This window comes from Ranitomeya imitator, chromosome 1 (genome assembly GCF_032444005.1).
Source record: "Ranitomeya imitator isolate aRanImi1 chromosome 1, aRanImi1.pri, whole genome shotgun sequence".
NCBI lineage: Eukaryota > Metazoa > Chordata > Amphibia > Anura > Dendrobatidae > Ranitomeya > Ranitomeya imitator.
The window spans coordinates 146,214,344-146,286,432 of record NC_091282.1 but is presented as its reverse complement, the minus strand read 5'-3'; positions in this window follow the sequence as shown (position 1 = coordinate 146,286,432).

Here is a 72,089-nt window from a genome sequence, read left to right as displayed (position 1 = left end):
CCAAAGGGGTTCCCCAGGTTTCCTCTCCATTGCTTCGATCTTCTGGCTCTCGTTTAGTAGTTGTTGGAAACTACACTGCATTAGGCCTACAAATTGGGTATGGCGTGTAGAGTAGTGTTGAGCATTCCGATACCGCAAGTATCGGGTATCGGCCGATATTTGCGGTATCGGAATTCCGATACCGAATTCCGATACTTCCCGCGTATCGGATACCGGAATCGGAAGTTCCCAGAATTCAAACAGAACGCAGCAGCCAATGAGGAATGATTGGAAGTGTGGGCACATCCTGTTTAGCATGGTGGGCATGTAAGTACTGGCAAGGCTGTGATTGGCTGCTGAAATGATGTCACTCTGCACTATAAAAAACGCTGCCGCCATTTTGCGCTCGCTCTGCTGTGATTTCAGTTAGGGACAGGACGCTGTGTTCTAACTGAGGGCCAGTTGAGCTAGCTAATTGCTTTATTTTCCTTTCCAAAGGCTAATTTAGCAAAACGCTGTGTGTTCTTCACTGTTCACCTTGCTCTTGCCTTGCAGCGCTGTTTTAACAGCGTTCTGCAAGGTCTCTGTGTGTGTGTGTGTGTGCAGCTCACTCTGTAGTCTGTGTGCAGCCATATACCCGGTTGTATTCAGCTCAGGGGGGGTTCACACTGCCTCACACAGTTGTCCTTTTTTGCTCATAGTGCAGCCTGCTGCACATTTTTTCTCAAATTTCCTATTAGTGTTTTTCCACCCGTCTCCAGCTAAATTGTGGAAAAACACTACATAGGATAACCTAGAGGGGGGTTTTTGGGCCTTGCAGCGCCGTTTACGGCTGTCTGCACGGTCTCCGTGTGAGCCCAGCTCGCCCTGTAGTCTGTGTGCAGCCATAGCCGGTTGGATTCAGCTCAGGGTGCGTTACTGCCTCATACCTTGAAAAACAATTTCCTTTTTTTCAAATAGTGCAGCCTGTTTAAAATTTAAAAAAAAAAATTCCTATTAGTGTCTTTCCACCCGTCTCCAGCTAAATAGTGGAAAAACACTACATAGGATAACCTAGAGGAGGGTTTTTTGGCCTTGCAGCGCCGTTTACGGCTGTCTGCACGGTCTCCGTGTGATTTAAACTAGCTCTGTAGCCCGATCTGCACCAAAAAAAAAGTAAAGTTCACCAAACACAACTTAACACTTGTGTAGGCCACATTTGAAAAATAATAAAGTTTAGTCCTCACTTTACAACATTAGTGTTTCTTACACCTGTTAGAAGGAGCATTTCAGGAATAAGCACGCTAAGGCCTTAGTACTTTTCTGCTTATCTTTATCTGTCAACCAAGATGAAGAGGGCAGGGAGTAAGGCACGTGGGCGCGGAGCAGGGAGAGGAGCAGGGAGAGGACGTGGTGATTCTGTGCCTGCTGCGGGCGCCGGTGACTCGTCGTCACTCAGTTTCAGCAGGGAACAGTCCTTCATGCGCAGCTTTGTCGGAGAGCGCCGTGCACCGCTGCTGCGTGAAGACCAAATTGAAGCCGTTGTCGGGTGGATGGCAGCTAACGCCTCGGCATCGACTTCAGTTAGTGCCACATCCTCTCAGGCACAGAGCACTGGAGAGCAGCCATCCGTCTCTTCACCACCTGCCAAATTGGCCAGGCAGTCAGAGAGCCCAGGACAGGAGCCGTCTCTACTTCTGTTCTCTGAATCTCTTGGCTTGGAAACAGGGGGCCAGCCAAGCAGCATTGGAGAAATGGAAGAAGAGGCAGTGTGCAGTGATGCCCAACAGCTTTTTCTCTCTGACTCTGAAGAGGCAGGTGGGCCAGTGCCTCCGGTGACCACAGCGCAGTACGCATCTGATGATGAAACTCAGGTGCCGCTTTCTGATGCGTACTGTGCTGCCGAGACTACCCAGGAGGAGCAGTTGGTGGCAGAGGGTAGTGGAGATGATGAGGTCCTTGACCCATCGTGGCGTGAGGAACAGGAAGGTGGTGGGAGCAGCTCTGAGGAAGAGCTTCCCCTTACGGGCCAAAGAGGGAGAGGGAGGGGGAAGACTGCGGAGCCTGTAGCCTCCACTTTGGCACCCGTTAGGAGCCTGTCTCTTTCCAAAGCCAAAAAGGGCGCTCCCAAGACTTGCAGTGCCTGGTCCTTTTTTGACACAGTTGCAGATGACATTTGTTTTGTCAAATGCAAGCTGTGTCATCAGAAAGTAAAAAGAGGTAAAAGTGTCAGCAACCTCAATGCCACAAATATGTGGAAACATGTGCGGACCAGGCACGCGGTGGAGTTACAGAAACACAGTGAAGACGTAGGCCAACCAACAGCGGCAGCTACCACCTCTTCATCTCGTGTTGCCTCTTCCTCCACTGTTGTCCAGAGACCTAGTGTAATTCCACCCACAGCACCACCTTCCCAGTCATCCTCACACTCCCAGTCTACTCTACAGCCATCGGTAGTACAGGCATGGGAGAAAAGGTGGGCATTCTCGGCCAACCACCCCCGAGCACAGGCTCTGAATGCAGGCATTGCCAAACTGTTGTCCCTGGAAATGCTCTCGTTCAGGCTGGTGGAGACTGACAGCTTCCGTGACTTTATGGCATTGGCAGTCCCACAGTACAAGGTGCCCAGCCGCTTTTACTTCAGCAGGCAGGCTGTCCCTGCCCTGCACAGGCATGTTGAGGCAAACATAAAACATGCGCTACTGAACGCCGTCAGTAGCAAGGTCCACCTCACCACCGATGCGTGGACCAGTCAGCATGGACAGGGGCGATATGTTTCCCTCACTGCCCATTGGGTTAATGTTGTTGAGCCAGGTACAGATCGTGCGAGTGGCGCAGGACGTGTCCTGCCCACTCCAAGGATTGCAGGAATCCAGTCTGTACGCATTGACTCCTCCTCTTACACCAGTTCCTCAGATTCCTCTCTGCAGGATCCGTCACAGTCCACCTCCACATGGACCCGTGAACGTTTACCTATGACCCACATGAGCACAGCCGTGGCCAAACGTCAGCAGGCCGTCTTGAAACTAGTTTCATTGGGGCATCGAAGCCACACAGCGCAGGAGCTCTGGAATGTCATCAAGCAGGAGAGCGATGTGTGGTTACTGCCAGCGAATCTCCAGCCAGGCATGGTAGTGTGTGACAATGGCCGAAATCTGGTGGCAGCTTTGGCCCTTGGCAACCTCACTCACATCCCATGTCTGGCACATGTGCTCAATTTGGTTGTGCAGAGTTTTCTGAGGGACTATCCGGATCTTGATGCCCTGCTGCACAAGGTCCGCCTAGAGTGTGCTCACTTGCGGCGTTCCAGCTTGGCCAGATCCCGCATTGCTGCTCTGCAGCGCCAATTCCGCCTTCCGGAACACCGCATCATATGTGACCTACCTACCTACCCAGTGGAATTCCACGTTACATATGTTGGAGCGGTTGTGTGAGCAGCAGCAAGCAGTTATGGAGTACCAGCTGCATCAGGCGCAAAGAAGTCGCAGTCAGCGCCGATCAGACTTCACAACCACAGAGTGGGCCACTATGAAGGACGTCTGCCAGGTTTTGCGTCCTTTTGATTATTCCACGCGGATGGCAAGTGTAGATGATGCACTAGTCAGCATGACTGTCCCCCTTATCTGCCTGCTTCAGCAAACTTTGCAAGGGTTAAGGGATGATGTTGTGGAAGAGGTGGAGGATGAGGAGTCACCTTTTCCATCAGCTTCTGGAGAGTCAGCGCCACGTGGTTCCTCACAAAGGGGTACGCAGGGGCCAATTTGTGAGGAGGATGAGGAGGAGTCAATGGAGGAGGAAGAGCTCCGTCCAGAGGAGGGAGCGACACAATTGTCCAGTGGTCAGTGTGTACAGCGAGGGTGGGGTGATGACGAGCGGGCAGAGATCATGTCTCAAGCAGGGGACAGCGTTTCTGGGCCAGTTGGCACTCTGCAGCACATGGTGGATTTCATGCTGCAGTGCCTGAGAAACGACCGCCGCATCGACCACATTCTCAACATGCCTGATTATTGGGTGTTCACCCTCCTCGATCCTCGCTACCGGGACAACGTCCAAAACCTCATCCCTGCGTTGACCCGGGAGCGTAAATTGCGGGAGTACCACGACACACTGGTGAATTCCATCATCTTCTCCTGTCCAACTGAGAGGAGTGTGCTATGTTTGCTAATGACAGGTGTTATGAAGGCAATCCAGAAACACAGTGTGCTTAGCGATCAGAGCGCACACAGTGATCTGACAAATACCCAAAAATACAAGAACGAGCTCTGAGACGTGGAAACTCTGTAGACTGCACACCTGATCCTATCCTAAACACAACTAAAAGCGGCTGTGGATTGCGCCTAACAACTACCTAGGCAACTCGGCACAGCCTAAGAAACTAGCTAGCCTGAAGATAGAAAAATAGGCCTGACTTGCCCCAGAGAAATTCCCCAAAGGAAAAGGCAGCCCCCCACATATAATGACTGTGAGTAAGATGAAAAGACAAAACGTAGGGATGAAATAGATTCAGCAAAGTGGGGCCCGATATTCTAGGACAGAGCGAGGACAGTAAAGCGAACTTTGCAGTCTACAAAAAACCCTAAAGCAAAACCACGCAAAGGGGGCAAAAAAAACCCCACCGTGCCGAACTAACGGCACGGCGGTACACCCTTTGCGTCTCAGAGCTTCCAGCAAAACAAAAGACAAGCTGGACAGAAAAAAAAAAGCAACAAAAAAGCAAAAAGCACTTAGCTATACAGAGCAGCAGGTCACAGGAACAATCAGGAGAAGCTCAGATCCAACACTGAAACATTGACAAGGAGCAAGGATAGCAGCATCAGGCGGAGTTAAGTAATGAAGCAGTTAACGAGCTCACCAGAACACCTGAGGGAGGAAGCTCAGAAGCTGCAGTACCACTTGTGACCACAGGAGTGAATTCAGCCACAGAATTCACAACAGTACCCCCCCCTTGAGGAGGGGTCACCGAACCCTCACCAGAGCCCCCAGGCCGACCAGGATGAGCCGCATGAAAGGCACGAACAAGATCGGAAGCATGAACATCAGAGGCAAAAACCCAGGAATTATCTTCCTGAGCATAACCCTTCCATTTAACCAGATACTGGAGTTTCCGGCTAGAAACACGAGAATCCAAAATCTTCTCCACAATATACTCCAATTCCCCCTCCACCAAAACCGGGGCAGGAGGCTCAACAGATGGAACCATAGGTGCCACGTATCTCCGCAACAACGACCTATGGAATACATTATGTATGGAAAAGGAGTCTGGGAGGGTCAAACGAAAAGACACAGGATTGAGAACCTCAGAAATCCTATACGGACCAATAAAACGAGGTTTAAATTTAGGAGAGGAAACCTTCATAGGAATATGACGAGAAGATAACCAAACCAGATCCCCAACACGAAGTCGGGGACCCACACGGCGTCTGCGATTAGCGAAAAGTTGAGCTTTCTCCTGGGACAAGATCAAATTGTCCACTACCTGAGTCCAGATCTGCTGCAACCTATCCACCACAGAATCCACACCAGGACAGTCCGAAGACTCAACCTGTCCTGAAGAGAAACGAGGATGGAACCCAGAATTGCAAAAAAATGGAGAAACCAAGGTAGCCGAGCTGGCCCGATTATTAAGGGCGAACTCAGCCAACGGCAAAAAGGACACCCAATCATCCTGGTTTGCAGAAACAAAACATCTCAGATATGTTTCCAAGGTCTGATTGGTTCGTTCGGTCTGGCCATTAGTCTGAGGATGGAAAGCCGAGGAAAAGGATAGGTCAATGCCCATCCTACCACAAAAGGCTCGCCAAAACCTTGAAACAAACTGGGAACCTCTGTCAGAAACAATATTCTCAGGAATGCCATGCAACCGAACCACATGCTGAAAGAACAATGGCACCAAATCAGAGGAGGAAGGTAATTTAGCCAAGGGCACCAGATGGACCATTTTAGAAAAGCGATCACAGACCACCCAAATGACCGACATCTTTTGTGAAACGGGAAGGTCAGAAATGAAATCCATCGAAATATGTGTCCAAGGCCTCTTTGGGACCGGCAAGGGCAAAAGCAACCCACTGGCACGAGAACAGCAGGGCTTAGCCCTAGCACAAATCCCACAGGACTGCACAAAAGTACGTACATCCCGTGACAGAGATGGCCACCAGAAGGATCTAGCCACTAACTCTCTGGTACCAAAGATTCCAGGATGACCAGCCAACACCGAACAATGAAGTTCAGAGATAAGTTTATTAGTCCACCTATCAGGGACGAACAGTTTCTCTGCTGGACAACGATCAGGTTTATTCGCCTGAAATTTTTGCAGCACCCGCCGCAAATCAGGGGAGATGGCAGACACAATAACTCCTTCCTTGAGGATACCCGCTGGCTCAGATAAACCCGGAGAGTCGGGCACAAAACTCCTAGACAGAGCATCCGCCTTCACATTTTTAGAGCCCGGAAGGTACGAAATCACAAAGTCGAAGCGGGCAAAAAATAACGACCAACGGGCCTGTCTAGGATTCAAGCGCTTGGCAGACTCGAGATAAGTCAAGTTCTTATGATCAGTCAATACCACCACGCGATGCTTAGCTCCTTCAAGCCAATGACGCCACTCCTCGAATGCCCACTTCATGGCCAGCAACTCTCGATTGCCCACATCATAATTACGCTCAGCGGGCGAAAACTTCCTGGAAAAGAAAGCACATGGTTTCATCACTGAGCAATCAGAACCTCTCTGTGACAAAACCGCCCCTGCTCCAATCTCAGAAGCATCAACCTCGACCTGGAACGGAAGAGAAACATCTGGCTGACACAACACAGGGGCAGAACAAAAACGACGCTTCAACTCCTGAAAAGCTTCCACAGCAGCAGAAGACCAATTAACCAAATCAGCACCCTTCTTGGTCAAATCGGTCAATGGTTTGGCAATGCTAGAAAAATTACAGATGAAGCGACGATAAAAATTAGCAAAGCCCAGGAACTTTTGCAGACTTTTCAGAGATGTCGGCTGAATCCAATCCTGGATGGCTTGGACCTTAACTGGATCCATCTCGATAGTAGAAGGGGTAAAGATGAACCCCAAAAATGAAACTTTCTGCACACCGAATAGACACTTTGATCCCTTCACAAACAAAGAGTTAGCACGCAGGACCTGAAAAACCATTCTGACCTGCTTCACATGAGACTCCCAATCATCTGAGAAGATCAAAATGTCATCCAAGTAAACAATCAGGAATTTATCCAGATACTCACGGAAGATGTCATGCATAAAACACTGAAACACAGATGGAGCATTGGCAAGTCCGAACGGCATCACTAGATACTCAAAATGACCCTCGGGCGTATTGAATGCAGTTTTCCATTCATCTCCTTGCCTGATTCTCACCAGATTATACGCACCACGAAGATCTATCTTAGTGAACCAACTAGCCCCCTTAATCCGAGCAAACAAGTCAGATAACAATGGCAAGGGATACTGAAATTTAACAGTGATCTTATTAAGAAGGCGGTAATCAATACACGGTCTCAGCGAACCATCCTTCTTGGCTACAAAGAAGAACCCTGCTCCCAGTGGTGATGACGATGGGCGAATATGTCCCTTCTCCAGGGATTCCTTCACATAACTGCGCATAGCGGCGTGTTCGGGCACGGATAAATTAAATAATCGACCTTTAGGGAATTTACTACCAGGAATCAAATTGATAGCACAATCACAATCCCTATGCGGAGGTAGAGCATCGGACTTGGGCTCTTCAAATACATCCTGATAATCAGACAAGAACTCTGGGACCTCAGAAGAGGTGGATGACGAAATCGACAAAAATGGAACATCACCATGTACCCCCTGACAACCCCAGCTGGATACCGACATGGAATTCCAATCCAATACTGGATTATGGGTTTGTAGCCATGGCAACCCCAACACGACCACATCATGCAGATTATGCAACACCAGAAAGCGAATAACTTCCTGATGTGCAGGAGCCATGCACATGGTCAGCTGGGCCCAGTATTGAGGTTTATTCTTGGCCAAAGGTGTAGCATCAATTCCTCTCAATGGAATAGGACACCGCAAAGGCTCCAAGAAAAACCCACAACGTTTAGCATAATCCAAATCCATCAGATTCAGGGCAGCGCCCGAATCCACAAACGCCATGACAGAAAACGACGACAAAGAGCATATCAAGGTAATGGAAAGAAGGAATTTGGACTGTACAGTACCAATGACGGCAGACCTAGCGGACCGCTTAGTGCGCTTAGGACAATCAGAAATAGCATGAGTGGAATCACCACAGTAGAAACACAGACCATTCAGACGTCTGTATTCCTGCCGTTCAACTCTAGTCATAGTCCTATCGCACTGCATAGGCTCAGGTTTAACCTCAGGCAGTACCGCCAAATGGTGCACAGATTTACGCTCGCGCAAGCGTCGACCGATCTGAATGGCCAAAGACTCATTCAAACCAGCAGGCATAGGAAATCCCACCATGACATCCTTAAGAGCCTCAGAGAGACCCTTTCTGAACAAAGCTGCCAGCGCAGATTCATTCCACTGAGTGAGTACTGACCATTTCCTAAATTTCTGACAATATACTTCTATATCATCCTGACCCTGGCACAAAGCCAGCAAATTTTTCTCAGCCTGATCCACTGAATTAGACTCATCGTACAGCAATCCGAGCGCCAGGAAAAACGCATCGACACTACTCAATGCAGGGTCTCCTGGCGCAAGAGAAAATGCCCAGTCTTGAGGGTCGCCGCGCAAAAAAGAAATAATAATCAAAACCTGTTGAATAGGATTACCAGAAGAATGAGGTTTCAAGGCCAGAAATAGCTTACAATTATTTTTGAAACTTAGAAACTTAGTTCTATCTCCAAAAAACAAATCAGGAATAGGAATTCTTGGTTCTAACATAGATTTCTGATCAATAGTATCTTGAATTTTTTGTACATTTATAACGAGATTATCCATTGAAGAGCACAGACCCTGAATATCCATGTCCACACCTGTGTCCAGAATCACCCAAATGTCTAGGGGAAAAAAAAAAAGTGAACACAGAGCAGAAAAAAAAAAAAAAATGATGTCAGAACTTTTTCTTTCCCTCTATTGAGAATCATTAGTTTCGCTCCTTGTACTGTTATGTTTGCTAATGACAGGTGTTATGAAGGCAATCCAGAAACACAGTGTGCTTAGCGATCAGAGCGCACAAAGTGATCTGACAAATACCCAAAAATACAAGAACGAGCTCTGAGACGTGGAAACTCTGTAGACTGCACACCTGATCCTATCCTAAACACAACTAAAAGCGGCTGTGGATTGCGCCTAACAACTACCTAGGCAACTCGGCACAGCCTAAGAAATTAGCTAGCCTGAAGATAGAAAAATAGGCCTGACTTGCCCCAGAGAAATTCCCCAAAGGAAAAGGCAGCCCCCCACATATAATGACTGTGAGTAAGATGAAAAGACAAAACGTAGGGATGAAATAGATTCAGCAAAGTGGGGCCCGATATTCTAGGACAGAGCGAGGACAGTAAAGCGAACTTTGCAGTCTACAAAAAACCCTAAAGCAAAACCACGCAAAGGGGGCAAAAAAAACCCCACCGTGCCGAACTAACGGCACGGCGGTACACCCTTTGCGTCTCAGAGCTTCCAGCAAAACAAAAGACAAGCTGGACAGAAAAAAAAAAGCAACAAAAAAGCAAAAAGCACTTAGCTATACAGAGCAGCAGGTCACAGGAACAATCAGGAGAAGCTCAGATCCAACACTGAAACATTGACAAGGAGCAAGGATAGCAGCATCAGGCGGAGTTAAGTAATGAAGCAGTTAACGAGCTCACCAGAACACCTGAGGGAGGAAGCTCAGAAGCTGCAGTACCACTTGTGACCACAGGAGTGAATTCAGCCACAGAATTCACAACAGGAGTGCTGCTAGTGCTTTACAAAGCAGCTCAGTGCGTTGAGGCAGTGGGGGAGGCTCTGCCCAAAGAGGGAGCAGAAGCAGTGCCTCTGCCCAAGGCAAGCCCAGTATGGCACAACTCTGGCACACTTTTGTGTGCCCGCCCCAAATGTCTACACCATCACCGGCGGCTCCAGTCAGCAGGAGGCAACGGTTCCGTCAGATGGTGACAGATTACATGGCTTGCCCTCTTACTGTACTCCCAGACGGCTCTTCCCCGTTCAAGTTTTGGGTCTCTAAGCTGGATACATGGCCAGAGCTAAGCCAGTATGCATTGGAGGTGCTGGCTTGCCCTGCGGCTAGTGTCTTATCGGAACGTGTCTTTAGTGCCGCAGGTGGTGTACTAACAGACCGTCGCATGCGACTATCCTCCGATAACGTTGACCAGCTTACTTTGCTGAAAATGAACCAGGCCTGGATCTCGCAGGAATTTGCCACTCCTCTGCCTGATTAAGTAATTGGGTGTCATCCAGGTCTCCTGCTGTGTTCATCTTTCTACCACCTGAACTGCTATTCCTGGGCTCCAACACCGCCAGTTGCGGCTCAGAAGTGCAGGCTGCACAGTAAAAACATACGACCCAGTGTTATTGGGTTTCAGTAACGTCAGCTGATCCCCAGCTGTGTAGCCGGCAATGTGTCCTGCGACCGCCACGCTGGCACAACAACCTAAATGTAAGGGAACCTGTCCCCCCCCCCCCCGTCGTTTGTTACTGAAAGAGCCATCTTGTGCAGCAGTAATGCTGCACAAGGAAAAGGTAGCTCTTTTTTTTTAGCTCCTTGCACACGCAGAACTTAACACTTATAAAATGTGTTCACTGATACCGTTATACTGTCCCGGAGCTGGGACTTTCCTTCGCAATGTGACGCAGCACAGCCGTCATTCCTACCCCCTTGGTGCCATGCGCTGCCTCCTCAGCGTTGTTTTAAGCTGTCACGGAGCCTGCGCTGTTCTGTTATCCCTTGGGCATGCCCTATTTGCGCTGCCTGTCTTCTGACATAATTTGGTGTCAGGCTGGCTGCGCCTGTGCGGCCGCGCTGCCCGAGATCCCGCCTCGCTGTGTCTTCTGATTGAGTCACACTCCGGGCCTGGGATCCATGGCCATGCGCAGTGCATATCTTCCCCTCGGGCTCTCGCTCATTTCCCTCCGCCTTCTTTAGACTGTGCGCCGTCAGCTGATCCCTAATAGCATGCCACGGCCGTGACACCGCACAGTCTGAAGAAGAGGGAAGGAGGGGAGTGAGAGTCGAGGATATGCACTGTGCATGTCCATGGTTCCAAGGCCCGCAGTGGGATTACGTTGGACGAGACTGCGAGGTGGGATCTGGAGCAGCGTGGACGCACAGGCAGTAACAGCCTGACACCAAATTATGTCAGAAGACAGGCAGCGCTAATTGGGCATGGCCAAGGGCTAACAGAACAGCGCAGGCTCCGTGACAGCTTAAAACAACGCTGAGGAGGCAGCGCACGGCACCAAGGGGATAGGAATGTCAGCTGTGCTGTGTCCCATTACGAAGGAAATTCGCACCTCCGGGACGGTTTAACGGTATAAGGGGACACATTTTTAGTGTTTACTTCGGTGTTTGCAAGGAGCATAATTAAAAGAACCACCTTTTCCTTTTGCATCGTTAGTGCTGCACAAGATGGCTCTTTCAGCTACAAACGTCTTGGGGGGGGGGGTTAAAGGTTCCCTTTCAACTTGCTCCAATCAGGCTTCGGCCTACACTCTGTTCCTCTGCTCCTCCTGCTGTCCCTGGGCTCTAACACCGCCAGTTGGTGCCTGGAAGTGCTGTGTGCACAGTCAACAGTCGCTCCTCTGTTATTGGGGTTCAGTAACGTCAGCTGATCCCCAGCTGTGTGTGCGGCAATACCTCCAATCTGCTCCTCCTGCTGTCCCTGGGCTCTAACACCGCCAGTTGGTGCCTGGAAGTGCTGTGTGCACAGTCAACAGTCGCTCCTCTGTTATTGGGGTTCAGTAACGTCAGCTGATCCCCAGCTGTGTATCCGGCAACGTGTCATGCGACCGCCACGCTGGCACAACTAAAATGTAAGGGGACCTGTCCCCCCCCCCCCCAGGCGTTTGTTACTGAAAGAGCCACCATGTGCAGCACTAATACTGCACAAGGGAAAGGTCGCTCTTGAAATTATGCTCCTTGCAAACGCTGAACTACACACTCATGTAATGTGTCCCCTCACACCGTCCAACCGTCCCGGAGGTGGGACTTTCCTTTGTAATGTGACGCAGCACAGCCGTCATTGCTACCCCCTTGGCACCGTGCGCTGCCTCCTTAGCGTTGTTTGATTCCGTCATGGACCCTGCGCTGTTATGTTATCCCTTGGCCATGCACAGTTTGCGCTGCCCGTCCTCTGACATCATTTGTTGTCGTCCTGGCTGTGCCTGTGCGTCCACGCTGCCCGAAATCACACCTCGCAGTGTCGTCTAATGTGATCCCACAGTGGGCCTGGTATCCATGGCCATGCGCAGTGCATATACTAGCCTCTCACTCCCGTTCTTCACGCTTCTTCAGACTAGGCAGCGTCAGCTGATCCCTAATAGCATGCCACGGCCGTGACGCCGCACAGTCTGAAGAAGCAGGAAGGAGGTGAGTGAGAGGCGATGATATGCACTGCGCATGCCCATGGATCCCTGGCCCGCAGTGGGACTACATTAGATGAAACTGCAAGGTTGGATCTAGGGCAGCTTGGACGCACAGGCACTGCCAGCCTGACACCTACATGATGTCAGAAGACGGGCACCGCTAACTGTGCATGGCCAAGGGATAACATTACAGCGCGGGCTCCGTGACAGAACCAAACAACGTTGAGGAGGTGGCGCCCGGCACCAAGGGGGTTGGAATGACGGCTGTGCTGTGTCACATTACAAAGGAAAGTCCCACTTCCGGGATGGTTTGACGGTGTGAGGGGACACATTATATGAGTGTGTACTTCAGCGTTTGCAAGGAGCATAATTTTCGCAGCCACCATTTTCCATGTGCAGTATTACTGCTGTACAAGATGGCTCTTTCAGCAACAAATGCCTGGGGGGGGGGTTAAAGGTTCCCTTTCAACTTGCTCCACTGCAGGCTTCGGCCTACACTCTGCTCCTCTTTGATTCCCTGGGTTTCAACACTGTCAGTTGCCACCTGGAAGTGTTGTCTACACAGAAAAAACACTAGGTGATGTGTCAGTGGGGTTCAGCACCGCCAGCTGTTCCCCTGCTGTGTAGTCGGCAACGTGTCCAGCACAAGCTACGCTGGCACAACAGAACAAAAGCTGCCACCAGTGCAGGCTTCGGCCTACACTCTGCTCCTCTCCTCCTCCTGCTGACCCTGGGCTCAAACACCGCTAGTTTTTGCCCGGAAGTGCTAGCTGCACAGAGAAAAACACCAGCCAATGTGTTAGTGGGGTTCAGCACCGCCAGCTGTTCCCCTGCTGTGTAGCCGGCAACGTGACCTGCAAACGCCACGCAGGCACATGAACTGAAATTAAAGGGAACCTGGCCCCACCCCCCCAGGTGTTTCTATGTATAACAGCCACCTAGTACAGCAGTACTGCTGCATTTGTACAAGGTGGCTGACTTTTTCTCCTTGCCCACGTGGAACTCAACACGTACAAAATGTGTCTCATTAGAGACCATTCCACTGTCCCTGAGGTGTGACTTTCCTTTCTAATGACACGCAGCACCCCCATTGTTAGCGCTGCCCGTCTTCTGACATCATTGGTTGGCTGGCTGTGCCTGTGCGTCCGCCCTGCCCGACACAACGCCCCTCGTTGTCTCATATATTTTGACTGCGAGGGTGTGATTGATGGGCACGAGCAGTGCATATGTTCCCCTGTCTTCACTCCCCTCCTTCCGCCTTCTTCTGACTGTGCGGCCTCATGGCCGCGGCATGCGATAAGGGATCAGCTGAGGCCGCCCAGTCTGAAGCAGGTGTAAGGACATGTGTGAGCGGCGGACATATTTACTGCACAGGGCCACGAATCCCAGCACCGCAGTGTGACTTTAGGAAAAGGCACTGTGGGTCTGGGATTTATGGCCATCGTTAACCGCACCGGCCAACATGAAATGAGGTCATGAGACGGCCTGCACTAACAGGGTATTGCCAAGGGATAACATAAGAGCGCAGTTTCCTGTACTGCAAATAACAACGGTAAGGAATCTGCGCCCAGCACCTAGGTGTAAATTTGTACACCTGTGCTGCGTCTCCTTAAAAAGACAAGTCACGCCTCCACTACTGTTTGACAGTATAATGGGCTAAATAGTGTACGTGTTTTATTCAGCGTGTGCAAGGAGCAAAATTAAGAGAGCAACCTTTGACTTGTGCATCATTAATGCAGTTCAAGGTGTGGTTCTTGTACCTTGCAACACCTGAGGGGGGGTTAAAGGTTACCTTTGAAATTGGTTCAACTAGGCTTCGGCCTACATTCTGCTCCTCTCCTCCTCCTGCTGACCCTGGGCTATAACACCGCCAGTTGTAGCCTGGAAGTGCTAGCTGCACAGAGAAAAACACCAGCCAATGTGTTAGTGGGGTTCAGCACCGCCAGCTGTTCCCCTGCTGTGTAGCCGACATCGTGTCCAGCACAAGCCACGCTGGCACAACCGACCAAAAGCTGCCACCAGTGCAGGCTTCGGCCTACACTCTGCTCCTCTCCTCCTCCTGCTGACCCTAGGCTCAAACACCGCCAGTTTCTGCCCGGACATGCTAGCTGCACAGAGAAAAACACCCACCATTGTGTCAGTGGGGTTCAGCACCGCCAGCTGTTCCTCCGCTGTGTAGCCGGCATCGTGTCCAGCACAAGCCACGCTGGCACAACTGACCAAAAGCTGCCACCAGTGCAGGCTTCGGCCTACACTCTGCTCCTCTCCTCCTCCTGCTGACCCTGGGCTCAAACACCTCCAGTTTCTGCCCGGAAGTGCTAGCTGCACAGAGAAAAACACCAGCCAATGTGTCAGTGGGGTTCAGCACCGCCAGCTGTTCCCCTGCTGTGTAGCCGGCAACGTGACCTGCAAACGCCACGCAGGCACATGAACTGAAATTAAAGGGAACCTGGCCCCACCCCCCCAGGTGTTTCTATGTATAACAGCCACCTTGTACAGCAGTACTGCTGCATTTCTACAAGGTGGCTGACTTTTTCTCCTTGCCCACGTGGAACTCAACACGTACAAAATGTGTCTCATTAGAGACCATTCCACTGTCCCTGAGGTGTGACTTTCCTTTCTAATGACACGCAGCACCCCCATTGTTAGCGCTGCCCGTCTTCTGACATCATTGGTTGGCTGGCTGTGCCTGTGCGTCCGCCCTGCCCGACACAACGCCCCTCGTTGTCTCATATATTTTGACTGCGAGGGTGTGATTGATGGGCACGAGCAGTGCATATGTTCCCCTGTCTTCACTCCCCTCCTTCCGCCTTCTTCTGACTGTGCGGCCTCATGGTCGCGGCATGCGATAAGGGATCAGCTGAGGCCGCCCAGTCTGAAGCAGGTGTAAGGACATGTGTGAGCGGCGGACATATTTACTGCACAAGGCCACGAATCCCAGCACCGCAGTGTGACTTTAGGAAAAGGCACTGTGGGTCTGGGATTTATGGCCATCGTTAACCGCACCGGCCAACATGAAATGAGGTCATGAGACGGCCTGCACTAACAGGGTATTGCCAAGGGATAACATAAGAGCGCAGTTTCCTGTACTGCAAATAACAACGGTAAGGAATCTGCCCCCAGCACCTAGGTGTAAATTTGTACACCTGTGCTGCGTCTCCTTAAAAAGACAAGTCACGCCTCCACTACTGTTTGACAGTATAATGGGCTAAATAGTGTACGTGTTTTATTCAGCGTGTGCAAGGAGCAAAATTAAGAGAGCAACCTTTGACTTGTGCATCATTAATGCAGTTCAAGGTGTGGCTCTTGTACCTTGCAACACCTGAGGGGGGGTTAAAGGTTACCTTTGAAATTGGTTCAACTAGGCTTCGGCCTACACTCTGCTCCTCTCCTCCTCCTGCTGACCCTGGGCTATAACACCGCCAGTTGTAGCCTGGAAGTGCTAGCTGCACAGAGAAAAACACCAGCCAATGTGTTAGTGGGGTTCAGCACCGCCAGCTGTTCCCCTGCTGTGTAGCCGACATCGTGTCCAGCACAAGCCACGCTGGCACAACCGAGAAAAAGCTGCCACCAGTGCAGGCTTCGGCCTACACTCTGCTCCTCTCCTCCTCCTGCTGACCCTGGGCTCAAACACCGCCAGTTTCTGCCCGGACATGCTAGCTGCACATAGAAAAACACCAGCCAATGTGTTAGTGGGGTTCAGCACCGCCAGCTGTTCCCCTGCTGTGTAGCCGGCAACGTGACCTGCAAACGCCACGCAGGCACATGAACTGAAATTAAAGGGAACCTGGCCCCACCCCCCCAGGTGTTTCTATGTATAACAGCCACCTTGTACAGCAGTACTGCTGCATTTCTACAAGGTGGCTGACTTTTTCTCCTTGCCCACGTGGAACTCAACACGTACAAAATGTGTCTCATTAGAGACCATTCCACTGTCCCTGAGGTGTGACTTTCCTTTCTAATGATACGCAGCACCCCCCTTGGTAGCGCTGCCCGTCTTCTGACATCATTGGTTGGCTGCCTGTGCCTGTGCGTCCGCCCTGCCTGAAACAATGCTCCTCGTTGTCTTACTTATTTTGACTGCGAGGGTGTGATTGATGGGCACGAGCAGTGCATATCTTCGCCTGTCTTAACTCATCTCCTTCCGCCTTCTTCAGACTGTGCAGCCTCATGGCCGCGGCATGCAAGAAGGGATCAGCAGAGGCCGCCCAGTCTGAAGCAGGTGTAAGGACGTGTGTGAGCGGCCAAAATATTTACTGCTCAAGGCCACGAATCACAGCACCGCAGTGTGACTTTATGAAAAGGCACTGTGGGTCTGGGATTTATGGCCATCGTTAACTGCACCGGCCAACATGAAATGAGGTCATAAGACGGGCAGCTCTAACAGGGCATTGCCAAGGGATAACACAAGAGCGCAGACTCCTGTATAGCAAATAACAACGCTCAGGAAGCTGCGCCAAGCACCAAGGCGTTATTTGGGACACCTGTGCTGCGTCTCCTTAAAAAGCCAAGTCACGCATCCACTACAGTTTGACTGTAGAATGGGCTAAATTGTGTACGTCTTTCATTCAGCGTGTGCAAGTAGACAAATTAATAGAGCAACCTTTCACTTGTGCAGCAGTAATACTGCACAAGATGTGTCTCTTGTAGTTTGTAACACCTGAGGGGGGGTTAAAGGTTTCCTTTGAAATTGGTTCAACTAGGCTTCGGCCTACACTCTGCTCCTCTCCTCCTCCTCCTGCTTCACCACGGGCTCTAACATCGCAAGTTTTTGCCCGCAAGTGCTAGCTGCACAGAGAAAAACACCCGCCATTGTGTTAGTGGGGTTCAGCAACGCCAGCTGTTCCCACACTGTGTAGCCGGCAAAGTGTCCTGCAAACGCAACGCTGACACAAAGCTGCCTCCAGTGCAGGCTTCGGCCTACACTCTGCTCCCCCTGCTTACCCTTTGCTCCAGCACCGCTAGTTGGGGCTCTAGGAAGACAATCTTTAATAGGCAACGCATCTGGGTTCCAGCACCGCCAGCTGGTTCTCGGCAGTGTTTTTGTCACAGGTACTCCCTCGTGCCAAACCTGGTTTCAGCACCGTCAGCTGTTTCCGGGTTGTGTCAAACTCGCTGAGACGCCTATGCTTGCCCCGTCGTGGTGCGGTCGGGTTAGCCAACTCCAGGGTGCCTCCAGTTTAGGAGCTTCCTATGTGGGCTGCGTGAACTGGTAGTCAAGGCTGGTTCTGTAGTGCCAGTAGGCCCAGCTCCCCCTGTAGGACTGTTGGGGTTCGGTAACTGCGGCTGCCTCGCGGCCTAGCTGTTCTCTCCTCTCCTGTGGGCCTTGGGGTCCACCACCTGGTTCCAGCACCGTCAGCTGGTTCCGGGCCGAGCCTTTGGCTTAGGTGCCTCCTCCTGGGTATCCGAGTTCCGCCAACGTCAGGCGGTCCTTGGTAGTGCTTTTAAGCGCGGGCACCTACAGCTTAGTAACCGTGTTCCAGCACCGCCAGCTGGTCCTCGGTCGTGCCATTGGCTCTTGCACACTGGGGCAACGCATCTGGGTTCCAACACCGCCAGCTGGTTCTCGGCAGTGTTCTTGACACAGGTACTCCCTCGTGCCAAGCCTGGTTTCAGCACCGTCAGCTGTTTCCGGGTTGTGTCAAACTCGCTGAGACGCCTATGCTTGCCCCGTCGTGGTGCGGTCGGGTTAGCCAACTCCAGGGTGCCTCCAGTTTAGGAGCTTCCTATGTGGGCTGCGTGAATTGGTAGTCAAGGCTGGTTCTGTAGTGCCAGTAGGCCCAGCTCCCCCTGTAGGACTGTTGGGGTTCGGTAACTGCGGCTGCCTCGCGGCCTAGCTGTTCTCTCCTCTCCTGTGGGCCTTCGGGTCCACCACCTGGTTCCAGCACCGTCAGCTGGTTCCAGGCCGAGCCTTTGGCTTAGGTGCCTCCTCCTGGGTATCCGAGTTCCGCCAACGTCAGGCGGTCCTTGGTAGTGCTTTTAAGCGCGGGCACCTACAGCTTAGTAACCGGGTTCCAGCACCGCCAGCTGGTCCTCGGTCGTGCCATTGGCTCTTGCACACTGGGGCAACGCATCTGGGTTCCAGCACCGCCAGCTGGTTCTCGGCAGTGTTTTTGTCACAGGTACTCCCTCGTGCCAAACCTGGTTTCAGCACCGTCAGCTGTTTCCGGGTAGTGTCAGGCTCGCTGAGACGCCTATGCTTGCCCCGTCGTGGTGCGGTCGGGTTAGCCAACTCCAGGGTGCCTCCAGTTTAGGAGCTTCCTATGTGGGCTGCGTGAATTGGTAGTCAAGGCTGGTTCTGTAGTGCCAGTAGGCCCAGCTCCCCCTGTAGGACTGTTGGGGTTCGGTAACTGCGGCTGCCTCGCGGCCTAGCTGTTCTCTCCTCTCCTGTGGGCCTTCGGGTCCACCACCTGGTTCCAGCACCGTCAGCTGGTTCCAGGCCGAGCCTTTGGCTTAGGTGCCTCCTCCTGGGTATCCGAGTTCCGCCAACGTCAGGCGGTCCTTGGTAGTGCTTTTAAGCGCGGGCACCTACAGCTTAGTAACCGGGTTCCAGCACCGTCAGCTGGTCCTCGGTCGTGCCATTGGCTCTTGCACACTGGGGCAACGCATCTGGGTTCCAGCACCGCCAGCTGGTTCTCGGCAGTGTTTTTGTCACAGGTACTCCCTCGTACCAAACCTGGTTTGAGCACCGTCAGCTGTTTCCGGGTTGTGTCAAACTCGCTGAGACGCTTATGCTTGCCCCGTCGTGGTGCGGTCGGGTTAGCCAACTCCAGGGTGCCTCCAGTTTAGGAGCTTCCTATGTGGGCTGCGTGAACTGGTAGTCAAGGCTGGTTCTGTAGTGCCAGTAGGCCCAGCTCCCCCTGTAGGACTGTTGGGGTTCGGTAACTGCGGTTGCCTCGCGGCCTAGCTGTTCTCTCCTCTCCTGTGGGCCTTGGGGTCCACCACCTGGTTCCAGCACCGTCAGCTGGTTCCAGGCCGAGCCTTTGGCTTAGGTGCCTCCTCCTCGGTATCCGAGTTCCGCCAACGTCAGGCGGTCCTTGGTAGTGCTTTTAAGCGCGGGTACCTACAGCTTAGTAACCGGGTTCCAGCACCGTCAGCTGGTCCTCGGTCGTGCCATTGGCTCTTGCACACTGGGGCAACGCATCTGGGTTCCAGCACCGCCAGCTGGTTCTCGCAGTGTTTTTGTCACAGATACTCCCTCGTGCCAAACCTGGTTTCAGCACCGTCAGCTGTTTCCGGGTTGTGTCAAACTCGCTGAGACGCCTATGCTTGCCCCGTCGTGTTGCGGTCGGGTTAGCCAACTCCAGGGTGCCTCCAGTTTAGGAGCTTCCTATGTGGGCTGCGTGAACTGGTAGTCAAGACTGGTTCTGTAGTGCCAGTAGGCCCAGCTCCCCCTGTAAGACTGTTGGGGTTCGGTAACTGCGGCTGCCTCGCGGCCTAGCTTTTCTCTCCTCTCCTGTGGACCTTCAGGTCCACCACCTGGTTCCAGCACCGTCAGCTGGTTCTCGGCAGTGTCTTTTGCTCTTGTACCTTCTGCTCCCCATCCTGGTTCCAGTACCGTCAGCTGGTTCCGGGCAGAGCCTTTGGCTTAGGTGCCTCCTTCTGGGTATCCAAGTTCCACCAACGTCAGGTGGTCCTTGGTAGTGCTTTCGGGCACGGGTACCTCCTGCTTAGTAACCGGGTTCCAGTAACGTCAGCTGGTCCTCGGTAGTTCCATTGGCTCTTGGACCTTCGGCTACCCATCCGGGTTCCAGTACCGTCAGCTGGTTCTCGGCAGTGTCTTTTGCTCTTGTACCTTCTGCTCCCCATCCTGGTTCCAGTACCGTCAGCTGGTTCCGGGCAGAGCCTTTGGCTTAGGTGCCTCCTTCTGGGTATCCGAGTTCCGCCAACGTCAGGCGGTCCTTGGTAGTGCTTTTTAGCACGGGTACCTCCTGCTTAGTAACCGGGTTCCAGTAACGTCAGCTGGTCCTCGGTAGTTCCATAGGCTCTTGAACCTTCGGGTAGCCATCCGAGTTCCAGTTCCATCATCAGGTTCTTGGCATTTTCTCAGCCTTCTTGTACCTTCTGCTACATTTCCAAGTTGAAGACCCTAAAGTCGACGACCCGGAAGACCACCCCGATGACGACGACGACGACCCGGAAGACCACCCCGATGACGACGGCGGAGACGACGACGGCGGAGACGACGACGGCTGAGACGACGACGGCGGAGATGACGACACTGGAGACGACGACCCTGGAGACGACGACATGGAAGACCGAGAAGCAGAAGAACAAGAGGCTGCAGAACAAAGAGCAGAAGAACATTAAGCATAAGACTTAATATCAGAGCAAAAGATATTATCTAAATTATATGCAGAAGAAGACTAAGCAGTGTATGGGGGTGAGTCCGTTCCTCCTCGTGGTGCCCCTGGATAAAGCCTGATGCTGCAGGCCAAACTGAATGCGGACAAATGTAACTTTTGTGACTGGCAGAACGGAAGGTGTAATCTTCCAACTTTTATAGATAACAACTACGGGAATGCCTGTCACAAATGAGAATATGATGAAGAAGTAGAATAGGAAGAATAATAACAGTGGAATAAAAAGAATATGTAGAATAGGAAGAATAATAATAGTTGAATAAAATGAATATGAAGAATGTAATCAAAAAAAAAAAAAAAGGTAAAGGATGAAGAAGAAGATGAATAAGATGAAGAAGAAGTTGATGTCAAAGATGCTGATGATGATGAAGATGAAAGTGTGGGAAAAGAAAAAAAAAAAGAAAAAAAAAAGGGGGAAGGGCGTGGAATAGTGAAACATCAATATCTGACAAAATAAAAAAAAAATTTACATAGTCAATATCTTTGTCACTCCGAACGTCTTAAAAAAAAACAAAAAACATGCTATTCTATTTGATTGGGATAAACCTCTATGACTTTAATGTCTCCGCCACCTCCCCAAATACATCCGGCATTATTCTTAGTCGTTTTCCTTCATGTAGAATGAACCTACAAGGCAAGAAAGGGTTTATTTTAATTCCGATATTTTGGTCCCATTGACTTGCATTGGGATCGGGTATCGGTATCGGCGATATCCGATATTTTTTGAATATCGGCCGATCCTATCCGATACCGATACTTTCCGATATCGGAAGGTATCGCTCAACACTAGTGTAGAGAGATGGTGTGTTCCACTCCAAGGTGTTCCCCAGGTTTCCTCGCCAATGCTTCGATCTTCATGCTCTCGTTTAGTAGTTGTTGGAAACTACACTGCATTAGGCCTACAAATTGGGTATGGCGTGTAGAGAGATGGTGTGTTCCACTCCAAGGTGTTCTCCAGGTTGCCTTTCCTGAGCTTCGATCTTCCGGCTCTCGTTTAGTAGTTGTTGGAAACTACACTGCATTAGGCCTACAAATTGGGTATGGGGTGTAGTGAGATGGTGTGTTACACTCCAAGGTGTTCCCCAGGTTTCCTCTCCATTGCTTCGATCTTCATGCTCTAGTTTAGTAGTTGTTGGAAACTACGCTGCATTAGGCCTACAAATTGGGTATGGGGTGTAGAGAGATGGTGTGTTCCACTCCAAGGTGTTCTCCAGGTTGCCTTTCCTGAGCTTCGATCTTCTGACTCTCGTTTAGTAGTTGTTGGAAACTACGCTGCATTAGGCCTACAAATTGGGTATGGGGTGTAGAGAGATGGTGTGTTCCACTCCAAGGTGTTCCCCAGGTTTCCTGTCCATTGCTTCGATCTTCATGCTCTCGTTTAGTAGTTGTTGGAAACTACACTGCATTAGGCCTACAAATTGGGTATGGGGTGTAGAGAGATGGTGTGTTCCACTCCAAGGTGTTCCCCAGGTTTCGTCCACATTGCTTCGGTCTTCCGACTCTCGTTTAGTAGTTGTAGAAAACTACACTGCATTAGGCCTACAAATTGGGTATGGGGTGTAGAGAGATGGTGTGTTACACTCCAAGGTGTTCCCCAGGTTTCGTCCACATTGCTTCGATCTTCCGACTCTCGTTTAGTAGTTGTTGAAAACTACACTGCATTAGGCCTACAAATTGGGTATGGGGTGTAGAGAGATGGTGTGTTACACTCCAAGGTGTTCTCCAGGTTGCCTTTCCTGAACTTCTATCTTCAGGCTCTCATTAAATTGTGGTTAAATGGAACAACTGCATTTGGCGTACTAGTTGGTTTGGGGCCTACTATCGGTGTCTGCCACTCCTTGCTGTTCTCCTGGTTTCCTGTCCTGAAATTTCATTTTCAGGCTCTCGTTAAGTAGTTGTTAATGTTAGACTGCATTTGGCCTACTAGTTGGGTTGGGGCCTACTATCGGTGTCTGCCACTCCTTGCTGTTCTCCTCCACTGAACAAAGCTGTGCCGCCTGTTTACTACGGTTGCCAATTTTGAACTGCATTTCGACTACTTACTGATTTGGGCCTACTCTCTGTGTCAGCCTCTCATTCCAGTTGTCCTCCACTGCAATGCCCCCTGGTTAGTCCTGTGTTACCAATTTTGAACTGCATTTAGCCAACTTTGGGCCTATATCTGTGTTTCCTCCTCATCCTGCCCATTGCCCAGCCAGTGATAGATGAGTCTGCTGGTACATTGACCCATAACGCAAAATTCCCCGTGCACGCTACACAGCAAGATTGTGACCCTGCTGAAAGTCAGGTTCCTCTTCCCGCATACCATACCACCTTACACGGGGACAAAGAGGAAGGTGCAGATGAAAGTGCAGGTTCCTTCATCAGGTGGGGGGAGGAATACTAGTTGGCGACGTCACTGGCACAGGGCCTCTCATAGTACGCAAAAGTGTTGCTGCCGGTGGGAGGCGCCCCCGCCGTGCAAACACACCGCTGTACTTTGAGGGGCCCTGTGCCAGTGCCAATGCCAACGAGTGGGCCCCCCCTGCTTGCTCAGGATCACAGCACTTGCAAAGTTGAAATACTTACCTCTCCCTGCTCCACTGCCGTGACGTGGTCCAGATTTACTGGGCCCACTAATTACTTGAACCAGCCCTACCCCCCACAACTTTAGCCAAATGACCCCCAATTTCAAATGCCTTCCAATTATTATAAGCTAAATTACGATTGACAAGCTTCTGTAACAAGAATGGATGTTTTTGCCATTAAAATGGGCAGTGTAGGTGTTTTCCTGGCCTCCACTCACTGCCGACTATGCTCCCCCATTGACTTGCATTGGGTTTCGTGTTTCGGGCGATACCCGACTTTTCGCCATAATCGGCCGATTCCACTCGACTCGACTTCTAAGATAGTCGGGTTTCGCGAAACACGACTCGACTCTAAAAAGGTCAAGGTCGCTCAACCCTAGCCAGAACAGCAGGAAAACCCCCAACTCCATTTTAGAAAATGAACCTCTTAATCAATTCATCTACAGCTGCAGTGACTATGGCTATTTTGTAACACCCACACCTTGCTTTAGAATTGCAAATATGTCAGTTTAGTGTCTATATATTGCGCCCCCCATACAGTGTAGAGGCCCCATATATTGTAGTAACCCCATACATTGTGCTCAGCTTGTGCTTCTGGAGAGATGCACTCCGTAAATTGTTAGGTTGTTAAATTGTTGTTTATTGGGGCTCAGAAGGAATGCAACATTTGGATTTGGGAGCACAGATTTCACTGGATTTTATTTGAAAAGGTGGTGGAATCGTGTTCCTTTTTCCACAATTTTGTCTTTCTTCTACCAGTGACGTGGAAGCCCCTATATTTCCAGTTATAGATGACTGACCTGAGTGGGGGCTGGTTTTGTGAGAGAAAAGTTAGGTCTTTTATTGGTAAAATTTTTGGGTGCATAACATTTTTGATCACTTTCAGTATAAGGCTGGGATTGCAATCTTGCATTCTACACTGATTTGCATTTTTATTTAAACCATTTTTTTTACATTTTATTATATATATTTTTTTACAGGAGAACGAGGGGTTTGCTGGAATTAGGTGAGGTCGTGAGTATATTTTAATTGAGATTATTAAAGGAGTCTGCATCATTTTTTAAATTAAAAAACTTTATTCTTGGTGTCTGTGTTTTCATACATGGCTCTAGGGTTAGTAATGGGGGCATCTTATAGATGCCTCTCCATTACTAACCTCGTACATCAACCCCCCAACTATCACCGCACTTGTCACCGCTTCAGGGCAAGTGGGAAGAGTCGGGCAAAGCACCAGAATTGGTGCATGTACTAGATGTGCCTTTTCTGGGCAGCTGCAGGTGGCTATTTTTAGGCTGGGGAGGCAATATCCATGGCCCCTTACCAGCTTGAGAATACCTGCCCCCAGCAAGGTTGGTTATCAAAAATGAGGGGGACTCCACACAGTTTGTTAAATTATTTATTTAAATAATTAAAAATATGGCATGGGGCCCCTCTATTCTTGATAACTAGCCTTGTTGAAGCTGACAGCAGAGGGTTGCAGTCCCCAGCTGTGAGTTTTGCCTGGCTGGGTAACAAAAAATACAAGGGAACCCACACCAGGTTTTTTTAAAAATTATTTATTTACAGCACAGGAGCGGCTGATGAATACTCCCATAAGCCGCACCTGCTCTCGCTGTTATTAGAGGCAGCAGGTATCGGATGATGGGAACAGTTGGTTGTCACATCAGCTGATACCAGTGACCGAATGTAAACTTTATATCTCCAGTCACAGCTGAGTACTCACGCTGTCTTCTGACAGCATGGGAACTGCGGCTCTCTGACCGGCAGGGATGATTTCACTGCTGATCAGAAGCTGTGTTTGCCACGCTGTCATGCACATTACAGTGCAGCAAACACTGGATGTTGGGCCCCTCATTCAAGTGAATGGAGTCCAGGTTCGGGTTCGGAACTTTTCGTAAATGTTCGGCCAAACCCGCCGGACCCGAACGGTCAAGTGTCCGCCCATCTCTACTAATGAATAGCCACTTACCTATGACCCATGGATCCATGAGAGGATTAATGCTTAGTTTTATAAATGCACATGGCTTGGTATGTATAGTGTGCAGCCTATTGGTCAAACCCTTTCTATTAGAACAGGGCAATTATTTAGTACTATATAAGAGCAACCCGCAAGGACATATACCCCATTTTCTCCAACCAACAACAAAATATTTTTCAATTCACTACATATTTTTTAGACTATAGGAATCATCTTATCATGTGATGCATCCCAGGTTTAGACAGCAAAAAAACAGGAAAAACTTTTTTCCTATAGGAAGTGAGGAGTAAGTATATGCAGGTGCGTAACAACTGCGGTCGCAGGGGTCACAGCTGCGACCAGGCCCAGAGTGCTAAGGGGCCCGCCCAGTCCAGCAAACAAGTAGCACTAGCCGGGAAACTCAGCAGACAAGTCACGCACCCTGCTGGCCATGCCAACAACGGCCAGCTTAGACTTCCAGCGTGTGAGGCAAGTGGGCGTGTCCGTGAAGGACATCTGACCTAACAGAAGGGCTGGGTGTTTCACTGAAGCTTGACAGAGATGGAGGGGGAAACAAACCTAAGTAGCCTGCAGCAACTGTCACAGAGTCCGGGTGAGGCACGAAGGCAGCAGCTGGTGAGTCAAGTGCAGTTGCGGCTGTAAAGTGCTGATGTGCGGCCAGTGTGCTGCTTGCACCTGTCATTCACCTACCTCCACCCGCAGAGCGAGCCACACACACACACACACGTTCTGTGCGCACAGGACCTGTGATGAGGTCACAGGAGGGGAGGAGTCAGGGGTCACATGATCAGTGGCCTCAGTGTAAGCAGGACTCTGCTGTGCTGGTTGTCTTGGTGCTGAATGAGGGGAAGTTTATGTGTGGGGTAAGGAGAGGTTTACAGCATGGATGTAGCAGAGCCGTGTGTGTACAAGGTGTACAGAGCGGAACCGTGTATGTGTGTAGTGAAGCAATATGTACGAGGTGTACGGAGCGGAGTCAGGTGTGTACAAAGTGTACAAAGCTGAGCCGAGTGTGAAAGAGGTGAGCGGAGTCATGTATGTATGGGGTGTATGGAGTGGTGCTGCGTGTTTACGAGGTGTACGAAGCGGAGCCACGTGTGTATGGAGTGTACGAAGCGGAGCTGTGTGTCTGAGGTGTACGGAGTGGATCCGCGTGTGTATGAGGTGTACGGAGCAGATCTGCGGGTGTAAGGAGCGGAGCCGTGTGTGTACAAGGTGTATGGAGCAGAGCTGTGTGTGTACGGGTTCACAGAGCGAAGACGCGTGTGTACGGGCTGTAAATTTCTGAGTTGGGAAGAATGGCACACAGCTGTGGGCAGAGCCCAGCATGTGCACTGTGGAGGAGTATTGGGTAACATAGTAACATAGTAACATAGTAACATAGTAACATAGTTAGTAAGGCCGAAAAAAGACATTTGTCCATCCAGTTCAGCCTATATTCCATCATAATAAATCCCCAGATCTACGTCCTTCTTCAGAACCTAATTGTATGATACAATATTGTTCTGCTCCAGGAAGACATCCAGGCCTCTCTTGAACCCCTCGACTGAGTTCGCCATCACCACCTCCTCAGGCAAGCAATTCCAGATTCTCACTGCCCTAACAGTAAAGAATCCTCTTCTATGTTGGTGGAAAAACCTTCTCTCCTCCAGACGCAAAGAATGCCCCCTTGTGCCCGTCACCTTCCTTGGTATAAACAGATCCTCAGCGAGATATTTGTATTGTCCCCTTATATACTTATACATGGTTATTAGATCGCCCCTCAGTCGTCTTTTTTCTAGACTAAATAATCCTAATTTCGCTAATCTATCTGGGTATTGTAGTTCTCCCATCCCCTTTATTAATTTTGTTGCCCTCCTTTGTACTCTCTCTAGTTCCATTATATCCTTCCTGAGCACCGGTGCCCAAAACTGGACACAGTACTCCATGTGCGGTCTAACTAGGGATTTGTACAGAGGCAGTATAATGCTCTCATCATGTGTATCCAGACCTCTTTTAATGCACCCCATGATCCTGTTTGCCTTGGCAGCTGCTGCCTGGCACTGTGTTATGAAAGGCAATTCAGTATCACAATGGACATAGCGGTCAGAGCACATACAGTGATCTGACAATAACCCAAAATCATAGAACGAGCTCTGAGACGTGGGAACTCTGCAGACCGCAATCCCTAATCCTCTCCAAACAACACTAGAGGCAGCCGTGGATTGCGCCTAACTCTGCCTATGCAACTCGGCACAGCCTGAGAAACTAACTAGCCTGAAGACAGAAAATAAGCCTACCTTGCCTCAGAGAAACACCCCAAAGGAAAAGGCAGCCCCCCACATATAATGACTGTGAGTTAAGATGAAAAGACAAACGTAGGGATGAAATAGATTCAGCAAAGTGAGGCCCGACTTTCTTAACAGAGCGAGGATAGGAAAGATAACTTTGCGGTCTACACAAAACCCTAAAGAAAACCACGCAAAGGGGGCAAAAAGACCCAACGCACCGAACTAACGGCACGGAGGTACACCCTTTGCGTCCCAGAGCTTCCAGCAAAACAATTAGACAAGCTGGACAGAAAAAATAGCAAACAAATAGCAAAGTAGAACTAAGCCATGCAGAGCAGCAGGCCACAGGAACGATCCAGGGAAAAACAAGTCCAACACTGAAACATTGACAGGAAGCCAGGATCAAAGCATTAGGTGGAGTTAAGTAGAGAAGCACCTAACGACCTCACCAGATCACCTGAGGGAGGAAACTCAGAAGCCGCAGTACCACTTTCCTCCACAAACGGAAGCTCCCAGAGAGAATCAGCCGAAGTACCACTTGTGACCACAGGAGGGAGCTCTGCCACAGAATTCACAACAGCACCTGCTGCTCCAGGTAAGTTTATCATTAACTAGGATCCCCAAGTCCTTCTCCCTGTCAGATTTACCCAGTGGTTTCCCATTCAGTGTGTAATGGTGATATTGATTCCTTCTTCCCATGTGTATAACCTTACATTTATCATTGTTAAACCTCATCTGCCACCTTTCAGCCCAAGTTTCCAACTTATCCAGATCCATCTGTAGCAGAATACTATCTTCTCTTGTATTAACTGCTTTACATAGTTTTGTATCATCTGCAAATATCGATATTTTACTGTGTAAACCTTCTACCAGATCATTAATGAATATGTTGAAGAGAACAGGTCCCAATACTAACCCCTGCGGTACCCCACTGGTCACAGCGACCCAGTTAGAGACTATACCATTTATAACCACCCTCTGCTTTCTATCACTAAGCCAGTTACTAACCCATTTACACACATTTTCCCCCAGACCAAGCATTCTCATTTTGTGTACCAACCTCTTGTGCGGCACGGTATCAAACGCTTTGGAAAAATCGAGATATACCACGTCCAATGACTCACCATGGTCCAGCCTATAGCTTACCTCTTCATAAAAACTGATTAGATTGATTAGATTGGTTTGACAGGAGCGATTTCTCATAAACCCATGCTGATATGGAGTTAAACAGTTATTCTCATTGAGATAATCCAGAATAACATCCCTCAGAAACCCTTCAAATATTTTACCAACAATAGAGGTTAGACACTGAATGGGAAACAACTGGGTAAATCTGACAGGGAGTAGGACTTGGGGATCCTAGTAAGGTTATACACATGGGAAGAAGGAATCAATATCACCATTACACACTGAACGGGAAACCACTGGGTAAATCTGACAGGGAGAAGGACTTGGGGATCCTAGTTAATGATAAACTTACCTGGAGCAGCCAGTGCCAGGCAGCAGCTGCCAAGGCAAACAGGATCATGGGGTGCATTAAAAGTGGTCTGGATACACATGATGAGAGCATTATACTGCCTCTGTACAAATCCCTAGTTAGACCGCACATGGAGTACTGTGTCCAGTTTTGGGCACCGGTGCTCAGGAAGGATATAATGGAACTAGAGAGAGTACAAAGGAGGGCAACAAAATTAATAAAGGGGATGGGAGAACTACAATACCCAGATAGATTAGCAAAATTAGGATTATTTAGTCTAGAAAAAAGATGACTGAGGGGCGATCTAATAACCATGTATAAGTATATAAGGGGACAATACAAATATCTCGCTGAGGATCTGTTTATACCAAGGAAGGTGACGGGCACTAGGGGGCATTCTTTGCGTCTGGAGGAGAGAAGGTTTTTCCACCAACATAGAAGAGGATTCTTTACTGTTAGGGCAGTGAGAATCTGGAATTGCTTGCCTGAGGAGGTGGTGATGGCGAACTCAGTCGAGGGGTTCAAGAGAGGCCTGGATGTCTTCCTGGAGCAGAACAATATTGTATCATACAATTAGGTTCTGTAGAAGGACGTAGATCTGGGGATTTATTATGATGGAATATAGGCTGAACTGGATGGACAAATGTCTTTTTTCGGCCTTACTAACTATGTTACTATGTTACTATGTTACTTACTGGCCTATAATTTCCAGGTTCACTTTTAGAGCCCTTTTTGAATATTGGCACCACATTTGCTATGCGCCAATCCTGCGGAACAGACCCCGTCGCTATAGAGTCCCTAAAAATAAGAAATAATGGTTTATCTATTACATTACCTAGTTCTCTTAGTACTCGTGGGTGTATGCCATCCGGACCCGGAGATTTATCTATTTTAATCTTATTTAGCCGGTTTCGCACCTCTTCTTGGGTTAGATTGGTGACCCTTAATATAGGGTTTTCATTGTTTCTTGGGATTTCACCTAGCATTTCATTTTCCACCGTGAATACCGTGGAGAAGAAGGTGTTTAATATGTTAGCTTTTTCCTCGTCATCTACAACCATTCTTTCCTCACTATTTTTTAAGGGGCCTACATTTTCAGTTTTTATTCTTTTACTATTGATATAGTTGAAGAACAGTTTGGGATTAGTTTTACTCTCCTTAGCAATTTGCTTCTCTGTTTCCTTTTTGGCAGCTTTAATTAGCTTTTTAGATAAAGTATTTTTCTCCCTATAGTTTTTTAGAGCTTCAATGTTGCCATCCTGCTTTAGTAGTGCAAATGCTTTCTTTTTACTGTTAATTGCCTGTCTTACTTCTTTGTTTAGCCACATTGGGTTTTTCCTATTTCTAGTCCTTTTATTTCCACAAGGTATAAACCGCTTACACTGCCTATTTAGGATGTTCTTAAACATTTCCCATTTATTATCTGTATTCTTATTTCTGAGGATATTGTCCCAGTCTACCAGATTAAGGGCATCTCTAAGCTGGTCAAACTGGTTCAGTGTTTTTGTGACTCCCTGACATGTCCCCCTAGTGAAAGACAGGTGAAACTGTACAATATTGTGGTCGCTATTTCCTAGATGCCGACCACCTGCAGATTTGCTATTCTGTCAGGTCTATTAGATAGTATTAGGTCTAAAAGTGCTGCTCCTCTGGTTGGATTCTGCACCAATTGTGAAAGATAATTTTTCTTGGTTATTAGCAGAAACCTGTTGCCTTTATGGGTTTCACAGGTTTCTGTTTCCCAGTTAATATCCGGGTAGTTAAAGTCCCCCATAACCAGGACCTCATTATGGGTTGCAGCTTCATCTATCTGCTTTAGAAGTAGACTTTCCATGGTTTCTGTTATATTTGGGGGTTTGTAACAGACCCCAATGAGAATTTTGTTACCATTTTTCCCTCCATGAATTTCGACCCATATGGACTCGACATCCTCATTTCCTTCGCTAATATCCTCCCTTAAAGTGGACTTTAGACAAGACTTTACATAGAGACAAACCCCTCCTCCTCTCCGATTTTTACGATCCTTTCTAAACAGACTGTAACCCTGTAAGTTAACTGCCCAGTCATAGCTTTCATCTAACCATGTCTCGGTTATTCCCACTATGTCAAAGTTACCTGTAGATATTTCTGCTTCTAGTTCTTCCATCTTGTTTGTCAGGCTTCTGGCGTTTGCGAGCATGCAGTTTAGAGGATTTTGTTTTGTTCCAATCTCCTCGCTGTGGATTGTTTTAGAAATGTTCTTACCTCCCTTCTGAGTATGTTTTCCTGGATCTTCTTTGTTCAAGTCTAATGTTTTTCTTCCCGTCCCCTCTTCTTCTAGTTTAACGCCCTCCTGATGAGTGTAGCGAGTCTTCTGGCGAATGTGTGTTTCCCAGGTTTGTTGAGGTGTAGTCCGTCTCTGGCGAGGAGTCCATCGCACAAGTAATTCACACCGTGGTCCAGGAATCCGAATCCTTGTTGTCTGCACCATCGTCTTAGCCAGTTGTTTGCATCAAGGATCCTGTTCCATCTCCTGGTGCCATGCCCGTCTACTGGAAGGATAGAAGAAAAAACTACCTGTGCATCCAGTTCCTTTACTTTCTTCCCCAACTCTTCAAAGTCTTTGCAGATTGTCGGTAGGTCCTTCCTTGCCATGTCATTGGTGCCAACATGTATCAGAAGAAATGGGTGGACGTCCTTGGAGCTGAAGAGCTTTGGTATCCTATCGGTCACATCCTTGATCATCGCACCTGGAAGGCAGCATACTTCTCTTGCAGTTATGTCCGGTCTGCAGATGGCTGCTTCTGTGCCTCTCAGTAGTGAGTCTCCCACCACCACCACTCTTCGTTGCTTCTTGGCTGTACTTTTTGCTGTCACTTGCCAGTATCAGAATGTGTAGTGCATATGCTCCGGAGCCATCCAGTACACCCAATACAACCCCACACTGCACAGGTCCGGAAATGACGCACTGCAGCGTCATACCAGGAAGAAACAGCACACAGATTTCAAATGCCGGGAGTGCGCTTGGAATTAGAGCGAGGGAGTACATGAACGCCCAGTGTCTGCACTTCTGAAGACATCGCCCTAATTAGTATATGGACATGTTAGTTATAAAATCATTTTTCTCAGCGATTACAGGGCCGTGTTAGGTCAGACTATACCACATTGCAACAAAACTATAGTGTGCGAAATGAATAGGGAAAATGTGAATTTCGGTGGGAAATATTTTGGCTGGGGGGGCCCAATTTGAAAGTTTGCACTGGGGCCCCTCACTTTGTAGTTACATCACGGAGTATATGTATTTTGCATCCACCAATTGGATTAATCAACGCCGTCACATCTATGTGTAGTAATGAATTACGTCTATAGCGACGAATGTGTGAGTGACTTGCTTCCTTGCATTGGATAATTCCATTCCCGGACCTCAAGCGTACCACCATTGCTTAGCAACAGCAGGTGTCACATTGGCCGTTTCTGGAAGATCCAGGAGCTGTGACCGAGCATGCACACTGGACCAATTGTATCTTATCTCCCTCTCCGTTTGAACATTAGACCACAGAATATTGAATCAATAAATGGTCATTGCAATAATAACATTATTAATGGGAGAGATAATAGGAAGATTATTAGCAAGAGGCATAGCAGCATATTAGGAGAGATCATAGTAACATATAGGTTACAGCTACCAGTTATATGTTTAGTAAAGGGTACTATGTGAGGGAACTAATGCACATGCCAATTTAGAATCTAGATGAAAAATAAAAATACAAAAATGATAAAAGAAATAAAAAATAAATAAGGAAAATGAAGCTATCAGGGACATACAATCTGACAAATTGGATGGATGTGAAAGGGTGAATTCAAGACAATATTGCTAAATGTATATGACAGACCATAGAGTTAAGCCATAGGGTCTGAGATATGAGTAACTTGATACATCTAATTGTATCACTTAATATATATCAGAGCAGGTTATAGAGTGCATGGGTGCCATTGTGTGCAAAATTAGTTCCGATATGCAGTGTTATATCAACATTAATTATGAGGTACAGATGTGCCTAATAATATGAACATTAAAGGGGAACTTGTTAAATAGTGAAAGTACAAGCAATGAACAAGTATAAGTATGATGTTGTAAGGTGCATGTGTGCCTAATAGATTTCCCATGAGAAAAAGCATATTAGAAAGTGAGATTAAGGACAATTACAGATTGTAAGGTGCAAAAATGATGTAATACATCATCCCTTAATAAGAATTTTTTTGTGAAAGACTTGGAGTGAATCATTATTAGTGATGAGTAGTGTAAATCATTCAGCTGCGGCAATAAAAACTAATTCTCCGAGCACTAAAAAATACTCGGAGGTCACACAAGCATGCTCAGGAAATCTCGAGTAACGAGTACATTCTCTCATCACTAATCATTATACATGATATTTGCCATTATTAGCTCACATTGCACTTTAGCTAAATCGCTAATATATTTAATTATTAATAGATGTATAACTCTATGTTATTCAATAGCCACTCAATAGTTGATATGGCATAACTATAGTACTGACACATAGACACATAGACCTTATTAAAACAACAAGAGGCAGAATAATGTTTAAATTAAAAGGGTGGTGGGGAAAGCACCCGATCAGCATTTACTCGTAAGTATCCATTTTCCTTACATTACTAACCCTAACCATCCTGTATAATTACTGTTTGACACTATCCATATAATCATTGTTTGATACTGCCAGCACATATGCATGGTGGTACTACGTCATTTATGATTTTGAGTAGGTGGAAATAGGTTGGCAATATTCCACATACTACACATAAGTGTAATTTTAAGTGCTTCTGTCTCGATCGACAAATCAATTGCCCAAATGGTAATGGGTATCACCAGTGTCCTACTGATCAGACCATGGGTCTGAACAAAGCAAGAATCCACCAAATTGACTCCAGATCCACTATCCACAAGAACCGGTGTAGTCTCAGTTTCCCCACCAACCATCACTTTAGCTGGAAAGGTACACTGTGACATAAAGGTGGAGGAAATGTACACATCCTGGTCTTCTCCCTCCACACGAACAGGGGAATGTGGCTTTTGAGATGGAGTACAAACTTTGGTGCGAGCTGGGCAGACATTGATGCAATGATCAGTCAGACCACAGAAAAAACATACCCCTGTCCCACGGCGAACCGCAGGCAACTTAGTTTGACAGAAGGCTCCTCCTACCTGCATGGGTTCATTCATCTGCACCAGTGTGTCCTCTTCCGTAGAAACAACAACAAGGGGTAGATTTGGTATATGTCTCTCCCTGAGTTGTCTTTCCACCTGGATAGCAAGAGCCATGATGGCCTCCAATGACCCACGAGTAGCATACTGCACCAGAGAATCCTAAAGTCTAGCTGACAGACCCTGACAGAAATGGCTTCTAAGAGCATGATCATTCCACTGTGTGTCAGTGGCCCATCTCTGAAACTCCGAGCAGTGTTTCTCAGCCTGTCAGCCCCCAGGCTTGATTTTATGGAGTCTAGACTAAGCCAGGGAGACGCCATCAGGATCCCCCTACACCAGTACCATTGCCTCGAACAACTCATCCACCGACCGCAAAGATGGTGAATCAGTCAGCAGGGAGAAGGCTCAGGATTGGGAACCACCCTTGAGAAGGGAGACTCTAATCCCCACATGCTGGTCCTCACTCCCAGAAGAACGAGGACAAAGCCTGAAATTAATTTACAGGCTTCTTTGAAGACCATAAATTTATCCCTCCAGCCAGGAAATCTGTCATGGAGATATACTTTAGGTTCTGGTTGAGCCAGGACTTGAGTTGAGACCAATAACCCCATCAACAACTGAAGCTGCAGCACCACCTGAGTCCGCAGATCGGAAATCTCATCTGTGAGGCACTGGATCAGGCAAGCAAATGCCTCAGCATGAGCCATGGGTTCACCGGAAAAAAGTACAGGTCGGTGATGATGTCACGACCGACAAGGTTAAGTCCAGCGGACATCACAACTGTGATGCGAGTCACGGCAGTAAATATATATATATATATATATATACTACTTATTGTAAGTAAAGGGAGGTCAAACAATCTGAGATCAAGTCTGGAATCTGGCACAGTACGACAAAGGGAAGCCAGAGACAAAGTCCAATATACGAGCCTAGGTCAGGAAAGCCAGAGAGACAAAACAGATACAGGGAGCAGGCACAAGCAAAGTCAGGTCACAAGCAAAGGGTCAGAGTCCGATTGACACTGGAGGAAGGAACTAGCATGCTTAAGAAGAAGCCTGATTATGGAAAATGAACAGAGGTGATTGTAGCAAAGACCCAGCATAGACTGACAGCCCAGACACAAAGTATCAAAAAGACAGAAACAGAGTGGAAATCGTAACAGTACCCCCTCTTCAACGGGGGCCACCGGACCCGGAGGTTTCCCAGGATACCTCTGATAAAAGGCCTGGACCAACAGATCAGCCCTAACAAAATGAGCTGGAACCCAGGATCGTTCCTCAGGTCCATACCCCTTCCAATGTACCAAGTATTGAAGAGAATTCCAGACCATTCGGGAATCAATGACGCTTTGTACCTCATATTCCAAGCTTCCCTTAATAGAAACTGGAGGAGGCGGGAGCGAAGACGACAGAACAGGGGGAATAAATTCCTTCAACAATGACTTACTGAACACATTTGAAATCCGGAAAGACCAAAGGAGCTTTAACAGGAAGGCAACTGGATTGATCACCTCCAGAATTTCATACGGACCAATGAATCGAGGACCCAATTTTTTGTGAGTTCGCCTTCAACTTAATATTCTTAGAGGAAAGCCATACCTTTGCTCCTATCGGCCATCCGCTTCTGCCGATGCTGAGTCACCCTAATGTTCTTTTTAACCTTCCTCCAAACATCCCACAGCTCTTGAATTGTGACATCCACTCCAGGACACCCAGAACTTATCCTGGAAAACTCACCAAAATAAGGATGAAACGCGTAATTACAGAAAAACAGCGAGGTCCCCATGGACTGATTAACCCAACTGTTAAAGTCAAACTCAGCCAGAGGAAGAAATGATGACCAATTCTCCTGATTGTCGGTGACAAAATATCTTAAAATTTGCTCCAAAGACTGATTTGCCCTCTCTGTCTGACCGTTAGTCTTAGGATGATAAGCAGAGGAAAAAGACAAATCAATCCCCTTTTTTTACTACAGAAAGCCCTCCAAAATCTAGAGACAAATTGTACACCCCTATCAGACATAGTATTTAGAGGAATCCCATGCAATCGTACCACATGAATAATAAACAGTTTGGAGAGACTTTCAGTATTGGGTAATCCAGATAATGGGGCAAAGTGAGCTTGTTTGCTGAAGCGATGAACTACCACCCAAATAGCAGTCATCTGCCCAGACCTCGGTAAATCTGAAATGAAATCCATGGACAAATGAGTCCATGTTCTTTCCGGAATTGGCAAAGGAGCCTTATGCATAGCGGACCACCAAAAGAGTCTAGCAACTGCCTTTTGGGTGGCAGTGACCACAGGATTACCACTCAAAACAGAATCATGAAATTCTTGCAAAAGGTGTATTCTAAGATACACAGGGACAAACAGCTTGCATTCAGGGGTATTGGAAGGAGCCAAGTACTGAGCAGTACGGATCTCAGCTTCCAGCTTAGAGGAAACCATTGCCACAACAATACCCTGAGGAAGAATGGAGGAAGGAAGTTTTTCAGGAGACACAGAATCAAGACTATGAGACAGGACATCTGCCTTGACGTTCTTAGACCCTGGTCTGAACGTAATAGAAAAATTTAATCGTGAAAAAAACAAAGACCATCGGGCCTGTCTAGGTGTCAACCGCTAGGCAGATTCAGTATAAGCAAGATTTTTGTGATCCGTCACAACAGTGACTGGATGAACAGCTCCTTCCAAAAATGCCTCCACTCTTCAAAGACCTACTTGACCTAAGGCAACTCCCGATTATCCACATCATAGTTTCTCTCAGCAGGAGAACATTTTTTAGAGAAGAAGGCACATGGTCGCAGGATAAAGTCTCAGGGCATTGAGATAATACAGCCAACACCCGACCTCAGAAGCATCTACCTCCACAAGAAAAAGCCTCTGGAGGTCTGGTTACACCAGAGCAGGAACAGATATAAAACATTTCTTAAAATTTTCAAAAGCCCCAACCGCTTCTGGCAACCAAACCTTTAGCTCCTCCCCTTTTTGAGTGAAGTCCATAAGAGGCTTGACAATCTGAGAAAATTCTCTAATAAATTTTCTGTAATAACTTGCGGACCCTAAAAAGCGCTGTAGAGCTTTAAGGTCGCTGGGTTGAACCCAATCAATGATGGCCTGTAGTTTTCCAGGATCCATCTTAAACCCAGAGGCTGACACAATGAAACCCCAAAATGATATTTTGTGAATAGAAAATACACATTTTTCAATTTTAGTGAACAACCAAATATCTCTCAACCTTTGCAAAACCAAACGGACATGTTTATGATGTGAATCCTGATCAGGTGAGAAAGTCAGAATGTTATCCAAATAAACCACAATAAATCTGCCAATATAATCAGAAAAAATATAATTCATGAAATTTTGAAAAACTGCAGGTGCATTACTTAAACCAAAAGTCAAGACGAGATTTTCAAAGAGACCTTCCACTCATCACCCTCACTAATCTGTATAAGATTATATGCCCCTCTAAGATACAGTTTGGAAAACCATTTGGCCCAAGAAAGTTGATTATAGAGATCGGGAATGAATGGAAGTGGATACGTATTTTTAACCATTATTTTGTTTTATTCTTGAAAATTGAGGCAGGGATGCAGACCTCCATCTTTCTTTTTAGCAAAAAAGAATCCGGCAGCTACCGACAATGAGGAAGGGTAAATATGAACTTTTTGTAAACTCTCTCTAATATACTCTTTCATGCTGACCGCTCAGGGCCAGACAAGTTATACAAGCAAGCCTTGGGTAACTAGGCATTAGGAATGAGATTAATTGCACAGTCATAGGGGCAGTGAGGAGGTAATATCTACGACTCTTTTTCTGAAAAAACATCTCCGAAGTCTTTCAGGTATTCCGGAAGACCCTCCAGACTAACGAAACAAACATGCACAGGTTTAAGACATTTTTGGATACATAAAGGAACCCATTTCACAATATCTCTGTGATTCCAGTCAATAATTGGATTATGTGTAAGTAGCCAAGGAATACCCAACACAATTCCAGCAGGTAAATTGTTCAAAACATAACAGGAGATATTTTCCGTATGACGAGACCCCACCTTGAGTGTGAACTCCACCATAACTAACCGAATCAGATTTTTGAGCAATGGTATTCTGTCAACGGCTACGATTTGAATAGGGCTTTCTAGCTTAACTGTCCCTAATCCTAACTTCAGAACCAGTTCCCCGTCAATTAAATTAGCAGCAGATCTGCTGTCAATAAAGGCAAATGTGAACAGACACTGATCTTGAAAAAGTAGTTAAGCATTAAACAACACCTTATCAGAAGAGTAAAAGGGTACCTGAAAGTCTGAGTGACCTCCTCGACAATCACCGAGACTTAGGAGTTTCCCGACGGCTTGTTTGCTGTAGGTCGTGCCAAGCAATCCTTTAAGAAATGTCCAGCTTGGCCACAATGGAAACAAAGTCCAAGTTCATGCCAGCATCTCCTCTCCTTAATCCTAGTGCTGGTAGCACCAACCTCCATAGGTTCCACCTCAGGTGCACAAACCGGGCCAGTTGGACAAAATTGAGCCTCTTTTTTGAACCTCGCGTCTCTCCCGCATCCTCTAATCCATGCGGATATCTTGAATCATGGCCTCCACCAAACAACCAGGTGGAGCATGTAGAGCCAGAGCATCCTTTAGAGACTCCGAAAGACCACTGAGGAATTGAAATCTGAGAGCTGCGTCATTCCACAGGACCTCAGAAAGCCACTGACGAAACTCAGTACAATAGTCTTCTGCTGTGCGGCTCCCCTGTATCAGGTTCATGATCCTTGTCTCTGCCACCTTGAGCCTGTCAGGTTCATCATAGATCTGTCCTAAATGGTCAAAAAAGGCATCCACCGAAAGACGTTCAAGAGCAAGAGAGGGTAGGGAAAATGCCCAGGTCTGGGGACCCCCGGCAAGAGTGATATTATAATTTCCACCCGCTGTGACTCATTCCCTGAAGACTGGGGGCACACAATGAAAACAGTTATTTGCAACTCTCTTTAAAAATTGTGAACTGGTCCTTTTCTCCAGAAAATTTGTCAGGGAATGCAATAGCAGGTTCAGGAGGCTGAACGAGACTTCAGATGGTACAGGAGTAATAACAGCGGTCTGAGGAGAGGGATCCTGAGGGGTAGTAAGAGTACCAGAAATCTGGCCCTGTAACTGACCATGAAAGGAAGCCAGTTTGTTTTGTTTCAAGGCTAAATCTTGGACTAACTGCGTCAGATTTGCCACCTGATCAGACAAAGTATGTAACGGATCAATAGGTGGGAAACTGAAAAATTTTTAACTGTCAATTGTAATGTGACGCGAGTCACGGCATTAAATATATATACTGCTTATAAAATAAAGGGAGGACAAACAATCCGAGGTCAAGTCCAGGAAATGGTGCAGTACGACAAAGGGAAGTCAGAGGTGAAGTCCAATGCACGAGCTGAAGTCAGAAAAGCCAGAGAGACAAAACACATACAGGGAGCAGGCACAAGAAAAGTCAGGTCACAAGCAAAGGGTCAGAGTCTGGGAAGATAATCAAGTCAAGCAGGGTCAGGCACAGAGCGCAGAGGGATCAATGTTCCACAGGCAACAGCAAGTAGATGATTGACAGCGGGAGAAGGAACAAGCATGCTTACGTTGAGGCCTGATTAAGCAAAATGAACACAGGTGATTGCAGCACAGACCCAGCACAGACTGACAGCTAAGACACAAAGTAACAAAAAGAGTGACAACAACTTATATCTACAATGATATGAAATAGGGTGAGAAAGGCCCTAACTGTAGGGAATGAGGGAAGGGGCACCTCCTGAACTCCAACCTGAGCCTGTCCTTAAACTCCCGTAATGCCCAAAGTGGGTCCTCCCCCCCCCGCCGCCTTCACATGCTTAGTCCCTGATTGTCACCTCACTAATCCCTGGCTAGTGCACTGATTCGCAAGGCGCTGGCCTCACCACTGCATATGATAAACAGCATAGGGAGAGTGACAAAACAGACAGATTGAGGGGAACTTATACTTAGCAAAGGTTTCTGCTGCAAAGCACCACACAACAGCTGGCAACTTTGCTAGTCAGCTGATGTGGGTGGTGACCACTTCCACCCTCCTTTAAAAGGTGACATGACCCATCAGCTGACTGTTGGTGGTAGAGTAATCTATGTTTCTATGTAATCTATGTTATACTGGCCCAAAAGGAAAAAAGCTACATTTAAATTATATTGGAACCAGAGCTGCCATGAATCGATAAAATGAATTGTGACAGCTCGGTACTGTTTGTAAATACCTTAATTTTGACTGGTATGGGTATGCTATATATCCCTGCACAGTATTTGCAGCACTCTGATTTGTTGTTTATTCAATGTTTTTAATATAATATTTAATAAATAAGATTTTTTGGTTTAATATACTCTCTAATATCCTATTTATACCTATGGGCTATACCTAACGTCTCCTGGGATACTTTGGAGAAATGGCCATACCATTGGTTCCATAGCCAAATCAACGTAACACTGAGCTGTTAGTATACCGGGAATGAAGACTAAAGGGGTCCAGCTACTAAATATCTTGCCATCCCACATCGTGATAATGGTAACAGAACCGCTGTGATGTTTCCTTATTAAAGCCTTTTCATGGCATTGTCCATGTGGTTTCTAGACTAATCTCTGGCTATAACTGCATTAAAGACAAAACTGGGACCCATTGCTGAAATAGATAGCCTTTATTCCAGCTTCCAGTGCTCCATTCCAGCCTGCGATCTCCATTTGGAGATGATGTAGGTTAGGCCATGAACAATCCTTCACGAGGGAACATCACAGCTGTCATTTTCACGAGATTACATTATCCTAGGAACCGCTTTTCAACATGACAACATGAGATAACATTGGTTGAAAACTGAAAATGGAGCTGCAAACAGCAGATCTTGATCTCACATTCAGAACTTCAGAAGATTCCTCAGAATCTTATTATAATATAATTGATATTAATATCATCATTCATAGCATGGCAAGGCATTTGACTGTGTGTGGCGCTCATGCTTGATAATTTTAAAAAATCGAGATGTTTTTAAATTTTGATTCCAGGTTTTAATCATCTGCATTAACATGTCTATTGAGGCTATGATTTTCAGAGAATACCATGACTTTTCCTTCTTGCTGTTGCAGTGTCAATGTTGAGAAGTTCATGTTCAAACATGCACACAAATCTTTTCATCTCAAAATGAACCACTCATCACTTGTCCCTGTCCTTCAAACTGGGTGTTGGAAAAGGAGCTGTCCACCTTCTTAGGGCATTCAATTAGTAGGTCTTCCACCTACATTTTGGGATCCAATTAAAACATATTTTAAGGTTTTTGTTTGAATAAATCTAAGGTGTAAAGTTTCTCTTTATTGAGAGCACCAAGTGGGAATAAAGACTAATAGGTCATATAATGCTTCCCCTGGGAATTAAAAGGGAACCTGTCACCTGAATTTGGCGGGACCAGTTTTTGGTCATATGGGCGGAGTTTTCGGGTGTTTGATTCACCCTTTCCTTACCCGTTGGCTGCATGCTGGCCGCAATATTGGATTAAAATTCATTCTATGTCCACCGGAGGCAGTGCATGTGTAGATTGAGATCTCGGCAACCGCAGAACCTGCAGTACCAGAGTAGGGATAGGATTTCCTCAAGAGCACCGCATCACAATGGATGTGCAGGGGGCTTCAGGCTTTCACAAAATGTTGGCAGAGCCCTGCACCACCGAGCACTGCCAAACCTGACGCACCTTTCTTGGTCATATCATTGCCGGACCACCAAACACCCCCTGTGACTCTGCTCCACCAGCGCTTCTGATCCCTCAAGGGTAAGCTGAATTCAAAACTGTAAGACAGACCCCCATTTGACACATTAATTTTTTCCCCATTTTCCTTCTGAAAATTTGGGGTGCGTCTTATGGTTCAGTGCATCTTATAGTCCGAAAAATATGGTAATCTGCAAAATTCAAATTTCAGCATATTTGCTCATCCTTAATATGGACACCTTTAGGAGCATTTTTTTTCCTTATATATTTAAATGCATGTATTATGGATTAGAAATAATTTTAACAATTGTGTTTCATAAAAATGTTTCCACCGCATATCTTTTATGGCTGTTTGTTTCCTTGTTTATTCCTGGCTGTAGAATAAGATTAACTAATCCATCAGTGGGCTCATTATGTAAGGGAGTTTGTAACTCGTTTAATCTGTCTTTTACTGAGCTTCTCTCAGCTAATTTATGACTACAAATTACATCTAAAGAAAGCTGGACTTTTATGTAATCGTGAATCAGCAGTGAAAACTGTTAAAACAAATAAAAGAGTTACAAACTCCTTTCAGAACGGGCTCACTGACGGATTATTAGTTAACACATTCTGCAGATTGCAGTAGACCATGTAACTTAGAGGCTATAGAATGCAAACTACAACATTTTTAATAAAATCCAATTGCAAAAATTTTCATCTTTAAATACATGCATTAAAAGGGAAACAATATTTGGTCAGCATGTATCAGTCACTGGCTGTATGATCTCAGCCAGGTATGATTGACTCTGGAAGAATGCAGTGCTTCAGAGAATAACTCACTTTAAAAGCCACCGATGACCAAGACCACGCTGTAGACTAGTCAGATAGGCGGATCCCCGGTGGTTTCTCCCTGCTCACTGCCAGAGGCTGACAGGTCTCTGCCTATGTGCGTGTATAGACAGACACCTGTCACTCTAGGGCAGTGGGTGGGGAGAAGTCACCTGCCTGTATCACTAGTCTACAATGTTGCTCAGTCACTGATGTCTTTTAAAGTTTTTCACTGAGACACAGCCACAGATTGGGCAGCATGTATCAGCTGATTACTTTATGCAACAAAAATGAAGCCCAATGTTTCTAAATCTTTTAAAATACCTTAGAAAATTACCATTCTTTTTTATTTATAAATTCTTTATTTAATGAACAGTTTATATGACAACATTGTATAAATGCAGCTCAAAGCATTTTAGTTAAGCATACTTTGTCATTTGAACAATTTGAACGAATTTTGGGGATAGGGTAGGAGAAAGAAAGGGGGTAGGAAGGTTAAGGTTAAAGGGGAGGGGAAGTTGGTAAGGCTAGGAAAGAAAGGAATGATGGGTGGGAAAAAGGCAAAGACAACAAAATGTAAAATGAAATCAAGCAAATACACACATGTGTGTGCAACGATAAACATTCTTACGATGGACGGTATAGCCAAAGTTCGGTTAACAATTTTACGTACAATCAAGCTTTTTTCTTCTGCATGTGTTTCCAGGGTCTCCAAGTTTCTAAGTATAAGTCATGCTTGTAGACTTCCCAGCTCGAAAGTTCCTCTAGTCTGGAGATGCCTTTTACTTTAATAAACTATTCCCCTACCGTTGGAGGAGTCACACTTCGCCAATGTATGGTAATAAGGTGTTTAGCAGCACCCAACAGTAAGGGAAGAAGACCATGTTTATGAGGTTTAAAATAGATTGTCGGGCATGAAAGTAGAACTTCCTGGTCCGACAGGTTGGATTGTATTAAATTCAGTGGAATTGACACCTGCCCAGTAATTTTTAACTAGCGGGCATTCCCAAAACATGTGTGTGTGGTTTCCCTGGTGAACACCACATCTCCAGCATATATCTGATTCTGATAACCCTAAGTGGTGAAGCTTGACTGGGATCATATGCCACCTCGTTTGGATTTTATATGCGTTCTCCTGGAGGAGGATGCAGCGTGAGAACCCACGAGCGCGTTAAAGCATTTTGGAAATCTGTTCGTCTGAGAATTTGATTTTGAGTTCAGACTCCCAGGAGTAGATAAAAGAGGGTTTGAAATTTTGTACAGGGGAAACAAGGCGTGAGTACGCTCTTGATATAATTTTAAATCTATGGGATGATGTTTTAATCATGAGATCCAACCACGACCAGGTAGGTTTGTTTGGAAATTGTTGTCTAAATTGCTTAAGTGTTTGTGTGATGTGTTGCTCTTGGAGGAAATTTTTAGGTCTACGCATAGCATCTCCAGGCCAGGCGTCATTCTTGAAAATGTTATTGTCATAGAAGCTGCACAAGGAAACTTTTGGAAGCGTTGACCATAGATCATATGAGTCTTTGAAATTTGGGTCAACTAGGTATGGAATAGATGATACGGGAGTTAAAGATGAGGGGAATATTTCAGGTGGAAGGTCCTTCAATACTAAGCGTCTGATGCGCAGAGTAGTCAAAGTGATCTCGTCTAATCTCAGAGTTACAAGGGGGTTTGAATGCGTCCACAGGAAAGGTATACCTTTGATGCCTAGTAAAGCTAGATCAATGGTGCATTGTGTTTTTTTCGTAGTCCAGTGCAACTCTCAACCATCTACTTAGGTGAATAGCTTTATAGGCAATCCCAAGCCTCCGTTTGAGTTAGGGCATGTAAATAAATGAAAAGGCAACCTAGCCGTTTTACCTTTCCATATGAATCGCAGAATTAGAGATTTTAGATTTTTAAAGAAGGTAAAGGGGAGGTGAATAGGCACCATGTTCATGCGATATAGTATTATTGGCATCATATATGCTTTAAATACTTTGACACGTCCTATCCAAGATATAGTGGGAAGAGCATAAGTTTTCATCATTGTTTCTATTTCCTTTAATAAAGAGGAGAAGTTTATTTTGAATAGGTCGATGGGGTCTCTAGCTATCCAAATTCCCAGATGTTTTATAAAGGTTGTGGACCAGTAGAATGGGGTCAAATTCTGAAGTTTAATTAGTTGGTGATTTGAAAGTGTTATAACACCACAATAACAGCAACACTCGATTCGGCCGCCCCGCTCATGCATAGTAAAACTCGTACAATTAACACGCAGCCCTGGCTGACCAGCCTGACCAAAGAATTAAGACGGGCTTCCAGGACTGCTGAGCGGAGATGGAAGCAATCCCGCTCTGCCAACCACTTCACTACATACAAGCAGTCCCTCGCCAGCTTCAAGTCTGCAGTCACTGCCACAAAACAAACTTACTTCTCATCTCTCATATCCTCCCTGTCTCACAACCCTAAACTGCTTTTCAACACTTTCAATTCTCTACTCCGTCCCCCAGCACCTCCTCCCTCCCCCCTCATTTCTGCTGAAGACTTCGCCTTTTTCTTTAAACAGAAGATCGATATGATCAGAGAAAGCTTTGGCCCACAGCGCCCACTGCCCCTCTTAGCTGCTCAACCCTGCTCCTCCAAAACCAGCTTCTCCACCATGACAGAAGATCAGCTCTCCACCCTCCTGTCAAGATCACACCTCACCACCTGCACGCTTGACCCGCTCCCATCCCACCTCATCCCTAACCTTTCCATGGTCTTCATCCCAACCCTAACGCACCTCTTCAACCTCTCACTCACAAGAGGTGTCTTCCCCTCATCCTTCAAGCATGCCAAGATCACACCCATCCTCAAAAAGCCCTCCCTCGACCCATCCTCTGTGTCTAGCTATCGCCCGATATCTCTTCTCCCTTATGCCTCCAAATTGCTGGAGCAACACGTCCATCTTGAACTGTCCTCCCACCTCTCCTCCTGCTCCCTCTTTGATCGGTTACAATCAGGCTTCCGTCCCCATCACTCAACTGAAACTGCCCTAACTAAAGTCACCAATGACCTACTAACTGCCAGGAGCAAGCGACACTACTCTGTCCTCCTTCTCCTGGACCTGTCTTCTGCCTTTGACACTGTGGACCACTCCCTTTTGCTACAAATTCTCTCATCTCTTGGCATCACAGACTTGGCCCTTTCCTGGATCTCATCATATCTGACAGACCGAACATTCAGTGTCTCCCTCCCCCACACCACCTCCTCACTTCGCCCCTTGTCAGTCGGTGTTCCTCAAGGCTCTGTTCTAGGACCCCTACTCTTCTCCATCTACACTTTCGGCTTGGGACAGCTCATAGAATCCCACGGTATGCAGTACCATCTCTATGCTGATGACACGCAGATCTACCTATCCGGACCTGACCTCACCTCTTTACTTACCAAAATCCCGCACTGTCTGTCTGCTATTTCAGCCTTCTTTTCTGCTCGCTTTCTACAACTGAACATGGACAAAACAGAATTCATCATCTTTCCCCCATCTCACTCTACCCTTCCACCAGACCTATCCATCAATGTCAATGGCTGCTCACTTTCCCCAGTCCCACACGCCCGGTGCCTCGTGGCGATCCTCGACTCTGCCCTCTCTTTCAAGCCACATATCCAAGCCCTTGCCTCCTCCTGCCGTCTCAAACTCAAAAATATTTCCCGGATCCGTGCTTTCCTTGACCGCGACACCGCAAAAACGCTAGTGCATGCCCTTATCATCTCCCGCCTCGACTACTGCAACCTCCTACTCTCTGGACTCCCCTCTAGCACTCTGGCACCACTCCAATCCATCCTACACTCTGCTGCCCGACTAATCTACCTGTCTCCTCGCTATTCCCCAGCCTCTCCCCTATGTCAAGCCCTTCACTGGCTTCCTATCGCCCAGAGACTCCAGTTCAAAACCCTCACAATGACATACAAAGCCATCCACAACCTTTCTCCTCCATACATCTGTGACATGGTCTCCCGGTACCTACCTACACGCAACCTCCGATCCTCTCAAGACCTCCTTCTCTGCTCCCCTCTCATCTCTTCTTCCCACAACCGCATCCAAGACTTCTACCGTGCTTGCCCCATACTCTGGAACTGTCTACCCCAACACATCAGACTCTCGCCTACCATAGAAACCTTCAAAAAGAACCTGAAGACCCACCTCTTCCGACAAGCCTACAGCCTGCAGTGATCCTGAAGTTACTGAACCGCCGCGCAACCTGCCCTACCCTCTCCTAGTGTTTCATCACCCATCCCCTGCAGACTGTGAGCCCTCGCGGGCAGGGTCCTCCCTCCTTATGTACCCATGTGCCTGTTATCTGCTCATGTTTAATGTATTTGTCTATATTTGCCTCGTATTCACATGTAAAGCGCCATGGAATAAATGGCGCTATAAAAATGTATAATAATAATAATAATAATAATATTGAGGGCTTCCGACTTGGAGGGATTAATTTTAAAATTGGATAGTTGGCCAAAATGGTTGAGAATGTTTAGAATTTTGGGGAACGCACTGAATGGGTTAGTGATAACAAAAAGCAGGTCATCTGCTAAGACTAACGTTTTTAATTCCATTTTACCTATGTGAAGTCCCTCAATTTGTTCATTTTTTCTGATGCTTTGAATCAATATATCAATAATTATTATAAATAGGGATGGGGACAGCGGACATCCCTGCCCAGTCCCGTTGCTAATCTTTAGGCTGTCTGACAGAGTACCATTCACCCTGACCCTTGCTGTGGGAGCGGAGTATAGAGAGAAAATTGCTGACATAAATTGTGGAGGGAATCCAAATTTGAGTAGTACTCGTTCCATGTATCTCCAGCTCACCCTATCGAATGCTTTTTCAGCATCTGTGGATAGAAGAGTCAGGGGAATGCCTCGATTTTTGGCGTACATTATAGATTGGAGAATTTTGGTTGAATTATCCTTGCCTTCCCGCCCCCTGACAAACCCTGCTTGGTCTGAATGGATTAATTTAGGAAGAATGTCTCAATCTGTTTGCTAGGATTTTCGCACATAGTTTTGTGTCTGAGTTAAGTAGAGATATCGGTCTATAGCTTGCACAAAATCTTGGGTCTTTTCCTTCTTTTGGTAGAATTGTGATAAAAGCTTCTAGAGCTTGTTGGGGTGGGGGGTTCCCTGCAAGGAAAGCATTAAATAAATCTACTAAGTGGGGTAACAGTGGTTTAATTAGTTTTTTTGTAATAAATTATTGGGAGGCCATCTGGGCCTGGGGCTTTCCCATTGGGGATAGTTGAGAGAACTTCTAATATTTCTTCAGAGGAGACTGGTGACTGCAGTGATAAATAATCATCTCCTGATAACGAGGGGAGTTTTAAATGAGTAAGGAAATTGTCTATGGTGTCTATTGGTCCTGTAGGGTCTCTCATTTCATCAGGTTTTTCTATATTATAAAGGCGTTCATAAAAAATCTTAAATTCTTTGGCAATGTCAGGCGACTCAGATAATACAGAGCCTTTAGAGGATATCAGATTTGTGATAAAGGTATGGCCTTTACGTTTTTTCAGAAGAGAAGTCATAAGTTTGCTACTTCTATTACCATGTAAATAAAACCCTCTGATGGCTCCTCATGTAGATTTTTGCTGATTGAATGTTTAAGAGATCCTTCAAAGTGGATCTGAGTGCTGTGAGCTCCACCTGAATTTCTTCTAATTGTGATTTCTTATGGAGCTTTTCAAATGCGTTTATATGGTGTAGGATGCAGACTACTTCCCTTGATCTTTGTTGTTTCAAATATGAGCCTAGTGCTATGAATTCTCCTCTCAAAACCGTTTTATGTGTCTCCCAGACCACAGGTATGGAAGGACCAGAAAGGGAGTTTTCTTAAAAAAAAAAGATCAATGGAATTTGTAAACTTAGTCAAATGCGAACTGGAGTCTAAAAGTGTTTAGTTTAATGTCCAGATGTATGAGGATTTAGGTAAAGACCTGATGTATATTTTTAGGAAGATCGGAGCATGGTCTGATAAAGCGAGAACGTCTATTCCAGCTGATTTTACAAATTGTATGTGTGATGATTGGGTTAATAGGTAGTCTATTCTATGGTAGCTGTTATGGGGTGGCGAGAAGAAAGTAAAGTCTCTTGTAGGGAATAATAGTCTCCATGGATCAATTACATTTAAAGATTGTAGACCCAAATGGAGTCTTCTCAAGGCTTTTTGTGATATTGAAGATTTAGCCGACAAGGTGTCTAAAAAAGGGTTAAGTGGGACATTGAGAACCCCTCCTAGTATCAAAAGGCCCTCCTTAAACAGGTTAAAAGTATCTAGTGCTCTGCTTATCCAATTGATTTGATTATTGTTAGGAGCATAAAGATTGCATAAGATACATAAGATTGCATACGATCACGACCAGCGATATGACCTGGCCGTGATCGTAGGTAAATCGTAGTGTGGTCGCTGGGGAACTGTCACACAGAAAGCTCTCCAGCGACCAACGATGCCGAGGTCCCCGGGTAACCAGGGTAAACATCGGGTTACTAAGCGCAGGACCGCGCTTAGTAACCCGATGTTTACCCTGGTTACAAGCGTAAAACTAAAAAAAAAAAAACAGCACATACTTACATTCTGGTGTCCGTCAGGTCCCTTGCCGTCTGCTTCCCGCACTCACTGACTGCCGGCCGTAAAGTGAAAGTGAAAGCACAGCCGCTGTGCTCTGCTTTCACTTTACGGCCGGCAGTCACAGTGCGGGAAGCAGACGGCAAGGGACCTGACGGACACCAGAATGTAAGTATGCGCTGTTTGTTTTTTTTTAGTTTTACGCTTGTAACCAGGGTAAACATCGGGTTACTAAGTGCGGCCCTGCGCTTAGTAACCCGATGTTTACCCTGGTTACAAGCGAACGCATCGCTGGATCGCATCGCTAGATCGGTGTCACACACACCGATCTAGCGATGACAGCGGGAGATCCAGCGATGAAACAAAGTTCCAAACGATCTGCTACGACGTACGATTCTCAGCAGGATCCCTGATCGCTGCTGCGTGTCAGACACAGCGATATCGTAAAGATATCGCTGGAACGTCACGAATCGTACCGTCGTAGCGATCGAAATGGTATAGTGTGACGGTACCCTAAGAGCCCTTTAGGCATAGCGTATCTTCCCTCTGGATCTAGCAAAGTGTCTTGCATGGTGAATGGGACATTTTTTTTATTGCAATACTCACTTCATTTGATGCTGCAGACCCCGTGCTATGGTACCAGGTAGGGAAGAGCGACCGTGACATATCTGGACATCTCCCATTTTTAAAATGGGTTTCCTGGAAAAATAGTATACTTGAGTTTTTGGAATGGAGAAATCTCATAATTTGGCCTCACCTTCTTGGGGAGCGCAGACCTTTAACGTTGTAGGAAGCCACAACAATAGCAGCTGGCTTTGATTCACTACCTACAATGATTTGGCAGTATTGTGAAGAAAAAGGCAGCACGTGTGTACCAGACTTGGAAAGTGAACATACTAGCAATCATAACAATAAAAACAGTTGTAACATTTGTAAAAATTGTAACAATTATAACAATTGGGGGTGCAATATTTAACACATTTTCAGAGCAAATCCCATCTATGGCTGAGGTGGGGGCACATGGCATCCTCCTAAGTAGATAGAACAGTCTTTTATAGGCGCACCGGTGATGGAGAAAGAAGAGAGAGAGAAAAAAAACCTCCATCAGGTACTTTTAACATTTCTGTGGAGAAAGGTAGTTAGAATACGGAACAGTTTTTGTTAATCATGTAGCGGTAAATACTCGAGTGTCAGTAGTAACATGTGACCTATAAAGCTCTCAAAAGATGAGCATAAGGAATCTTAAGGACTCAAGGTGGTGGTTTTGTTTTAGCTCCGATTTTCCCTGGTTTTGGGGACTAGCATCTCTTGACAGAAGACCAGTCACCTTGGTCATTCAATGGATGAAGTTTAAGGGGGATGTTCAAAGACATGTCTAGGGGCAGCCAGGAGGGGACTTCTATCACCTCTATTTGGAAGACATCCCAAACCTTGACAAGATCATCTGGGTGGCGTACAGTAGCTTGTTTTCCTCCGCCATGGATTGACAGTGCAAATGGAAATAGCCACTTGTATAAAATTTTGTTTGTTCGAAGAACCTCTAGCAAGGGCTTCAAGATTCTTCTTTTTGCGAAAGTTGAAGGGGCTAAGTCTTGATAGAGCTGTATAGTTGATCCTTCTTAGGATAGGTTTTTCATATCTCTGGCGAAGTTTAGTACCGCCGATGAATCCAGGTAGCTCAGAAGACCGCATATCACATCTCTTGGGGGGTCTGAGGCTTTAGAGTTGGGCCGGAGTGAGCGATGTACCCTTTCAATTCTCATCTGATCACACCTTTCTTGTGGGAGTAGAATTGCGAATATTTCTGTTAGGACTGGCGGAACGCACCAAGAGAGATGATATAGATGCGTTCGCAGTCCGGGGTCCACCGTGCAGGTGAAACCTGCTGCTAGGAAATGACAGACTATATGGCGGTATCCAAAAGTATACAAGCGTGGGTTAAACCTCACCCAGCGTGAAGAAAGCGATCCTGTTGCGTCACAGGACCACGGTACCGCACATAGAGCGCGAGCAAGTGGTCAGCGAACTTAACCCCAACAGGGATTGTAGTCCGATTAGACCCTTGCTGGCACTACACCGCTACTGGGTGTGTAAGGAAATATATAATTATAGCACCGAAGTGCAAACTGTGCCGTGCTGGCAGGTACCACAAAGCACCCAGACGTGGGTCAGGAAGCGCACACTGGCGCGTGGCACCGCACTGGCGGTCACAGCAATAGACGCTGATACGTGTGTGACACGTTGAGTGATTAGTCGGGCGCTAGATAGCAGCCATACACCATACGCGAACAGTCATACAATAGGGTAGGGGTATTTAAAGAACGACTTGCACTCACAACAAACACACGTATTAAATTGTACACTAGCGCATGGCCGTGCGGTCATGCGCAGTTTATATAGTTGCAGGACAGGAAGTGGCCACAGAAACTTTGCCCTTCCAAGACCTGCCAAGAGGACCAATAGAATGCGCTGCAGAGTCTGAGCACATGACCCTCGATCTCCAACGGGAGATCTTGCCCTGGGCATGCTCAGTGTGCGCAGACAAGGACTTAGTCCCAGAGAAGTCCACTCGCTGCTGACCACCACTGACTTTAATGGCAGGAGCTGAAGAAGCAGCAGTAACTCTCTGAACAGAGTGAGACCGAGCAAGACGCTGGGACCGACGTCCCTGCTGAGCAGGCTCCACTGCGGCTGGATAGGAATGGGGGACCGCAGCGGAGACGGCTCGAGATTCCCCCTGTGCAGAAGCGGGAACTCAAGACCTAACATGGCCCCCCCTCCTTGGGCCTCGCTACACTCGAAGGCAGCAATGAGCTGTGGGGCCCGAATGTTTTCAGCAGGCTCCCATGACCTGTTCTCTGGACCATAACCCTTCCAATCCACCAGATAGAACTTTTTGCCGCGTACCACCTTACACCCCAAAATAGCGTTCACCTCGTAATCGTCCGTAGACGAACCCGATGTCCCGGCAGATGACTCGGAAAACCGGGACATGTATACGGGTTTCAAGAGGGACACATGAAAGGTGTCGGTGATACCCAAGCGAGGAGGAAGAGCCAGGCGGTAGACCACAGGATTAACCTGTTCGAGAACCTTGAAGGGACCCAAGTAGCGAGAAGCAAACTTAGTGGACTCAACTCGCAGCCTGATGTTACGGGCGGAGAGCCACACCAAGTCGCCAGGAGCAAAGGTCGGAGCGGGGCGCCGATGAACATCGGCGGAGGACCTCATTCTCTCCTTGGAAGCCCGAATGGCATCCTGAGTGCGATCCCAAATGTCCCGTGCCTCCACAGCCCAGTCTGCCACCCTGGAATCGGTGGAAGACACGGGCATGGGCACAGGTACCCGCGGATGCTGACCATAGTTAAGGAAGGAAGGACGAATGGAGTCTGTCCAGTGGAGTCAGCTACAGCATTGTTAAGAGCAAACTCCGCCGACGGTAGCAAAGATGCCCAGTCATCTTGCTTAGCAGAGACAAAATGTCGCAGATATGTGACCAAGGTCTGGTTGGCTTTCTCCACCAACCCATTCGTCTCGGGATGATATGCCGAAGAGAGATTCAACTCGATACGGAGAAGGCGACAAAGCTCTCTCCAGAACCGAGACGCAAACTGGGGACCCCGGTCACTGACAATTTTGTCTGGCATACCGTGAAGACGGAAGATGTGTTTAACAAACAATGCTGCCAAGGCCCGTGCAGAAGGTAGCCAAGGAAGCGGCACCAAATGCACCATTTTAGAAAAATGGTCGGTGATAACCCAAATGACAGTACAGCCACGTGACTTGGGCAAACCCACCACAAAGTCCATCCCGACCATCTCCCAGGGCCTGTCTGCCACCGGCAGAGGGTATAACAACCCAGCTGGCCGTTGACGGAGAGACTTATTTTTGGCACAAGAGACACATGCCCGAACGTAGTCTCCTACGTCACGAACCATATGTGGCCACCAATACATTCTCGCCAACAACTCAGATGTCCTCTTTGCCCCAAAGTGTCCACCCACTCTGGACGAATGAGCCCACGAGAGAACCTCCGGACGCAAATTGATGGGAACAAAAGTCTTGCCCGGAGGCACAGACTCAAGCGAAACCGGAGCTACGGTTCTCAGACTCTCTGAAGGGACAATGAGCCGAGGCTCGTCCTCCTCCTCCACAGTTGACACCAGGGAGCGAGAGAGAGCGTCAGCACGAATGTTCTTCTCCCCGGCGAGATAATGTAGAGTGAAGTGGAACCGGGAGAAAAACAAGGACCATCTGGCCTGACGAGAATTCAGCCGCTGGGCTGTCTGTAAATAGACCAAATTCTTGTGGTCCGTGAAGACTTGGAATGGGAACTGAGCACCCTCCAAGAGATGTCTCCATTCCGAAATGGCCAACTTCATTGCCAGCAGCTCCCTATCCCCGATGGAGTAATTTCTCTCCGCTGGTGAGAAGGTCTTTGAGAAGAAGAAGCACGGGTGCTTCCGACCTTGAGCATCCTTTTGATAGAGGACTGCTCCTGCACCAACGGATGAGGCATCCACCCCCATTAGGAATGGCTTATCCACATCGGGACGATGTAAGATGGGAGCGCTAGCAAAGTGGGACTTAATAGAAGTGAAGGCCTTGGAGACCTCTTCGGACCACAATTTAGGATTCGCTCCCTTCTTGGTGAGGGATACCAAGGGAGCTACCAGGGTTGAGAAGTGGGGGATGAACTGACGATAGTAATTTATGAACCCCATAAAGCGCTGCACCGCTTTCAGAGAATGGGGTTCCTGCCAGTCCATCACTGCCTGTAGTTTGGCAGGATCCATAGCCAATCCCTGGGCCGAGATGATGTAGCCCAGGAAAGGTAAAGACTCCTGCTCAAACATACACTTCTCCAACTTGGCATAGAGGGAGTTTGCCCGTAGGAGGTCAAAGACTTTGCAAACATCTCTCCGGTGGGAGTCAATATCTGGAGAGTAGATGAGAATATCATCCAGATAGACTACGACCGAGGTGGAAAGCATATCCCGGAAGATATCGTTCACAAAGTCTTGGAAAACGGCTGGGGCATTACAGAGCCCGAAGCGCATCACCAGATATTCATAGTACCCATCCCTGGTGTTAAAGGCCGTCTTCCATTCGTCCCCCTCATGGATGCGAATCAGGTTGTAAGCACCTCGCAGATCTAATTTAGTAAATACCCTTGCTCCCCGAAGTCTATCGAATAACTCAGATATCAAGGGCAAAGGATACTTATTCTTAACGGTGATGGTGTTAAGACCCCTGTAGTCTATGCATGGGCGCAATTCCCCATTCTTCTTCTGCACGAAGAAGAACCCTGCCCCAGCAGGTGACACTGACTTCCTAATGAATCCTCTTGCCAGATTTTCCTGGATGCACTGTGACATTGCCTCCATCTCCGGGAGAGATAGCGGATAAACTCGACCCCGGGGAGGCTCAGCACCAGGCAAGAGATCAATAGGACAGTCATAGGGGCGATGAGGCGGAAGGACCTCCGCCGCCTTTTTGGAGAACACGTCTGCATAAGACCAATACTGCTTGGGGAGAGAGGATAGATCTGCGGGTACCTCAGTAGTAGCAACCTGAACGCACTCCCTCTGACATCTACCCCCACAAGATTCACCCCAACCCAGAATTCTGCCTGAGGACCACTCGATATGAGGAGAGTGGTACCGTAGCCAAGGTATTCCCAACAGGACCTCATCAATTCCTTCCGGAATGACGAGCAGAGAAATTATCTCCTGATGAGATGGCGACATGGACAGAGTAAAAGGGATGGTCTGGTGTGTTATCTGTGAGGGCAATGTCGACCCATTCACCACTCTCACCGTTACTGGTTGAGCAAGCATTACCAGGGGTATTGCGTGACGTTGGGCGATGGCAGAAGACATAAAATTGCCCTCCGCCCCAGAATCCACGCAGAGCTCTACCGAGTGGGAGAATGAGCCAATAGTAATTGTCCCCTTAAAGGACAACTTAGAGGCAAACGTCGCCGTGTCTAGTGTACCTCCACCTACTACCACTAGACGCTGATGTTTCCTCGACCGCTGAGGACATCTGGTGGCTAGATGTCCTGACTGCTGGCAAACATGACAGACCCTGAGTGCACAAGCGGTCCGGGACTTAGATCCTGCTTGTGACACTTCCCTGGCCTCATGTGGCTCAGGAACCAGGACCGGAGATTCCAGAGGTTTGGTGAAAGCAGGAGCCAGCCGAAACCTCTGCCTACACTGGGCTCGCTCTAACCTACGCTCGTTAAAACGGAGGTCAATTCGAGTGGAGACAGTTATTAACTCCTCCAGTGTGGCAGGAATCTCCCTAGTGGCCAAAGCGTCCTTTACGTGGTCAGCCAAGCCCCTCCAAAATATGGGGATAAGAGCTTTATCCGACCAATCCAGCTCAGATGCTAAGGTGCGGAATTGGACGGCAAAATGACTGACCAAGGACTCACCCTGAGTTAATGCCAGCAATTGGAGCGCAGTATCATGGGTGACTTGAGGTGCTAAAAAGACCTGTTTGAGAGCGCTCAGAAACAGCGGAGCACTCAGCACCACATGATCGCCACGCTCCCACAGCGGCGTAGCCCATTCCAACGCCCTGTCCGACAATAGAGACAGAATAAATCCCACCTTAGCCCGCTCTGTCGGAAAACGTGCAGCCAGGAGCTCGAGGTGAATAGAGCACTGACTCACAAATCCCCTACAAAACTTGCTATCACCAGAAAATTTTTCTGGCAGCGGGAGGCGAGATAGTGTCGGAACAGGGGTGGCAATGGACATAGTAGCTGCAGCCACGCTGGCAGCCTGTACAGCTACTGCAGTAACATCCACAGCTGAAGTCGCGCTCTCGAGAGCCGCCAACCTACCCTCCAGCTGCTGGATATACCGCAGAGATTGCTGTTTGTCTGTCATCACTAGCCAGACCCTGGCGCTAGTGTAATGTTAGGACTGGCGGAACGCACCAAGAGAGATGATATAGATGCGTTCGCAGTCCGGGGTCCACCGTGCAGGTGAAACCTGCTGCTAGGAAATGACAGACTATATGGCAGTATCCAAAAGTATACACGCGTGGATTAAACCTCACCCAGCGTGAAGAAAGCGATCCTGTTGCGTCACAGGACCGCGGTACCGCACATAGAGCGCGAGCAAGTGGTCAGCGAACTTAACCCCAACAGGGATTGTAGTCCGATTAGACCCTTGCTGGCACTACACCGCTACTGGGTGTGTAAGGAAATATATAATTATAGCACCGAAGTGCGAACTGTGCCGTGCTGGCAGGTACCACAAAGCACCCAGACGTGGGTCAGGAAGCGCACACTGGCACGTGGCACCGCACTGGCAGTCACAGCAATAGACGTTGATACGTGTGTGACACGTTGAGTGATTAGTCGGGCGCTAGATAGCAGCCATACACCATACGCGAACAGTCATACAATAGGGTAGGGGTATTTAAAGAACGACTTGCACTCACAACAAACACACGTATTAAATTGTACACTAGCGCATGGCCGTGCGGTCATGCGCAGTTTATATAGTTGCAGGACAGGAAGTGGCCACAGAAACTTTGCCCTTCCAAGACCTGCCAAGAGGACCAATAGAATGCGCTGCAGAGTCTGAGCACATGACCCTCGATCTCCAACGGGAGATCTTGCCCTGGGCATGCTCAGTGTGCGCAGACAAGGACTTAGTCCCAGAGAAGTCCACTCGCTGCTGACCAGCACTGACTTTAATGGCAGGAGCTGAAGAAGCAGCAGTAACTCTCTGAACAGAGTGAGACCGAGCAAGACGCTGGGACCGACGTCCCTGCTGAGCAGGCTCCACTGCGGCTGGATAGGAATGGGGGACCGCAGCGGAGACAGCTCGAGATTCCCCCTGTGCAGAAGCGGGAACTCGAGACCTAACAATTTCTTTGGTTGTTTTCTCAAGAATTTCATTAGAAACACTTTCCGGGATACCTTTGATTCTAATATTTTTTCTGCGGCTCTGATTCTCTTGGTCTTCTAAAAGCAGAGATGCAGAGTTTAGTTGTGTTCTGTGAAATTCTAGATGATCTTTGATAATATTTGAGTGGCTTATTATGGATGATTGGGTGGCTTCAAGAGACTCCACCCTGTTGCCAAATTGCCCGATGTCTGCCCTTAAGCTTGAGACTTCAGCAATTAATGGTTTCATTGCCAGGGCTAGTGCTTTTTTGAGGAAGGATTTTGAGATCCCTCCAGAGACCATATGTGGGGCATCACTCTCCGATGCCATGTCACTAGAGTCAGAATCCTCAATGTTTTCTTCCATTGCAATATTAGAGTGAGAGTTTTAATGTACTGCTTGAGCCGAGAGAGGTTTACGTTTTAGAAATGTCTCCATTTCGCCCTGTTTGTCTTGGGGGGGGGGGGGTAGTATTGGAGGTTTTGCAGCACTCTTTGTTAGTTTTGACCATTATGTCTAAATATAGCACTTGCTTTAAATAATATCACCTGTGCACCAGCTTGGAGTTTAGCTCAGCATATTAGTGGCTGGAGAGTTCATCCCAGCTTCTCAGTATGAATTAAAAAGAAAAATGTCTTTGTATTATCTGTAGCAGCCGCTTAGGCGTATTATATGCTAATGACTGTTTCTAATAGGGTACCCAGACCGAGGGCATGTCAGGGTAAGGTCAGTTTAATTAGGGAGAAGGTTAAAGATGCTGAGATAATGGTTGTGATTTATCTGTGGAAGTTTTTTGTTGTTTGCTGTATCGTGCAGATGCAGATGCGGCTTAGGAGGCGAGGGAGGGACCGCAAGGAGGGGGGATATGAAGGCAGAGCTATCAACCCTATCTGGGCACAGCGGTAGTGACTTTGACACAGGTAGTCCACCCCCTGTTACTCTGACTCAGCAGCTTGACCCCTGCATAGCAATGTCCAGCGAGCCTCACCTCAGCTTCTCTTCCCGCCTCACGGCACAGAGGACGCTCCAACTACACAGCTCTCACCTGAATGGCTGACTCTCGTAGGTATGGTTATAAAGGCACAGATGATTGGCCTCGGGGAGACCAAAACATCCAACACCGCGGAGACACCATCACGTGTTTCTCAACGCAGTGATTCCAGAACACTGCCACCATCCCTTATGGGAAATATGCAGATGCAAGTAAAGAAGCTGCGGAGACACCATCACGTGTTTCTCGACGCAAGCAGTGAATAGCCAGGCCTTTCCCCGGGAAGGAACAACCACGGGAAGGGCAGCATCCTATGAAGGAAAGCCACCTATGCCAAGCATGGTATCCATCCACAGACAGCTGTTTCGGGGTTTTTGCCCCTCATCAGTGTGGAGTAGGAATCTGGCTATTAGGAGCAGTGCCTAGTAAAAAGCTGTCTGTGGATGGATGCCATGCTTGGCATAGGTGGCTTTCCTTCATAGGATGCTGCCCTTCCCGTGGTTGTTCCTTCCCGGGGAAAGGCCTGGCTATTCACTGCTTGCGTCGAGAAACACGTGATGGTGTCTCCACAGCTTCTTTACTTGCATCTGCATATTTCCCATAAGGGATGGGGGCAGTGTTCTGGAATCGCTGCGTTGAGAAACACGTGATGGTGTCTCCGCGGTGTTGGATGTTTTGGTCTCCCCGAGGCCAATCATCTGTGCCTTTATAGCCTTTTTACTAAGCACTGCTTCTAATAGCCAGATTCCTACTCCACACTGATGAGGGGCAAAAACCCCGAAACAGCTGTCTGTGGATGGATACCATGCTTGGCATAGGTGGCTTTCCTTCATAGGATGCTGCCCTTCCCGTGGTTGTTCCTTCCCGGGGAAAGGCCTGGCTATTCACTGCTTGCGTCGAGAAACACGTGATGGTGTCTCCGCAGCTTCTTTACTTGCATCTGCATATTTCCCATAAGGGATGGGGGCAGTGTTCTGGAATCACTGCGTTGAGAAACACGTGATGGTGTCTCCGCGGTGTTGGATGTTTTGGTCTCCCCGAGGCCAATCATCTGTGCCTTTATAGCCTTTTTACTAGGCACTGCTCCTAATAGCCAGATTCCTACTCCACACTGATGAGGGGCAAAAACCCCGAAACAGCTGTCTGTGGATGGATACCATGCTTGGCATAGGTGGCTTTCCTTCATAGGATGCTGCCCTTCCCGTGGTTGTTCCTTCCCGGGGAAAGGCCTGGCTATTCACTGCTTGCGTCAAGAAACACGTGATGGTGTCTCCGCAGCTTCTTTACTTGCATCTCGTAGGTATGGTGTCACTAGGTGACACAGTCGGGGGAACTCCAGCGGGAGTGTACTTATTCCCCTATCTCATGTGCACAGCAGCAGCCAGGGCGTCCACGCACTCTCTGCTCTCTCCCTGCTCGATCGTATGTGGCGGGACGCCCTGGGTGCGTGGCAAGATGGCGCCCTCGCTTGCAGGCCGAGATCTCGTTCGTCACCTTCCTCTTCCTACACCAGTCGCAAATCACCCAAAAATGTCACGGCACCCTCCCTTGATATTCCAATGTCTGCTCATGCCCCGAGACGCTGCGTGGGAGGGCAGGAACTGTGATTTAAGTGGCCTGATAACAGGAGCTGTTCTTTCGCACATCCTCTTTGTTCAGGTTTCAGGCCACGCCCCTATCGAAAATTACCATTCTTATTCAGGTTTGTGTACCGAGATCTCATAACGATACTTGATCTTGTACCCCTAGATTATAGTGCTTTGAGTCTTTGTCTTTTCGTGGTTTGCCCTTGGATTAGGATTCTTTAGCAACTTGGGTAGGCACAACACTACATATAGTGAATGAGAAGACACAAAAGTGCACAGAGAGGTAAAAAAATACTCAGTTGTAAAAAAGTCACAGTAAATAAGCAAGTGCTAGTCAAAAAATGAAAACATACAGGGTATTAAGTTAATACGTTTTTTTGCAAAAAAAGTATGTTAAGCTGCTCCACCAATTGCCAAGGTATACCCATATAGAGCAGTCCTATCTAATGTATATAATCCCTATCTGATGTATTTAAAAACCTGATCATCTGTATAGTACATGTATGAGCAGGGTTCAGAGAGAAAATATCCATGTAGAACATGCAGGATGGAACAGCTACAATGCAAATGACCCACAGAGGAGTGGTGGACTCCCCAGTCTTGTAGAAACAAGAGAACAATTATAAAACCAAAAACACATGGGCTACTTGCACAGTGAACAAGTCTGTAGAAACCTGTTCACACCACCAAAGAACTTGAAGCACTTGCTTATTTACTTAACTAGCACTTGCTTATTTACTGTGACTTTTTTACAGCAGAGTATTTTTTTACCTCTCTGTGCGCTTTTGTGTCTTCAAGTTCTTTGGTGGTGTGAACAGGTTTCTACAGACTTGTTCACTGTGAAAGTAGCCCATGTGTTTTTGGTTTTATAATTGTTCTCTTGTTTCTACAAGACTGGGGAGTCCACCACTCCTCTGTGGGTCATTTGCATTGTAGCTGTTCCATCCTGCATGTTCTACATGGATATTTCTCTCTGAACCCTGCTCATACAGGTACTATACAGATGATCAGGTTTTTAAATACATCAGATAGGGATTATATACATTAGATAGGACTGCTCTATTATGGGTATACCTTGGCGATTGGTGGAGCAGCTTAACATACTTTTTTTGCAAAAAAAAGTATTAACTAAATACCCTGTATTTTTTCATTTTTTGACTAGCACTTGCTTATTTACTGTGACTTTTTTTACAACAGAGTATTTTTTGACCTATATGTGCGCTTTTGTGTCTTCAAGTTCTTTGGTGGTGTGAACAGGTTTCTACAGACTTGTTCACTGTGCAAGTAGCCCATGTGTTTTTGGTTATATAGTGAATGAGGCAGTACAGAAATCCAGAAGAATTAGCTTTTGCCAACTGTTGAATTGCAGTTAAAGTAACGTGTGGGTAGAAAACTTAACACAATCATGATATTTAACCCCTTAATGACAGCCAATACGTCTTTTAACTGACCTGAGATATAAGAGAATAGCCATCTCCATACAGGTGACAATCCAGCAGCTGTTGGCTGTACACTATAGCTGACAACTTGCTGTATCAGCCACGATCAGTGTTAGCACTGTCCATATCTGTTTAACCCCTGAGATGCTGCTGTCAATAGTGACTACATCATATAAATGGCCATGGTAATTCACGACCAAATAGCGGCCTTAGAGTCTGACAGCTGTAATAATCTGTTCAGAAGTTAGAGACATTTAGGTGGTAAAAATACACATTTTCATTTCTGTCATGCCACTTTTCATTAATTCCTGTAAAGCACCTGAAGAGTTAATAAACTACCTGAATGCAGTTTTCAATACGTCAGGGGGTGCTGTTTTTAAAATGGTATCATGTTTGGGGGTTTCCCAATATATGAGACCCCTAAAGTCACTTCAAACATGGATAAGTCCCTAAAAAATAAATTTTGTAAATTTCCTTGAAAAAATGAAAATTTGCTGCTACATTTTTAATCCACTTAAAATGCTAACAAAATAAAATAACATTTTACAAATGATGCTGATGTAAAACAGACATGTGGGAAATGTTATTTATTAATGGTTTGCTGTGGTATGACTATCTGGATTAAAGAGATAATCAATCATTCAAATTTTGAAAATTACTAATTTTTTAACATTTTTCTCAAATTTTTGATATTTTTTTATAAATAAACACAAAACATTTTGACCTAAATTTACCATTATCATAAAGTATAATGTGTCACGAAAAAACAATCTCAAAATAACTGGGTTATGTTGAAGCGTTGCAGAGTTATTACCACATTAAGTGACACTGGTCAGATTTCAAAAATTTGGCTCCGTCACTATTGTGATTTGGGAGCATGGTATTGATACTAAACAAAAGACCACCATTTACCCCTAGCCTTACTTGGAGAAATGTAACTGTTTTTTTGTTTGTGTACTGAAATTGGAACATTAGATTACTTGTTTACTTTCGCATCATAATACCATATATTTTAAGATTGCTTGAGCCTTTTGAGTGCGGGAGTGCTGCAGTTCTCAGTGCTGCAGTTCAGTGCTGCACATGTACAACGGTGAGCAGCAGGGAAAGAATACAGTGGTAAACCAGTGCTGCATACCTTTACAGTTCCCAGCATTGGAGGGATTTCAAGAACTAAGACCCGCATATGATGAAAAGTTATGATAAATCTTAGGAATAGGGCAACACTTTACAATTAGCATTAGCCCTTTATGTATATGTGTGGTGAGAATCCTAAGATCGCATGCAGAAGAAACAACTAAATCATCCAAAACTACTTAAAAAAAATAGTAGAAACATGATTTTGCTTCATGATCACAGCAGTAGACATATCAGACCCTCAGGGATCTTGAAATATATGTGAAGTTGAAAGGAAATGATTAGCTGGCAGTATTTATACAGCTGACAGGTCAATGCAGAATATATTCAGCTTCTTTCCCAGCAGATACAAATATAATGATGGCTTCTAGATAAGACAAGTACATAGTTGTTATGGTTCTAGACCCCTAGACAGGCTAGCTCTAGAAAAATGCAAATTACAATCATAACCTGTTATTCCTGACCTGGAACAGATTGGTCTTTTTCATCTTTTGACTAGATGTCCTGTCTTCTCTCATTTATCTATGGAAAAAGCATGAGTTTGTTAAAATTTGTGACATATTAAGTTTCCAAGCCATATTCTGCAATTCTAATAAAATGTAGACTGAAAATGAATTGTAATGGTAACTCAAGGAGATGCATGAATTTAACTGTGCATTCAGTGGAAAATAAATCTACCCATCCGCCACCTGATTTTTCATCCAGCAAATTCGATCATGCATGGCCAAATTGACAAGAGGATACTTTTCAAGGAATAAAATTAGCAACAATGTATCTTGAGATTTTGCATTCCCTCTTTTACTCACATAACAAGGTACCTATTCTTATTTACATACTTTATAACACATATTGTTTCATAAATTGGTAATATCTTACAACTTTGCATAATTAAACCTATAACATTTTCATATTGAATTTTTGTTCAGATCCTTAAAGAAGTGAACACCAATCCAAACACACACATAAGTGGCAATTGTTATCTATTTATATAATTACCTTAAATTGTCTGTCATCCACTGCCGTCTGGACGTCCTCGAATGCCGCGCCTCACCGGAAGTGTGCCGACTGCCATATTGGAATATCCAAGTGATGTATATTCCAATATGGCACCCACTGGTGGTAACAGGCCCTTGTGCAGTACCATGAGTGGGTCATCGCCGGACGCCCCAATGCTGGGACTCGCCCACCACAAGAACCCCACGCCACAAGGACCCCTCCCCACTGCTGGGATCCAGGCTGCCGCTGGGATCCAGGCCACCGCTGGGATCCGGACAGCTGCTGGGATCCAGACCGCCACTGGGATTCCAGCCTCCGCTGGAATCCAGACCGCTGGTGGGATCCAGGCCGCCGTGGGCCTGGATCCAAGGGCGGCAATTGCAGGCTATTGATTGAAGGCTTCAGTAAAATAGCGCCAGTGTCAGCGCATGCACACATTGACCTCTCGGTGGGCTTCAAGAAAATGTTTTGGCACATGCCCAGATTGAGACGTTACCTCGTCAAGATTCTCCAATTGCCACCTTCTTTTTCTGTGCTGCACCTAAGGTTTTACAAACTGCTGAATCCACACCATATCTGGATTACAATTTTAATTTGGCCAATCCCTGAGGTATATTCAGGATTGTAGATACAAGTGCATATTGTAGCAGTGCTATTTAGTGCAAGAATGCCTTGCTAGGCTTCATGCACTGCCACTTGAAGCCATCTTGGAAATGAAGGTGCTGTAATGACCTGTTTGCGCCAACCTGATGTCCCTCAGAAGCCGGGCTTGGCTGGAGGACAGGCTGGGAGCATTGGAGGTTTTTATTCTTAATGGGAACATGTCAGCAGGTTCAACCTTCCTAAATCATCTATATGGGCATGTTGGTAATAGGAAGCTGAATAAAATGATACCTTAATATTTGCGATCTGATGTCCTATTCTTGAGAAATCCATGTGTCACACTGGTAACTCCCTCTTTCATTTACATTTTTTTTAAAAAAGCTCTGGAGGCAGATTCTCATGCAGGTCAGTGTCCGCCCCATAGATCTTAACAGCTCATTTACATGTAAGAAAAACCTGGATATCTCTGCAATAAAACTTCGGATCACAGATATCAATGTATCATTTTATTCAGCTTCCCATGGCCTACATGCCTATATTGGCAACTTAACTTGGTACCAGGCATATATTTTTCCGTAAAGGACTCGTCTCTCGGTACTTACCTACCCGCAACCTCCGATCCTCACAAGATCTCCTACTCTCCTCTCCTCTTATCTCCTCTTCCCACAATCGTATACAAGATTTCTCTCGCGTATCACCCCTACTCTGGAACCCTCTACCACAACACATCAGACTCTCGCCTACCATCGAAACCTTCAAAAAGAACCTGAAGACCCACCTCTTCCGACAAGCCTACAACCTGCAGTAACCACCAATCGACCAAACCGCTGCATGACCATCTCTACCCTCACCTACTGTATTCTCACCCATCCCTTGTAGATTGTGAGCCTTCGCGGGCAGAGTCCTCATTCCTCCTGTACCAGTTATGACTTGTATTGTTTAAGATTATTGTACTTGTTTTTATGTATACCCCTCCTCACATGTAAAGCGCCATGAAATGAATGGCGCTATAACAATAAATAATACTAATAATAATAATAATAATGTATTTGTATTTGTATTCAGAGGGAAGACATATACTCATGCAGGGAACACAGTGCAGGGCATACTTTATTCATGGAGTGGGATATATATATTCATAGGCAATCATGTATCACATACTTTTTGAAGACACAGTTTAGATTCTTTTTTTTTAACCAAGGAGCAAAATGTGATATGACTATTTAGAGGGCACAGGGAATGTGAGGTGTGGGGGGGTATACCAAGCCTTTTGTGTTTGCACCTATCAAGTTAAGCATAGTCTTTGTGAAATTAGAAGAGCATCACTATTTATTTTTCCCACAACAGCATCACACCGCCCACTGAGCTGCAATACATTCTATGGACATGTAAGGAGGTTGACAGGCTGTCAAATTTTTCCCCGGAAGACACCAATTGTATTGATGTAGTGTGCATTGCTATGTGAGATGTAATATGTTCCTGAGTAATGTTTGAATAGAACTGTGTGAGAGGTTGTCTGCCTAGCAACAGACTGCAGGGTCAGAGTCAGTTAACAGTTGGAATTAGTCCACAGTGGGAGAGGATAAAGTGCAGAGAAAGAGACTTTTTCCAGTTAGTTAGTGTGTTGTGTAGACCTTCAGAGAGCAGACAAGTACAAGGAGCAAGAGCAGCAAAAGATAAACCTACAGTGTCAGCATTTTTCTTAAGCAGGCGAGTGGGGGTACTTTGGGACTGAAACAGCTGCAATACAGCAGTATTATACTGCACTCTGTGGAACAACCTTGAAAAAAATGTTTACTGGGAAAAGTGATGTGTTTAGTAGGGTGGTAGGTAGCAAGAGCTCCCTTACATTACTTCTTAGAATATGGAGTCACCTTTATGGATGTGCACTGCTGTTCATTTGAAACGTTCACAAGTAAAGTGCCTTTGCTAGAATCCTTTATGAATATAACTCTCTATGATACAGAAGAGTTCTTGAAGTGTACTGCCTGCTACCCTCCATACCTCAGCTTGTTTTCAAGTAAAAAGAACTGTGTTTTTATCAACTTGTCTGACTTTCTCATCCTGGGGACTAAGGGGTCTGATGCTGTACAGAGCATGGCAGGCATGAATGTGAAGGTGTCCATGGTAACAACAGCACCACACACACGCACCCAGGAAGCCCTTATTACTGTAGCTTGCCAGGGAGCAGAAACCATAGTTCTCGCTCATGGCTACCACCCCAGGCACCATTGCAGACAAGTGAGTAGCTCAATTGCATAAATTAGAATCTCCCGGTGGGCCCTGGTGCAAAATTTGGACCTGGCCCCTCATCAGCTGCCAACCTCTGATTGGCTGGTGACGTGTATTGTGGGGCAGGGAGCTGGAGGGTTTCTGCACTGCAATACATTTTAGCTGACATCATCACATACATTAGTTCCTTACTAGAAACTCAAGAGTCAATGTCACTGATAACCTCTTTCTCCAAAAATATAATCATTAGTGGTATTTTCCAGGTCCTCAATATGTCATACCCATAGCATCATTATCTAGTCAGTAGCCTTGTAATGGGGACACCACCAGTAATGCACCTAGGATGGAGTAATCCTATTGCTGCAAAAACATTAAATGTGAGTATTCTCGGGACTACAGAACAGGAGAAAGACTTGGGTATTCTGGTTACAAGTAAGTTGAGCAGCAGTACTCAATGTCAAGCAGCAGCCGCAAAAGCAAATAAGATTTTAGGATGTATAAAAAGAGAGATAAAATCTTGAGATCCCAACGTATTTTTACTCCTTTATAAATCACTGGTGAGTAGTGTTGAGCACTCCGAAACTGCAAATATCGGGTATCGGCCGATATTCGCAGTATCGGAATTCCGATACTGAGTTCCGATACTATTGCAATATCGGATACCGGAATCGGAAGTTCCCATAATGCAATGAGACAGTTTTATTTAATTCAGCCAATGAGGAATCATTAGAAGTGTGGGCACATACTGTTCTGCATGTTAGGCATGTAACTACTGGCATGGCTGTGATTGGCTGCTGAAATGATTTCATGATGCACTATAAAAACCGCTGCCACCATTTTGGGTTCACTCTGCTGTGAATTCAGTTAGGGATAGGACGCTGTTGTTCTGACTGAGGGATAGTTTGAGAGAGCGATTTGCTTCATTGTGCTTTACCCAGGCTAATTTAGCAACCGCTGTGTGAGAACCTTGTTTTTGCCTTGCAGCGCTGTTCATGGCTGTCTGCAAGGTCTCTATGTGAGTGCAGCTCACTCTGTAGTCTGTTCTGCAGCCACAGCTGGTTGTAGTCAGCTCAGCGTGCGTCACTGCCTCATACTGTTCCATTGTCCATTTTTCAATTAGTGCTGCCTGCTGCACATTTTTCCTGATTTATCCTATAAGTGGTTTTCCATCTGTATCCTGCTAGATTACGGAAAAACACTATATAGGAGTACATAAAGGAGCTTTTATTGGCCTTGCAGCGCTGTTCACAGCTGTCTGCAAGGTCTCTGTGTGAGTTCAGCTCACGCTGTAGCCTGTTCTGCAGCCACAGCTGGTTGTAGTCAGCTCAGCGTGCGTCACTGCCTCATACTGTTCCATTGTCTATTTTTCAATTAGTGCTGCCTGCTGCACATATTTCCAGATTTATCCTATTAGTGGGTTTCCATCCGTATCCTACTAGATTGCAGAAAAACACTATATAGGAGTACATAGAGGAGCTTTTTTTTGGCCTTGCAGCGCTGTTTACGGCTGTCTGCAAGGTCTCTGTGTGAGTTCAGCTCACGCTGTAGCCTGTTCTGCAGCCACAGCTTGTTGCAGTCAGCTCAGCGTGCGTCACTGCCTCATACTGTTCCATTGTCCTTTTTTCAATTAGTGCTGCATGCTGCACATTTTTCTTGATTTATCCTATTAGTGGGTTTCCATCTGTATCCTGCTAGATTGCAGAAAAACACTATATAGGAGTACATAGAGGAGCCTTTCTGCAGCCTTGTGCCCTGCAGCCCCAGCCAGATTAGTATTAGCCTATTTTTTGGAGCCTCATCTATTGCATTGTAGGTTACCTTCCTGCATTGTAATCGCTACAAAAAGTTTGTGATACTATCGGTTTTACATCTTTGGGCACATCCAGTGTCTTTTTGTGAAAAAAAACAAAAAGTTAATAAAGTTCACCAAACACTCCACTTTACAGTTGTGTAGGCCACAGTAGCTCATATTAAAGTCTAGTCCACACTTTATAAAATTAGTGTTTCTTATACCTGTTAGCAGCTGTTCAGGATTAAGCACACTAAGGCCGGCGTCACACTCGGCGTAAGACAATACGGTCTGTATTTTACGGCCGTAATATGCTGAAAAGTCCCCAAAATAGCGGTCCGTATCTCCTCCGTAGGCAGGGTGTGTCAGCGTATTTTGCGCATGGCATCCTCCGTATGTAATCCGTATGGCATCCGTACTGCGAGATTTTCTCGCAGGCTTGCAAAACCGACATACGGATATACAAGGGATCCATGTGCTCAAAAAAATAATAAAAACATAAATACTGTCTATATATATATATATATATATGTTAGTGAGACACATATATATATATATATATTAATATTTCATCCAGCGCGAGATAGCTTAAAAGCCGGTAATTCAATTGCCGGCTTTTGCTATCTCCTTCAAAAACCCGACATGATTTGAGACATGGTTTACATACAGTAAACCATCTCATATCCCCCTTTTTTTTGCATATTCCACACTACTAATGTTAGTAGTGTGTATGTGCAAAATTTGGCCATTCTAGCTATCAAATTAAAGGGTTAAATGGCGGAAAAAATTGGCTTGGGCTCCCGCGCAATTTTCTCCGCCAGAGTAGTAAAGCCAGTGACTGAGGGCAGATATTAATAGCCTGGAGAGGGTCCATGGTTATTGCACCCCCCCCCCCCGGCTAAAAACATCTGCCCCCAGCCACCCCAGAAAAGGCACATCTGGAAGATGGGCCTATTCTGGCACTTGGCACTTGGCACTTGATAATGAATGGTTAATGCCACCTTGCTATTGTAAGGTGACATTAAGCCAGATTAATAATGGAGAGGCGTCAATTATGACACCTATCCATTATTAATCCAATTGTATGAAAGAGTTAAAAAAAACACACACACATTATTAAAAAGTATTTTAATGAAATAAACACACCGTTTGTTGTAATATTTTATTGTACGCTCAATCCACTGGCTGAAGACCCTCGCTCTGTGACAAAGAAAAAAAAATAAACCAACAATATACATACCTTCCGAGGATCTGTAACGTCCCACGTTGTAAATCCATCTGAAGGGGTTATTTTTTTTTTACAGCCAGGAGCTCTGATATAATGCAGCTATGCTTGTGGCTGTAAAACCCCAGCGAATGAATGGAAACTAGGTCAATGACCTGTAGTTACCTTCATTCACGGTGAGGCGCCCTCTGCTGGTTGTCCTCATATGAACTCGAGCCTGGGAACTTTTCTGAATTTTTCCCACACTTGAAGGACATCCAGCAGAGGGCGCCTCACCGCGAATGAAGGTAACTACAGGTCATTGACCTATTTTCCATTCATTGGCTGGGGTTTTACAGCCACGAGCATAGCTGCATTATAGCAGAGCACCTGGCTGTAAAAAAAATTAACCCCTTCAGATGGATTTACATCGTGGGACGTGACAGATCCTCGGAAGGTATGTATATTGTTGGTTTATTATTTTTTCTTTGTCACAGAGCGAGGGTCATGAGCCAGTGGATTAAGCGTACAGTAAAATATTACAACAAATGGTGTGTTTATTTCATTAAAATACTTTTTAATAATGTGTGTGTTTTTTTTAACTCTTTCATACAATTGGATTAATAATGGATAGGTGTCATAATTGACGCCTCTCCATTATTAATCTGGCTTAATATCACCTTACAATAGCAAGGTGGCATTAACCCTTCATTACCCCTTATCCCACAGCTACACGGGAATGGGAAGAGAGTGGCCAAGTGCCAGAATAGGCGCATCTTCCAGATGTGGAGGGCGGCACGGTGGTGCAGTGGTTAGCACTGCAGCCTTGCAGCGCTGGAGTCCTGGGTTCGAACCCCACCAAGGACAACATCTGCAAAGAGTTCTCTCCGTGTTTGCGTGGGTTTCCTCCGGGCACTCCGGTTTCCTCCCACATTCCAAAGACATACTGATAGGGAATTTAGATTGTGAGCCCCATCGGGGACAGTGATGATAATGTGTGCAAAACTGTAAAGCGCTGCGGAATATGCTAGCGCTATATAAAACTAAAGATTATTATTATTATTATATGTGCCTTTTCTGGGGTGGCTGGGTGCAGATGTTTTTAGCCAGGGGGGCCAATAACCATGGACCCTCTTCAGGCTATTAATATCTGCCCTCAGTCACTGGCTTTACTACCTTTGGCGGAGAAAATTGCGCGGGAGCCCACTACAATTTTTTCTGCCATTTAACCCTTTAATTTAATAGCTAGAACGGCCAAATTTTGCACATACACACTACTAACATTAGTAGTGTGGAATATGCAAAAAAGGGGCATATGACATGGTTTACTGTATGTAAACCATGTCTCATATCATGTCGGGTTTAGGAAGGAGATAGCAAAAGCCGGCAATTGAATTACTGGCTTTTAAGCTATCTAGCGCTGTATGAAATATTCATATATATACATATATGTGTCTCAATGAAATATATATATATATATACACCTATTCTATGTGTACACATTTATTCCACCTATTTTATTGTAAGCTGTCAGTGTGATTTTACTGTACACCGCACTGAATTGCTGGCTTTTCTCGCTAACACCGCTGCGTATTTCTCGCAAGCCACACTGCTGGTCTGTGTGTAATCCGTATTTTTCGGGCCCCCATAGACTTGCATTGGCGATTTTTTTGCGCAATACGGTGACAAACGCAGCATGCTGCGATTTTCTACGGCCGTAGAAAGCCGTATAATACGGATCAGTAAAATACGGCAGATAGGAGCTGGGGCATAGAGAATAATTGGGCCGTGTGTAATGCGTGTTTTACGGACGTATTTAGTGCGCTCATACATCCGTAAATCTCGCTAGTGTGACGCCGGCCTAAGTCCTTAGTACTTTTCTGCCTATCTTTATCAGTCTACCAAGATGAAGAAGGCAGGGAGTAAGGCACGTGGGCGTGGAGTTTCTGCAGGGAGAGGACATGGGGATTATGTGCCTGATGTGGGCACCGGTGACTCATCATCCCCCAGTTTTAGCAGGGAACAGACCTTCATGCGCAGCTTTGTAGGAGCTCGCCGTACCCCACTGCGGCGGGACGAACAAATTGAAGTCATTGTCGGATGGATGGCAGCTAACGCATCGACTTCAATTAGTGCCACATCCTCTCAGGCACAGAGCCCTAAAGAGCACCCATCTGTCTCTTCACCATCTGCCAAATTCCCCAGGCAGTCAGAGAACCCAGGACAGGAGCCATCTCTACTTCTGTTCTCTGAATATCTTGGCTTGGAAAGAGGGGGCCAGCCAAGCAGCATTCTAGAAACTGAAGAAGAGGCAGTATGCAGTGATGCGCAACTGCTTTGTCTTTCTGAATCAGAAGAGGCAGGTGGGCCAGTACCTATGATCAACACACCTCAGTACGCATCTGATGATGAGACTCAGGTGCCACTTTCTGGTGCGTACTGTGCTGCCCAGACTACCCAGGAGAAGTAGTTGTTGGAAGAGGGTAGTGTAGATGATGAGGTCCTTGACCTATCATGGCGTGAGGTACAGGAAGGTGGTGGGAGCAGCTCCGAGGAAGAGATTCCCCGAACGGCCCAAAAAGGAGGGAGAGGGAAGGGGAAGACTGCATTGCCTCTACTTCGGCACCCATTAGGAGCATGCCTCTTCCAAAAGCCAAAACGTGAGCTCCAAAGACTTGCAGTGCCTGGT